At 36.2% G+C, this 72,089-nt stretch overlaps 1 long non-coding RNA gene across 1 annotated transcript; it reads left to right on the top strand.

The window, feature by feature from the left end:
• Positions 1 to 15,657: 15,657 nt before the first annotated feature.
• LOC131383755 (uncharacterized) lies at positions 15,658 to 51,549 on the top strand. Its single transcript, XR_009213995.1, has 5 exons — positions 15,658 to 15,713; positions 19,034 to 19,186; positions 19,698 to 19,796; positions 27,394 to 27,495; positions 51,528 to 51,549. It is a non-coding gene; the product is annotated as an uncharacterized LOC131383755 (long non-coding RNA).
• The last annotated feature ends 20,540 nt before the right edge of the window (positions 51,550 to 72,089 follow it).

The following is a 72,089-nucleotide window of genomic DNA, read 5'->3' as shown; positions in this document are numbered from 1 at the left end:
CTCAATGAGATACCATCGCACACCAGTTAGAATGGCCATCATTAAAAAGTCAGGAAACAATAGGTGCTGGGGAGGATGTGGAGAAAGAGGAACACTTTTACACTGTTGGTGGGACTGTAAACTAGTTCAACCACTGTGGAAGTCAGTGTGGCGATTCCTCAGGGATCTAGAACTAGAAGTACCTTTTGACCCAGCCATCCCATTACTGGGTATATACCCAAAGGACTATAAATCATGCTGTTATAAAGACACGTGCACACATATGTTTATTGCGGCACTATTCACAATAGCAAAGACTTGGAACCAACCCAAATGTCCAACAATGATAGACTGGATTAAGAAAATGTGGCACATATACACCATGGCATACTATGCAGCCATAAAAAATGATGAGTTCATATCCTTTGTAGGGACACAGATGAAGCTGGAAACCACCATTCTCAGCAAACTATCACAAGGACCAAAAACCAAACACCACATGTTCTCACTCATAGGTGGGAATTGAACAATGAGAACACATGGACACAGGAAGAGGAACATCACACACTGGGGCCTGTTGTGGGGTGGGTGGAGGGGGGAAGGATAGCATTAGGAGATACACCTAATGTAAATGACGAGTTAATGGGTGCAGCACACCAACATGGCACATGTATACATATGTAAGAAACCTGCACGTTGTGCACATGTACCCTAAAACTTAAAGTATAATAAAAATAAATAAATAAATAAATAAATAAATAAATAAATAAAATGTGCATAGTATATTCTCTGGGATAGCTCATATGTTAGGTGACAAAACAACTCTTAATAAATTCAAGCAATGGAAAGATATCAAATAATTTTTTCTGACCACATAGTGTCTAAAATCTGAAATCAACACCAGGAGGAAAATTAGAAAATTCACAAATATGTAGACAACAAACAACATACTCCTAAACAACAAATGGGTCAAATTAAAAAAATCAAAAGGGAAATTAAAAAATATCTTGAGACAAACATAAATAAAAACACAATATACCAAAACTTACAGGATGCAGTGAAAGCAGTTATAAGAGGGATTTTATAGTGGTAAATTACTACAATAAAAAAAGGAAAAATCCCAAATAAACAAACTAACTTTCCACCTAAAGGAACTAGAAGAAGAATAGCAAACTAAGCCTCAAACTAAGTTAGCAGAAGGAAGGAAATATTGAACGGAGCAGAAATAAGTAAAACAGATACCAGAAATGTTCAGTGAAACTAAGAGTTGGTTTTTTCAAAAGATAAACAAAATTAACAAACCTTTAGCTAGATTAAATTTTTAAAAAAAGAGGAGACTCAAATAATAAATGAAAGTGAAGACATTATAATTGATAACCACAGAAATACAAAGGATTATAAGATTGCTCTGAACAATCATACACCAACAAATTGGATAACTTAGAAGAAATGGATAACTTCCTTGAAACATACAACCTACCAAGACTGAATCATGAAAATATATAAAATCTGAACAGGTTAATAACAAGCAAAGGGATTGTATTAGTAATCAAAAACTCCCCCCGCCCCCCAAAAAGCCCAGGACTTGATGGCTTCACTGAAGAATTCTACCAGACATTGAAAGAAGAGTTAGCCAATTTATCTTGAAGTGCTCCAAATATTAAAAAGGAGGGAATACTTTCAACCTCATTTTACCAAACAAACGCTACCTTGATACCAAAGGCAGACAAGGATTTTACAAGAAATAAAAATTATGACTAATATTTCTGATGAGCATAGCTGCAAAAATTGTCAACAAAATATTAGCAAACAGAATTCAACTTCACAGTGAAGTGATGATTTACATCGTGTAATGTCAGCATATGAGTACTCAGGGGTAATGAGCTTTGTTTCTTTTGTTGTCATTGTTTGAAGTAATGCAAAAACTAGTTGGTTTTGGCTGCCTAGCTTGAAATGTCCACCCCATGAGAAGATTTTGAATGTTTAAATTATTTGATTGGTTGTTAGTGCATTTATTATAAAACATGTATAAGTGATTGGCTCTGCCTTTATTCCAGGAAGTAGCAGCTGGCTTTAAATGAAATTTTTGGCTAATGATGTAAAACTCCATAGAAATCTTCATTGGTCCCTTTGACAGAGCCTTTAGTGTCAGTCAATGTAGTCTTATCTTAAGACCATGCTGAGAACATGACTTGCCCTGGAAACCTAAGACTGCTACCCATTGGTTTCTAAGTCCACTTCGACTAATATTCATATAACAGAAGCATAAATGTAGAGCTGTGTGCAAAAACGTTTTTACCTCTCTGAGAGTCTGGCAATTAGGGGGCCTAGGTGCTGACAACAGACAGAGTCTGTACTTGAATATCCATTACTCACTGTGAATGTTGACTGAATCATGCTGGCATGTAGGAGGGGAACCTATGACATTAATGCAGGGAATTGTACCTTGATAATTCCCTTTGAAGGGAAACCTGACATATGGAAACGCTTGCTACTTACTTTGTTCAAGAAGTAATACCCAGGCTGATAGAAAGGCTAATTTTACCAGTAGAAGCAGGTCGTCTCTCTGTTGCCTAAGCTAGCAGCTTAGGAAAACCGTGTTACATCCTCAACACACTGAGGCCGTTCAAGTAATCTTTACCTAATTGTATTTATGGTTAGAGGTGGAGAGACAGAAAAGGCAAAGGCAACAGTCCAATTCTCTAATCTCCAATGTGAACACATAGGTATGTGGCTGGTAATTTAAGAAGTAATTCTATCATTGTAGTTTCTGAGATTTTATACTGGGAGGAACCATGGAGTAGAGTTGGATCTAGATGGGTAATGGCAGTATGTGTTTTACTTTCTTTTGCTTATCTTTCCTTCCCCTGCATTTTTCCAGATATGAGCATGAATTACATTTCAAATAAGAAAGGCATATTTAAAATTCTATTCAGCATTTTCTGGCAACAAATTTCAGCTACTATCTTTTACTCTCTTTCCTTTCCCAAAGGATTGAGTCCAGGCAGAATGCAAGGATTTTGAGACCTTATCTACTCATTTAAAAACATTCTTGAGATCCATCACAAGTAGCAGCTGTTATAAGAACTTTCTACTCTTTTGAACACTGAATCCACAGTGATAAACTTCATTTATCCTCCTTTTGTGAACACTACAGATTCATCTATCCCTTGTAGTGTGTTTTGCTATCTTATTTCCTGACTCTGGATTGCTGCTTCCAGAGTGCTTGGAAAATGAATTTATTCTATAATGCTGTTTGTTGTGTTTCTCCTTTCTCAAGTTACTGTTCTAACGTATTCTTCGGTGTCTAAAATAACCCTTTACTCAACATAGCTCTTGTCTTTTTCCTTTGTACTCGCCAACCATTTTATATGGGTAATTTTTGTAGGTCTATGCTAAGAGCCTCTTTGAAGAGAAAGTCAATTATGGCTGCTTTGAACTCCCATCAAATCAAAACTTGTTATTCGAAATTCTGCCTGTGATTTCGCTTTTACTAAGCCATGTACAGTTTTGGCATAGTTATCTTTATCTTTTCCAGTCAATGAAAATTTGGGTTTAAAAGTGTCATCTTTTTTGTTTTCCATTTCTAATGACGCATTTATTTAACTGGTCAAAATTATCACAGTTTTAGAATAACAGATTTGGAGGGGGCCTCAGAGACCATCTGGTTCAACCCTCTCATTTGTCATGTTGAGATAAATGAGCCTCAGAGCTCAAACACATGGTGACTAAAACTAGAATCCAGAGCTCTGGTCTCCAGGCCCACATATAGCCTTCCTACTATATCTGGTTTATTTTCCTCTCAATGGGAAATGTAGTTTTATTTCCTAATTTTCAAAACAAAGTGAAATAAGGACTGCAATCTTGATTTATCGGGGGGACATTGGTTGCAAACAACAGAACCTGACTTTGGCTATTTAGGGCAAAAGAGAATTTGCTGAAAGGTTATCAGAGGCTCACTTAATTCTTTAGCACATGTATTCAAAATAAGGAGTGATTAGTGAAACTCAGAGGGAGAAACAGCATGTTTATTGAGCAAGATAGCCTTAATGTTCCCTTCAGCTTGACTAAGATTTAGACAAGTTCTTCCTGACTATATGCCTTTGAGGTTCCTTTTCTTAGAGTATTTACTTTTACAAACTTGCAACTATAAATTCTGCCCCTTTAAGATGTAAATCTTTTCCTGGCCTCCTGCCAGTTTTGGAACCCAGGGATGTCTTTCTAAAGGAACTGGGAGCTGTCCCTTTGAAATATAACTTAGAAAAAAAGACAGCCTCCTAACTCCCAGTCTCCGTGGGAGAGTAGGAGCTTAACTTCAGTGAGACAATTAGCCAACACAGATGGACTAATTACATTGGCCAATCTCCCACCTAAAGTCCTCCAGCAGTATCTACTGGCTCACTCAGTGCTTAAAAATTATCAGCCATTTGTTAAAATAGAGTTAAGTTCAATCTCTGTCTGCTATGGTGACAGTTTTGAATAACAACTTCCTTGCCTGTTTAACTTGTCCAAGTGTAACTTTTCTTTGACATCATGATGCCACTGGTAAGAAGGACTAAAATTGCAACCATTTTCAGTATCTTTTCCCTTTCTCCAAATTCAGTTGGAGGGAGGAATTATGTTTGCTCTAAGGGAAGGCAGGTCTCTCGATCATCTCACCAGATTGTATTCAGTAATCTAACCCCTTAACAAACTGAGTGCAGTTTGGAAGAGGAAATGAAAAGGTAGACAGCCAAACAAACAAACAAACAAAAACCTGTTGACTAAAACCTTTACTGTCATTCTGAGTTTCTAATGAATATATTAGGCCTGGGACTCTTTGGAAATATGTAAAGGAGCTATGTGAGAAGTGCCTAAGATATCATAGCTTTTTTTTTTCCCTTTCCAGTATGACACAACTCTTGGCATGTGAACAATAAATACTCCTTTAGGGTAAGGCAGAGATGGTATAAAGGTTTCATCTAGCATGAAAACCACTACTTATTAATAGTGGTTGCAATGAAATACTGGATTGAGAATTATTCAGAAGTCAAATCTGGGCTCACTGGAAAAGGTACAGGTAAAGGGTTAGTAGTTGATATTTATACCATGCATGTTAGTCTAAGTCCTCTGAGATTGGATTTAACATGCAAAGTTTTTACTAGGAGAAACACCTTTGAGAGAAATGGAGTGGGATCTGGGGAAGGTGGGAGAACATCAGGTTGCAACTCAAGTCTGATCCTCGGTGAAGATGACAGCAAAAGAAGGTTGTGGGGAAGGTGTGGCAATGCCATCGGGAATCTTCATATTAAAGTTGGCTGTCAGGGGAGTCTTCTGTTTCCCAGGGATGGGCCTGCCTTAAAATCCCTGCCAGTTCAGTCATTGGCCTCAGCACAAATGCAGACAAGGGTTTCAGAGTATAGCAGCTGAGTCCCTGGCCAGTTAAGCTTCCTGTCATTGAGTTCTGCAGGCAAATTCTCATGAACACCATACTATGTAACTGTTATCCTGAGTTATGATATTGAAGCCCCCAGTTCAGACTAAATGAACCCCACTGACATTCAAATTAATGGTGGTGGCTCAGGAAACAAATGAATGTCTACTTGTAGAGAGATTGATTAGATATCCTCATTTATTGAATAGGGTATATTCAACAGCAAGTAATGAAAAAAATTAAAACAGTGGCTTTAAACAATAAAACATTGAATTATCTCACAAAATAAGAAGCATTTAGGTGGACAATTCAAGATTCGTTCAGTGTCTGAGCGATGTCAGCAAGAAGCCAGGCGCTTTTTATCCTTTTGTTCTGCCATCCTTGACGTGCTTGTTTTTATCTTGAAATGTAGTAACTAAATGTGTAGCAGCTACACAATGGCTGCTAAATTTCCATCTATCACATTTCCATTCAAAAGTATGAAGCAGGACAGTGGCCAGAGCCGTTAGAGAACCGCTTCTTTTCTATTGTCTGGGAAGCATAGATTGCTGTTCCAGAAGCCCCTCGCATGTTTCCTCTTATGTTTGATTGGTTTAACATCATTCGCATGCCATTAATTCATGGCAAAGACAATGGAATTAGAAAATAGAAGAATGACTTTTTCCCATCAGTGAATTACAAATATAAATATTTATTGGCCCATTCCCGGGATTGGAAGAGGTACCTCCTTGCCTTAAATACGATGTATTGCTGGCAATCTGATACCTAAACAAACTAGTGTCGCTATTGGCTAGGGAGAAGGGTGAGAGAAGCAGTTATGCAGGGAATCAATATTGTCAGCTATGACTCCACACCTAGGGAGGTTTTGAGTATGTAGACTTGTGCAGTGTTAGATCTGAAGAAAAGTCTGGAGCATGGACATTTCCCAAGAAAAACAGGCAGAGATAGAAACTATAAGACGTAAAAAGAGGGCTTTAAAGGTCTCAGAAAAGCCCTAGAAAGGTCAAAAATATTTTTGTCAGGCACATGTTAAAAGGTTTATTGGAGTAACTTTATGGAAATAAATTTGGCAATGATGTTAAATGCATTAAATTTATATGTGTGTATATATATATATATATGTATATTTTTGACTGCCTCAAAAAATCTACTCTCAAGAATATTTACTATGGAAATAACCAGGTAGGCATGCAAGGATTTACACACAAGCATTATCAAAGCATTGTTTATAATTATATAGGCCTGCAAACAAGTAAAAGTTTATGTTTTTTGAAGGACATTTAATGCTTTGAAGGATGATAAATGGTTCTTTGAAACAAAAACAGGTTTACAAAAATACATCCTCAGGGAGAAAAACAGCAACATATTCAGAATTGTTATTTTTACATGTTAGAGTTGCTGTCACTTTTTAATGCTATTTTTATAGTGTTTCTTCCAAAATTTATACAGTACATATGAAATAAATTCTCTGAAAGACCACTTCAGTTTTGCCCAGGGTTGAATTTGAATTCAATGTTGATTTTAGATGCAGAATCTTGTAGTCAGCCACTGAAGTTTGTTTGACCTTCAATGCAGAGTTTTAGTTGCATGTAATGAGAACTCATTTATAACTCACAGCCTGTAGGTGAGGAAACTGAGGCCAGATAGGCTGAGTAACTTGTTCACGTGTTCATAAGTGGCACCTTCATGTCTCACTTGGAAGACTATTACTAAGCTACTAAAATCTCCCTGTTCATTCTGCCTAACTACTGTTGGTTCTCCATTCAGCAGCTAGACTGAACATTTGAAAACCTAAGTCCTAGAATGAAACACACTCAAACTTCTAGAGTCTTCTCATCACGCTCAGTAACACCCACAACCCTTACCACAGACAAGCTATCTGCCTACCTCATCTTGTACAATGCTCAGTCTGGTCACAATGACTTTCTCATGCTCCTTAGACCTGCCAAGCTTATTCCTCTCGAGGACATAGGTGCTTTTCTGGGAAAAATTACCTTTGGCTCCCTTTTCTGGGAATACTCTTTTATTAGGTCTTAAAATGGCTCACTTTCCTACCTTCATTCAAGTTTCTGCTCAAATGCTTTCTCCCTGAAGAGGACTTCCCTGACTACTTTATCACGTCGGTCTCCTCTCTCCATCACTCCTCCCTTTTTATTATAGATTTGTATCTTTTTTTATAACATGGATTGCTCTACTCTGTGCTTAGTTGTTTGTCTGTCTTCATTCCTAGAATGTAAGTCCCATAAGGGCAAATATTTTTTCTTGCTATCTACAGTATCCGGGTACCTCAAAAAGTGACTGGCATATAGTATAAGCTCAATAAAATGTGTTGAATAAATGTATAAGTGATGGAGTCCATGTTTTTGGACCCCAAATAATATGTTCTTTTTATTATACCTTAATCATAATAATTGTATGGTCATATATTATTTTAGATATGTATCAGTTCATAGGTTATTAGAGTATGCTTTTCATAATTCTTCATTAAAACTAGAACATAAAACCGTTATTTATAAAATAGTTGTGCATATAGCAGAAAGTAAAAGTACCTTAAATTACTGATAATTTTATTATCTGAGTTTATTTCAAGAGAAGAGGACATTTATACTCACCAGAAACTCAGTTTAGCTTATCTATAAAATTTTATTACAATTTATTTTCGCCTACTGCTTAAGCTCTCCTATGAATTAAAATAGGTAATTAAGTAGTAAGCTATTTATAATGTATTTTAGCCATCAGTAAACTATAAGTATTCAAAGCATCATTAGTATCAAAGTGTATAAGGATGGAAAAGTTTAGCATGCCATTTACAGTAAATTATGCAACACTTTAAAGCAAAGCAAATGTTTCAGTAATGTGTTAATGATTCTTGGGTATAATGTCAAGTGACTGAAATGATGGTAGGTGGGCAATGAGAAATGAGTTTGAAGCTGATGAGTTCTTGATGATGTTATTTCATCATTTGCCCTTTTATTGCTCTTAGTATTCAAAATTCAATTTGAGTTACCTCATTAGATAATTAATAAATCTCTCATTTCTCAGTGATATATATTCTATTTTCATAATTCCATTTCAAGTCTTAGCTTTAATAAAAATTATAACTTTGACCAACATCTCCATTTAGACAGGAGGAATAGGCTGTGGTGATCTATTATACATCATGGTGACTATAGTTAATAATAATGTATTATATATTTCAAAATAATTAAAAATAGATTTTAAGTGTTCTCACCATAGAGTAATGTGAAGTATTTGAGGTGATGGGTATGAACCATGCCCACAGAAGATGGCTAACTTAATAAATGTGTGTGTTTTGGCTGCTCCACCAACAGCTGGCCCCATCTCTCTCCCTTGCCGTGGGTCTCCCCATTCCCTGAGACACAACGATATTGAAATTAGGTCAATTAATAACCCTACAATGGCCTCTCAGTGTTCAAGTGAAAGAAAGATATCTCTCACTTTAATTCAAAAGCTTAATGATTAAGCTTAGTGAAGAAGTCATGTGTGATGCTCAGACGGTCTGGAAGCTAGACCTCTTGCACTAAATGGTTAACCAAGTTGTGAACGCAAAGGAAAAGTTACTGAAGGAAATTAAAAGGACTACGCCAGTGAACAGTTGAATGCTAAGAAGAGAAAACAGCCTTATTGCTGATATGATGAAAGTTTTCTGGTCTGTATGTAAGATCAAACCAGCCATAACATTCCCTTAACCCAAGGCCTAATCCAGAGCAAGGTTCTAACTCTTCAATTCTATGAAGGCTGAGAGAGGTAAGAAAATGCAGAAGAAATGTTGGAAGCTAGCAGAAGGTAGTTCATGAGGTTTAAGAAAAGCAGCCTTCTGTATAACATAAACGTGCAAGGTAAAACAGTAAAGCCTGATGTAGAAGCTGCAGCAAGTTATCCAGAAAATCTAGGTAAGATAATTGATGAAGGTGGGTACACTAAGTAATATATTTTTGATATAGATAAAACATCCTCATATGGGAAGAAGACAACATGTAGAATTTTCATAGCTAGAAAGGAGAAGTCAGTGCCCAGCTTCAAAGTTTCAAAGGACAAACTTACTCTTTTGTTAGGGGCTAATGCAGCTAGTGAATTTAAGTTGAAGCCAATGCTCATTTACCCCTCTAAAAATCCAATAGCCTTTAATAATCATGCCAACTCTACTCTGCCTGTGCTCTGTAAATGAAGCAACAAAGCCTGGTTGTTAGCACATCTGTTAACAACATGGTTTACTAAATATTTTGAACCCATAATTGAGGCCTACTGCTCAGAAAAAAAAATATTTTTTTTCAAATTATTACTGACCATTGACAATGCACCTGGTCACCCATGAGCTCTAATGGAGGTATACAAGAAGATAAATGTTGTTTTCATGCCTGCTAACATACATCTATTCTGCAGCCTATGGAGCAAGGAATAATTTTGGTTTTCAAGTCTCATTATTTAAGAAATGCATTTTATACAGCCATGGCTGCCATATAGTGATTCCTCTGCTGGGCAAAGTAAATTGAAAATCTTCTGGAAAGGACTCATCATTCCAGATGTCGTTAAGAACATTTATGATTCATGAGAGGAGGTCAAAATAGGAGTTTAGAAGAAGCTAATTCCACTTTCAAAAATGACTTTGAGGGGTTCAGGACTTCAGTGGAAGTAACTGCAGATGTGGTGGAAATGGCAAAGGAACTAGAATTAGAAGTGGAGTCTGAAGATGCTACTGAATTGCTGCAATCTCATGATAAAATGTGAACTGATGAGGAGTTTCTTCTTGTGGATGAGCAAAGAAAGCGGTTTCTTGAGAAGAAATCTATTCCTGGTGAAGATGCTGTGAACGTTATTGAAATGACAACAAAATATTTAGAATATTACGTAAACTGAGTTGATAAAGCATCAGCAGCATTTGAGAGACTTGGCGTCGGTTTTGAAACAAGCTCCACTACAGGTAAAATGCTGTCAAACAGCATCACGTGGGACAGAGAGAAATTTTTCATTAAAGGAAGAGTCAGTCGATGTGCCAAATTGTATTGCTGTCTTATTTTTAAAAATTGCCACAGCCCCTCCGAACTTTAGCCCCTACTACCTGATCAGACATCAACTGATGACTACTACCTCAGCAGCCATCAACGCTGAGGTCAGACCATCCACCAGCAGAAAGATTACACTCACTGAAGGCTCAGATGATTAACATTTTTTTAGCAATAAAGTATTTTTAAGTTAAGTTACGTACATTGTTTTGTAGATATGCTATTCTATACTTAATGTTCTACAGTATAGTGTAAACAACTTTTATATGCACTGGGAAAACAAAAAGTTTGTGTGAATTTCTGTATTGTGATGGTCTGGAACTGAACTTACAATATCTCGGAGGTATGCCTGTATTAATCAAGGCTGTCTGAGAAGACAATTATAGACCTATTTAATTCCTATATATTTGACAGGTAGTTACATAGATGTGTACACATGCATTATTGCATAATATGTTAGCACTTCTTGGAACAACTGTTTTCCTTAGAAAAAAATTTTGGGAAATGCTGATTGAGAAAGAGTAGAAATGTTTGAGACCAGCTTCTCATGACATCCAAAATTATTAACTTTCTGGAAATAAAACTCTTACATTTTCATTTCACTGTGATTAAATCAACATGGCATATGCATTAATGCTGACCAAAATGCACATTTTAAATTGGGGAAAGATTAAGAACAAAATGTCAAGATCTAAGAAGAGTTTTGAAATTGGAGGCATCCATAGGACCCTCTACGGTCAGCATGTTTCAAATGAGAGAAAAAAATCATCCTTTTGCAGCAAAAAATTTCAGGTTGTGGTTTTTGTTTTAGTTTCTTACCTACAGTGGGTTTTGAATTCAGTAGGTTGTCAGCCAGGCTCATATTTGAAGACTATGTAATGATGCCCCAAGGGGAAGTGCTTACCACTTAAGGGTGTCACTCATTTATTCAGCAAGTATTTATTGAATGCTTACACTGTAGTGGCTGCTTGTTATACATTAGTTAGTAAACAAAGCCTAACCCTCACAAAGCTCATAATCTTGTGGGAAAAACAAGGAATAAGCAACTAAACAGTGTGCACAACATCTAATTAAATGTTGCCAGGGATAAAGCATGTAAGAGATAATGGATTCATTAATTAGCTAGATTTAGCCATTCCACAAAGTATATATATTTCAAAAGAACATGTTGTACATGATAAATATATACAATTTCTATTTGTCTAAGAGAAAAAAAGAAAGAACGAGCTACCAGGTGATGGGTGGAGAATAAGGGTGTGAGGAGAGGATGTTTCTCTTTAGATTGGGTGACTCTGGAAGGACTCTTGGAGAAGATGGCATTTAGGTTGGGCCCAGAAAGATTAAAAGGAACAATAAGGGATAAGCAGAGAAAAGAAAAAGAAAATTCCAGGCAAACAGTTCAGCACATGCAGAAATCCTAAAGTGGGAAAGATCTGGAGCATCTGAGCAGCTTCTGACTCAGCTCTGTGACTCAGTGACAGTGAGTACACTGGAGAGTGCTGATGGGGAGTAGGTGGGCCAAGTAGGCAGAGCCCGGTCTTGCAGAGCCTCACCTTTGACCATAGAAAGAGGTTGAAGTTTTATCTGAAATTCATTTGAATGCTTGGAGGATATCACTTTATCTCATTTATATATATTTTTTCCCTTAACCTTATGGAGCTTAAACAAATATTCAGGGAATATTTAAACTGAAGTAAGCTTTGAAGTAAGAATGTCCTGGCGTTTCCATTTATTTGGTTTTGTGGTAAATACATTTAGCCACTGTTTTTCTAGTTGACATATGGTTATAGATCTCAGAGATTAAGTGCTTTTCTGTATATGTATGGTATTCTTAGATATAAAATATAGACTATTCATTTCATGCATATGTTCTCTTTCTGCTAAGGGAAAAAAAAAGAACAACCTTTACAAAGAGGTTTTCTGCTCTTCACTTTATCGACCGACAAGTAAGCAGTTGTTTTGATTCTGGGATTCTTTCTGTTGACAATTCTGTGCCCCTTTCCATTTAATTTTATTTACCATTATGTCCCACTAAGTAATTAACTCTGCATTTTAGAAAATTTAGAAGCTAAAGGGAGTGATTTGAAAGCACTGTTGAATAGTTTTCTTATTTATAATAGTTCAAACTGTGTTAAGATTTATCACAGACTTTTAAAATGTGAGAACCACTTGTGTGTTTGTGTCTGGATGAAAATTATGTCTGAGAGAAAAACAAAATTATCTCTAAGAGACTGAGAAATCAAGACGAGGTAAGAAAATAAAACAAAGCAAAAACAACACCAAAACTATTGTCTTCCCAACTTATGTATATAAGAATAACTTATAAATATTTACATAGCTTTCAAAGGAGAAACTTATTTGCAGTTATACGTTAGGTTTAATTTGTCGACAAGTTCCTCAAGGGTTTCTTCTTATACTAAATTCTCTCGCCAGGCAATAACAAGTATTACCTGGATTTCAATGATCAAGTATATGTGACTATTCCAGATTTACATCTCCAGACCAGACCTCCTGGGAGCTGCAGACTCTCTATTCCAAATGCTTATTCAGCATTGCCACTTGGAGGTCTCAATGGTATGGTACTCTTAAAGGTACTTCCCTCACCAAATCTGTTCCTTCCCTAATATTTATCAAAAATTATCCAAAAATATGGGCCTGCTCTGTAATCCATGCAGTATATGAGTTACTACAGTACAGCAGAGAACAAGACAGTGTCTGCCTTTATGGGGTTCCAGTGAGCGGAAGCCAGAGGTAGAAATGGAAGTATCTTCATGGATACTTCTTCCATGTCTAATTTATCATCAAGTCATGCCATTTTTATATCAGTTCATCTACTTTATGACTATCTAGCTTAAGCTACAATTTATATCCGCACAATTTTTATCACTTATGTTCTCTAAAGTGTACTTCTCACACCTACTCTGCACTTTTCTAAACCAATTCCTACAAGGGATAGGCAAAGAAGTCTTTCAAAACAATTTTCTTGCCACATAATATTCTCTCCTCTTAAAATCCTTCAGTGACTTTCCATTGTTCCTATTTTAAAACTATAGTTTTTAACATATCCCTCAGGGCGCCAAATAATCTGGCCTCTGCTGGCCTTTCTAGCCTGACCTGCTGCTCCTCTTTCTCCTTTATCTTTGCATTTCAGCCATATTTCCATTTTTAAATGTATTCAGTGTCTCATAGCGCAGTCTTATTTACCTTTCCTTCCTCATCTCAAATCTCATTTTCTCTATGAACCCATCCTTAGCTTCTCAGACAAGATCAAGTTATCATTATATGCGTTGAACTTCATAAAACATGCTTCATATATTTGTATAATATATGAGTTAATATCTGTCTTTTCTAATGGTGTACAAGTTTCATAATGGAAGAGATTTCCATCCGTTATTTTCAATTTTATACCTTTTCCATCTAGAACAATGTCTAGCACACAGCAGGTGCACAATAGATAAGATATTGATGCTTCAGGAGTATGTCATATTACACTTATCAGGACCTGTAGCAGATGCAGTCAGTCATATCCCCTCAGCCTATCCTAGGACAATCACACATGGCTTCTGTGTCTCTTTGCCTCGTGGTATTATCTAGCTGCAAGAGCATGGCTGCCAAGGAAAGTGTGGAAGTGCTGTAGAGTTAATTTCCCCTGGAGTGATGTTCAGCCAGTGAGGGATGGGAATCTCAGGGTGTGTTGCACAAAGACTCTCAGAGGGCCCTCAGTAGTACTGACACCCAATTGCCTGCAGCAATAACTTGCTCATTTATTCACCCCTTACTAACACATCCCCCCGCTCTACTCTCTCACTTTTCTACTTCTTCACAGTAGTTCCTGGCATCACCTCTTTGCAAAACCACTTGCACCCACATCATTGTCTCAGAGTTTGTTTATGGAGAAACCCAAACTAAGAAGGAGCCAGAGCATCGCAGAATGTCAGGGGTACTATTCTAGTGGCACTAATCACTTTGTATTCTATTTTTCAAAGTACCACTTACATTAGAACACGAAAATAAAAATTATGAAAGAAATATTTCAGGACAAGGTTTTGATAATAACTAAAAGTTTTAGTTAAAAACTTTCAACTAGGCTGGATGCAGCGGCTCATGCCTGTAATCCCAGCACTTTGGGAGGTCGAGGTGGGTGGATCACCTGAGGTCGGGAGTTCAAGACCAGCCTTACCAACATGGTGAACCCTTGTCTCTACTAAAATTGCAAAAATTAGCTGGGCGAGGTGGCGGGTGCCTGTTATCCCAGCTGCTTGGGAGGCTGAGGCAAGAGAATCGCTGGAACCCTCGAGGTGGAGGTTGCAGTGAGCCGAGATCATGCCATGGCACTCCAGCCTGGGTGACAGAGCGTGACTTGTCTCAAAAAAAAAAAAAAAAAAGACAAGAAAAAACTTTCAACTAGTGTTTATTGAATACTTTCTGTATTTTAGGAGTAGAAGGCAGGAAGGGATGGATGAAAATTATATACCTACTATGTACTCATAAAAATGTAAAAAAAAAAAGATATGACTTTGACCTTTTTGAATTTATGCTTCTATTGAACCCAAAACAGTTTAGTATGTGATATGAGACTTTCTATTTTGAAGTGCCACTTTTGGCCTTAAAAGAGGATAACTGCAACTTGAGAGACTCAGAGCCGAAGCTGGGAGAGTTTGTCTCCTTGATGAACTGAATTGTCCGTTTTATCCTAAGCATTAAGCAGGAATAGTCATCTGATTTTTTAAAATGTTATTTATTGTGTCTTCCCTCAGGCAAAAATAACATTAAGAATGACACAAAATAGCCTACTTAAGAGATCACTGCCGGAGTTCATAAAGGTTTGTGATTCTTCCTACCCTCTTGAGTGTTTGGAATTTTCTTCTCAGTTGTTTTTCAGTCCTCCATTTAATTCAATTCAACTAGTACTTATTGAACAAGAAGTACGTACCAGTATCTGTGCTAGACACTGTAGAAAATTCAAAGATACCTTTGAAATATGTACAATTTAGTGAGGAATATAGATAACTATTATTACACAAGTGTATATTTCAAATAACAATGTTTAAAGAAATGGAAAGAACATGGTTTTGAAGACAAACAGGGAGATCATTCTAGAGAAAGAACATTGCAGGTGGGTATTGAAAGATGTGATGCAGCATTATGAGGCAGTAAGTGAGGTCACATGGTCTCTAGGTGTAGGCGGAAATAGTAAAAGTAAAGCACAAGTAGGAAGGCACAACCAGGAGCAGAGGGGTAGTGGCCAGAACACAAGTGTGCGGCTTGCATAATGGAAAGAAAAAGTGGAAAGTTGGGTAGGAGCCTGGAGTAAATGCTAAATTCATAAGGACTGCCTTTATTCCATAGGCAAAGGAGCAGGAACACATCAAAGGTATGTGGCAAAGGAATACTAATAGCAAGAATATTTTGATTGTAAATAATAGAAACTTGGTTCCAACTAGCTTGAGCAAAGAGAGAATTGATCTCAACTAGTCCGAACAAAATAGAAACACAGGAGGAGCAGGCATGGCTGGGCTCAGATTCTCAGATGATACTATGAGGAATCTTTTTCCACCTCTGGGGTCATTTTTTTTTCCTCTGGCATTTTCATTATTCAGCAGTACGATGACCATTAGGAGCTCCAGGGTTGTATTCCTAATCGCTTTCAGTGGAAAGAGACATTCTATATTTCTTTGCTCCAGGGGAAAGAAAACCAAAATAAAACAAAGTTTTTTTCTGTTTGTTTGTTTTAAATAAAAAGGCAAAACCCCAAAAACTCCATGATCTTAAGTCTCATTGGCCTGGATTAATTCATATGCCCACTCTGAACCAATCGCGGTGGCCAGGAAGAAGGCCTAGCTACACAATTTGTGGGGCTTAGTGCGTAATCAAAGTGTGAAGTTTCGTGTTCAAAAAGTAAGAAAAGAGTGCTGTTAAAGGTGATTAAATATGAAGTTTCTTTCTTCCGTGCTCACATTTAACTTGTCATGGTGTTTTTTATTTGCTGTTTAATGTCATTCTAAGTAAAGAAAATTTAAATTTTAAATGATTAGCATAGACCTTACCATTTATCTTTATATATGCAATGCCAGTTTTAAATGACATTTAATTCATATACAAATTCATCAAAGTTACAAAATTTATGTTGTATAAACTTTCTCATGCATATGGATTTTGTTCTTACCAGAACTGTAGAGATGCTGCATCATACTAACTTCACTTCTTGATATGTCCTCAGTCTATCAATATTCTCTAGGTCCCACTCATTGTTAAGTAAGGAAGGACCAAAAGAAAAAGGAACTCTGAGTTGCCCCGTTTTTTCCTTTCCTTCTAGAATGTCGTCATTATCAGCTAAGTGGTTGCCTAATACAGGAATGTTACACTGGAAAAAATGAATATGATAGGGTTCTCTGGTCACCTGTGTTTCTTAGAATGCAATTGACTTCTTTTCCTATTGAAGGAAATTCTGGCTCAGAAGAAAAATGTGGCTTTCAGGGTCCTCAATTATTCAGTTTTAGATGCAAATGATACCTTCTTGCTTTGAATATCACTGAACTCTAATGTACTGAAATTCTGTATTCATGGGGCCATGTGAATGCTACACGCAAATGTTATGAGTGAATGGGGTAGCATGGAGTGATGGACATTGTGCATATTTACTCTGCTCACATGGAAACCTTATTGTCCCATTGGATTTAACTTAAAAAACACAAGTTCAGAAACAAAATTATTACCTGTTTTGAGACAGAGGGTGTAACTCATTAAGCCAAGTGTGAGATCCTTCCGGCTGCAGGGTCCTGTATATTTACATGGCTCACACATTCGCCAATGAAGCTGGCCCTGCAAGGGGACAAGGAGTACTCTGTCTTAGTTTGGATCACTTGCTCACCCCTGGAGCTGTAATTCTCAATCAAAATGGTCTGACTCAGAAAGGAGGAGGGGATGATTCTCCAAGAGAAAGGGAGAATGGATTTTTGGGCAAATGCAACAGATGTTCATTATAGGAACAGATAATCAGGGGGAATTGTGTATTCTCTTTTCCTCATCCACAAAATCCAAAGAAGTGTCTAGCCAAAGAACAATTGGAAATTTTTTCCTGCAAAATATCTCTTTATGTCTTGCTTTGCTTCATGGGAAATTCACCTCTGTTAAGAAAGAATAATCTAATCTTTCTGTATCTATTTTCAGAATCGATGCTATCTAGTACTTGTGAATAATGTTAAATAGGTAATCTGCTGATTGTTTGTGAATGGAGATGACCATATCTGTAGTGTAAAACTCCAAAGAAAATTTTCTTCAGAATGTTGGTGATGGTGCTTGGTGGTGTGGAAGGTTGATTCCATGTGCTTGAGTTGTTTTATCACATGACTATGTGTACATGTCCTTGTTATGTATCCAAGACCAAGATGCTAGTAAATGCAATCTTATTTGTATTTTTGATAATACAAAAATAATACGTGAAACATAGTGCATGCTTATTAAATATTTCACCGACTGTTGAATGAGTGCCATATTGCATGATTGCTATTCTTTAGTCTTTACTCAGAGGGGTTCTATTTTCTAGATTTAAGTAGCAGTGACCACAATAGCTGGATGTGATACTCATTTAGACTTAAAAAAATTGCATCATATTGTCATTCTGAATAATTTTCTTGGGTGTCCACTGTCCAGGGCTCGACTTACAAAAGTACATCTGAAGATGTTCCAGGTTTTTGAAAGGAGTTCATTTTGGGAAGGTTGACATATCCCATGGCTCATTCAATGTAAAAGATAGTTTAATAAGAAAAGATTTGCCACATAGCCTGCTTGTACTTTTTCACCCCAATGTTTTTGCCTTGGTCCTCTTTCTGACTACCATACTGTTTCCCCAGATATGCAAAAGGCTTGCTACTCATCTGCTTTAGGTCTTTTCTCAAATGTTATCATCTTGGTGAAGCTTCCACTGAACACACTAATTAAATTGAGCCTCTCTTCCTACCATGGCATTTCTATTCCCCTTTCCTGTTTATTTTCCTCTAAAGCACTTATATCATTTGCCAGATAATATATTACTTATTAATTTTTATGTGTCTGTCCCTAGATACTAGAATATAAGTCCAATAGATCAAGGGCTTTTTCTATTTTATTTATCACTGCATCTTGAGTATCAAATAGTTTCTGGCACATACTATGCTTAGTAAATATTTGTTCCAACTCTATTGAGTTGGGAAAGACCATGGCGAACTGTGGAGACTGTGGCAGCCCATGATGGGCCATGGACCATGTTTGGAGAAATCTGACCGACAAAGCACCAATTTATTGGTATATTAATAATATTTTTCCAAGGCCCCTTGGATTTGCATCTTTTGACCCTTTCCTTTAGATTTGAGAAATTCTGTGTGTCACTAAAGGTAATCTGAGCAGTTCACATGTTGATATTTTTCCAGCTCAAAATCCATTCTTATAACGGAGATTAGAACTGGATGGCCCAGAACCTGCTGAAAACAAAAGTAGATGAAAAGATGGAGTTGTGACAGAATAGAGTATTCCTAATCACCAATTGAAACCAAAACCAAACTTATCCTTTATAATTCTATTTTGGTTTCAACTTAATAAGTGGAATTTACTTTCTGAATTCAATTTTTTTTCCTTCTAGCATCTCTTCACACGTCCAGAGTGGTGAAAACTGAAATCAGTTTAATCCTTTAGAGCTAAGCTTATAATAATAAAATTGCCAAAAAAAAAGATACCAGTGGGATAGCAAAAGATCATGAAATGAAACAGCAGGATGATTGGAGGAGTGATTTCTGTAAGTAACTAACGTGTAATGAGCATTTGCTATATAGTAAATACTTAATAAGTGTTATCCATGTTTGTACATGAATCTTGTTAGTTAATTCAAACAGTTCTATGAGATTACTATTATTGTTTTCCTTTTACTAATATGAAGCTGAAGCTCGTGGAAATTAAATTGTTTACAATCAAACAGCTAGTAATTACTGAATCTGAAATTCAATTCCATGTCTGCTCTTACCCAGAATTTATGCTCTAACCAATATATGCTGGACTGCATTAGAGAACTTAAATTTTCTAGCAGAATAAAGAAATGGATATCATTGATTGGTGATTTCTTCAGACAGGTGGTTGAAGCCTCTTATATTTATATTCATTCAGTGCTTTGCACTTTTCAAAATATTTTCATATTACCTCCCTCTGTCTTTTCCTCTGCCTTTTTCTTCATCTCTCTCTCTCTGTGTCTTTGTATCCCTCTCTCTATCTTTCCCTGCCTTATAAATGTATTTATTTTATTTTTTTGCCAGAAGCTACTCTTCGTATGGTTTTTGATGATTGAAAAGACCAGTATATTATTGCCTTCTGAGATATCCATGGAATGAATGGAATAAATGGATACTTTTCAGGTCTGTCTCTTTTCTCTTGACTGTAAATTGGTTGAAATGAGACAACATTATTTTATTAATAAAAGTTTGATGGTAATTGGGACAGGAGCTAGGCTATATTAAAATGAAAAATTCCTTTTGATATGCAAATGTTTTCTTCCTTAGGAAAATTAATCACATACATATGGTTTCAGGGGAATACTTAAATCACTTCCGGCCTTAGTTTTCAAGGACCTTAAAAGCCTTCACATACTTAGTTCTAAAAACACAGCATTAAACGGCTGAACAGACCCTCTATGAACATTTGTTTCAGCTATTCTATTTTGTGTTGGAAAACAATGCATAGGAAGTTGACTTGTGTGAAATCACAATTAGTAAGTGGATGAGTGAGATTTGAACCCAGATATGCTGTTTTTTTTTTGTTTGTTTTTGTTTTTGCTTAAAAATCACTTCTCCAAATCACATGAACATAAAATGCACAAACAATACTTGCAAACCCAAACATAGTTCTACAAAATAGCATGATAGCTGAATTAAATTACTGTATCTAATTCTAAATACTAATGTAATATGTCTCTTATGAGGGCCATAATCCAGAATTTTCCCTAATTTGGATAGTCCGCTATTCTTGTTTTGTTAGAGAAAGTGGAGCCTGAGTTTACTGCCTCTACTAATACTGTTGCCGTTGCTACTACTGCTGCTGTTTTCAAGCAATCCTTTATTGAGTGCCTATGAGAGCAAGGTGCTGTGATGGATACATTATGTGTTTATCAGTGGAGTCAATCAGTAAACAGATACCACCCTAATTATTTTGAGAAGAAAGGAATTTAATACAGGGGATTAGGTGCTTAGAAAACCACTGAATGGTCTCCAAGAATGAAGGTCAGGAAAGGCTGTCACTTGTTTTCTATTTGCTGTAGATTTTTAGAGGATCAGGAAATTGCTGCTTTTTCTCATGTTAAGAAAATTTATAAAATGTGTAGCATCAAGGAAGGTGACTCAAGGGGAGAAGGTCAAATGACTGCTTGTCACTGCCAGAGGAAGACAAATATGCTTCGGCCATCTTCTGTCTTACAAACTCTCCAAAATTGGTAGAACCTAATCTGTATCCAGAATCCTGTCGGTAAAGGAGCCTGGGAAATCCAGCTCTTAAGCTTCTAGTCTTTGCTATAAAAAAAGTACAGAAAAGGGTGAAAAGGCTTCCAAATCGCAACAGAAAACTTACAGCAGACTATTTACTGTCTCATTAAATTCTGTGAGTAAGCATTATAGATGAGGAGACCTGAGACTTATAAATATTAAGGAACGGTGTTAGTAGCCCTGGCTTGCATAAAAGGCAAGCCGAAAATGTTTGGTAAAGCAGAGAGCGATAAAAGATAATGAAATAATTTGTTATTTGGTATTTCTAAAAGAAGCATTAAGGCAGTCACTGTGGGAAACACCAGGGACTTTACTGAACTTCCTTGCTCTGATTTTATGACTCTATCTCTCTCTATGTTATCTACCTATCTATTTTGAACTATAAAAATAGTGAGGGTGTGACTTCCGGTCACACAGCTGAACAGTGGAAGAAGGAGGATTTGAAGTCGTAAAGTCTCACTCTGGCACCTGGAATTAACCACCAAGCCAAATGTGTTGTCATCGAGGGTACTCTACTTAACATGATTATTTGTTAATTAGCATTCACTGTCATAACTTCTCTTTTGTTTATCCTGTGTCTGCAAAGTATACTTTACTTACTGTCTCCCGATTCTGAGAGGAAAAGAATAAAGGTTGTATTATATTTTAGACCTATTGCTTCAAGCTATAGAGCAAATAGTCAAGTATTTTTCTCCTTGAAGAAATAAAGATCCCAAAGTAAATAGTCTTGACTTTTAGGGTGAAGTGAAACCAAGAAAACACACATGAGAATACGAGAATGAAGGTTTCATATTATATAAGGAATGGCAGCCACTCATCTATGAAGACAAGAAACTGAGGGGGCTGCATGTTATTATGAAAAAGGTGGCAAGCGTTGCACCAACAGGCAACAAACACCTTTGGGATCCAATCCCAACTACTTGTGTGCCTTCTAGAAAACTACTTAAACTCTGTGGATACGTTGCACAAATATGAAAATTGGGGTTAGGTGGTTGCAAAGATTTTTTTCTGCTCTGAAATTCAAATTTTGTGGTTTGTGAAACATTATAATAATATAAAGTTTATGCTTGCTTACTATCAACTGCTGACATTTTTCTTTTGTCTTTGAGATTTTGAAAGTTTAATAAATTTGAAATGAGGCAATTTTGAGCCAACTTACTTAAGCACAGATTTTTCATATTTCTAAGTACATTTCAGACAGGCAAATTTTTCACTTTTAAACATTTCTGTATCTGTTGCATATATTTTTAGTCCCAGCAGACAACTCCCAAGCTATTTAAAGAAAAAGATTTTTACAGATAATTACTAAATTTGCAAGTTTATAGGGTGCATATCAGTTTTAGACCAAAGAAAACTAATTAGAGTATAAGTTGGAAAAATAGCTGCATCTGCTCAATATCTGATTATTTTGAGGTTCAAAGCTGTACTTTTATTGAAATTAAACTGCTTTTGTGTTTTTCTTCATTTTAATTTTAAAATTGATAGGCTAGAAAACCTAGCCATTTTAACCAACTCCCATTGAAGTGATTAATTCGAGGTATAGCTTATTTTCATCCAAATTGAATTAATATATTAGAAGTAATGGATCACTCTTTTTTGTCTGATTACTTTTAATTGGTTCCAGCTTAATAAGCAAACATTACTTTAATGAAGTTTCTGAGTTTATTATGGTCTGAAGCATGTTGGTGTGAGGTGGTGTGCTTTGGTTCCAGGATTAACTTGTCACCTTAGGGCATAGCTGCTTTATACTAGTACAACAGTTTGTCTTTAGGGATGGAATATAAGTTTATTCATTATCTAGAGTATGAGATGCATAGGGTAGAGGGCATTTTAACCTCTCTATCTGCTCTGTTAGAAAATGTGCTGTAATAGACAAACATTGGAGAGAGAGAGAAAGAGAGAAAGGTAAGGAAATAAGGAATGGCTGCAAGAAGTAACATGTAGCAGTCATTTTCCATCACTGGTGTCATACATAGGTAAAAGCATGGTCCTACAGTTAAAGAAAACTTGGCTCTAGTGTCAAATGAGTCACCAGTTATACCTATTTTATAGGACAAGACACCTTATCTCTCTGGGTCTCGGTTTCCTCACAATGAGGGGTTAACCCTGGTGATTTTACCTGCTCTGAGATTCCATGATCCTATTATGTTCAACTACTGTGAAAATTGACCATAGTTAACTCAGTTCTTGGTAGTTCATTTCAGGCTCATCTTTTTTAATGATTTGATAAGAAAAATAAGAAAGAGACTTGCTAGAAATTGACAGAGAGAGAGCCATTCAAGGAGACAATCTTATCCTTCAGTAATACCAATTCTATCCACTTTAGGAAGGTCAAATTAGTTTATCCCGCAACTCTTTGCTTAAGCCTTTTTTTTCCCCAGTTCTACCTCTCAGAATTTGTTAAAAGGTTGTTCTATTCTTTGATTTTTTTGTATATTGAGGATAAGTGTTCATCTTTCTCATGTATATATATTTCTAGGGTACTTGCTTTCTTAATATTTGGAGGTACATATTCAACGAATGCTATTTTTCTTTTTATAAAAGCTCATAAATGTAAAAATATTTAATTTTCTTTTCCACACTCTTTGAATTCTTTTTAATTTTTGTGATGGATCTTTGATTTTAATAAACTTTTAAATATGAAATAGTTTTAGATTTATACAAAAGTTGTGCAAATAGATACCCCACACCTGATTTTACCTATTATTAATATCTTACATTAGCATGATACACTTATTACAATTAATGAGCCAACACTGACACATTATTATCAACTAAAGTTCACATTTTCCTCATATTTTCTTAGTTTTTGCGTAACGTCTTTTTTCTGTTCTAGGATCCTATCTATGATATCACATTTCATATAGCCCTGTTTCCTTAGGCTCCTCCTGGTTGGGACAGCTTCTCAGACTTTGCTTGATTTTGTTGAGTTTGATGCTTTTGAAGGAATGCTCTTCATGCATTTTGTAGAACATTTTTCAGTAGTGATTTATATTGTGATTTGCTTATGATTACACTGGTGTTATGGGAATTTGGGAGGGAGACCACAGAAGCAAAGTGTCATTATCATCATGTCATAGCAGGGGCACATACTAATCAACATATGTAACCACTGTTGATATTAACCTTGATTATCTGGCTGAAGTAGTGTTTGTCAGGTTTCTCTACTATAGAGTTCTGTTTCTCCTCCTTGCGAATGGGGTATCTTTGTATATTATTTGGAATTCTTCAGCATGAGAAACTTATTAGTTCTCTCTCATCTATTTATTTAATTAGCTATTTATATTAGTATGGGTTAATGGATATTTATTTTATATTTTAGGTTATAATCGAATATAATTTTATCATTAATCTTCCTGCTTTGGCCATTAGGAGCTCTTGCAGTTAGCTCATGTGCCATTATTTTGTCATATACCTATCAATGTGGGTTTCTTTCTTTTTATTCTTGGGTATAACATCTCCAGACTCACCTTTTACATTTACTGCCCCAGTCCTAGAATCAGATATTTCTCTAAAGATATTTGGTTCCTTTATTGGAGAAAGGTATTAGAAACCGAGATCTGGGCTTTAGGTGTTGCTACTAGTGTATCGTCTCTTGTAGATCGTTGTAGTTGACGGAACAAGAAAATACATGTGTGTATGCTAAGTTGTGCATAAACAGACACACAAGCACATCCCTAAACACTTCCATCTGCATCTGTATTAAGCTAGACAGGAGATCATACTGATGTTCCCAACTGTAAACATTACCACATGGATTTTTCTTGTCTTGTCTCTTTGCTTGTCTGTTATCTACCACTCCAATAGTGAGAAATCTTGCTCTCATTATCCATCATCCATTTACTTTATTGTAAAATTACAATATACACGTGTAGTTTTAAAATAACTTAACTATATCCCCAGGGAAAACAACTTTATCAAGGAGAGTATAGTGCTTATGTTAGGTTTCCTTTGCCTTTAGTCTTACAGTCTTCACTCCTTTCCAAAGTTACTTAGATTAGCACACTCTTCAGCAAAACTATTCCATACATTTTTAATAGTTATGTTCTTTTGTCACAGTCTGCATTACATATTTGAATTTTTTTTATGAATGCCAACTTAATATCTTTGGATATTCTGTTTTATTTCTTTCAGCTACTTGTCATCCCTTTCTTTCTTCCCACCTTCCCATGAATGTATCTGCTAGCATGCCATTTCTTGCATTGTATTATGATTATTTGTTAACATATCTATCTTATTCTCCACTAATATAGTTTGGATTTTTGTCCCCACCCAAATCTCATGTTGAATTGGAATCCCTAATGCTGGAGATGGGGCCTGGTGGGAGGTGTTTGGATCCTGGAGGCAGATCCCTTATGGCTTGATGCTGTCTTCATGATAGTGAGTTCTTGCAAGAGCCCGTCATTTAAAAGTGTGTGGCTCCTCTTCCTCACTGTGTCTCTCTTGCTCCTGCTTTCACCATGTGAAGTTCCTGCTTCTGCCTCGCCTTTCACCATGAGTAAAAGATTCCTGAGGCCTCTTCAGAAGCAGATGCTGGCATTATGTTTCCTGTACAGCCTGCAGAACTGTGAACCACTTAAACCTCTTTCTTATAAATTACCTAGTCTCAGGTATTTCTTTATAGCAATGCAAGAATGGCCTAATACCACCCACTATACAATATACTCTTCCTGAGCTGAAATTATCTTCTCCCTAGTGCCTAGTATGACATTTGTGATACAGTAAGTGCCAGTTAAATGTCTGATCAATGAGTCTTTGAGTCTTAGGTGAACAGAGTAACATTGTCATGTACCAGGCTTATATAGTTGGGTTGCCTTCAGATAGAAAGTTAAGCTGCTTTTTAGCTATTTACCTGTAAAATTTGACCTTATACACAGTGTAATATTGAAGAGTGTAGTCTCTGTAGTCAAAATGCCTAGTAGTGGATCCTGGCTCCACCACTTACAACTTATGTGACCTTGGAAAGAGAACTTAACTTCTTTATCCTCCAGTAAAACCTGGGGAATAATAAAATCAAGCTCACAGCATTATCCTGAGTTGAATGAGAAAATACTTATAAAAGCATTTGACATAAGGTCTAGCACATATGGCTTTAAAAAGGCCAACATTATTATTATTGAATTACTTTCATACAATGTTATTCTTAAGAGGCTTATCTAAACTATTCTTTCTTTTTTTCCCATTTCCTTTGATAGAATAATTTAATCTAAGTACTCTTCATTTATTTCTATAGATTTGATTATTTTCCTCCTAATATTTGTGTGTGTGCATGTCCTTTTCCTGAGCAGTGAGTAGAATGATTATTTCTCAGAACAGACTCCCTAGTTTGGCTTCTGGCTTGAGAGGTAATTATTTTGGCATTATCTTCCACTGCCCTGCATTTGCCATCTGTTGGCGACATCACTGAAATCATCTGAGTCTTCTGTAGTCTGGCAGTATTTTATCTCTTTATTGGCTCTACCTCCAACTTAAGTTTTATCTCCAAAATGGGGAATTTGGCTAATTTCTGAAGTAGGCCTGAATATTTCCGGGTTTTATAGGACATCTGTAGTTTGCAATTTGGAAAGGTACCTGTCTTCCTTCTCAAAACCCTATTAAATATAAGAGAAAAGAATAACTTGAAAATGAAAAATGGGGCCGGTCGCGGTGGCTCAAGCCTGTAATCCTAGCACTTTGGGAGGCCGAGGTGGGCGGATCACGAGGTCAGGAGTTCGAGACCATCCTGGCCAACATAGTGAAACCCCGTCTCTACTAAAAATACAAAAAAATTAGCAGGGCGTGGTGGCAGGCGCCTGTAGTCCCAGCTACTCGGGAGGCTGAGGCAGGAGAATGGCGTGAACCCGGGAGGCTGAGCTTGCAGTGAGCCAAGATGGTGCCACTGCACTCCAGCCTGGGGGACAGAGCCAGACTCTGTCTCAAAAAAAAAAAAAAAAAAAAAAGAAAGAAAAAAAAAAAGAAAATGAAAAATGGCTGAATTTAGTATTAATTTTGGTTTATGCTATCATTTTATTAACTCAGAACTATCCAAAAAATGACCTGACTTTGTAATTTCTGCACTACAAATGGAAATTATCTTTTAACACAGAGATATTTTTAAAGAAAATCCATGCCTTACAATACTTCAACACGACTGTCTAGTTCTGGATTCTGTCAATTTCCCCATAGGTCTTCCAACTGCTTGATGTTCTTTTAAAATGCCATTTTCAAGGACTATTCAACAGGCTGAGTTTGCATCCCCAGAATCACTGCCTTTCATGTCATATGAAGGATATTCTCACTCTGTCACATCCTTCTTTTCCCGTGCACATTTGTTATTTATTTTGCATCTGGATCTATGCCAAAGCCGCCTGTAAATCTTAACAGAGTGCCTCTTAGCCTCTGAATTCCCTTTATCTGTCATGGAAGCATATTCTTGAAAGAACTCCAGGAGGGCAGTTATAATGAGTGATCCTCTCATTTTCCCCATTCTTTCTTTCAGACTTGCCAAAGAAGCTGCTTATTTCACAGGAGGACGGTGCTCGCTGAAAGATGCTTCCTTGAAACTGAGAGATTGCTTCCTTAGACAGGTCTCCTTGAAGAGGTATTTGATTTGCATTTTAATTGTTGGAGCTAAAAATCTTTGGACATGAACTATTGAAAACACTATCTTGAAACTTTAGTTATCTGCATTGTTTCTGTTTGCATTCTTACAGTGTGTCACTTAGGAACATACAGAAGTAAATTAAACATGTATGTTTGGTTACACATTAGAGTTTCACATTTACTTGATAAAAGCTGCAGCTATCCTTTAGACAGTAAGTACATACATAAATAATAAAAAGATTGATAATGTCTAGAGTTGGTAAAAGTATGGGGAAGTAGTTACAATCATTCTTACATCTTGCAGAAAAATATTGATTGCAGCAACATTTTGGGGAGATTGATCTGGCAGTATCTAGCCAAGCTTTAAGACTCTTTTATTCCTTTATTAATTCATTTAATAAAAATCAAGTGAGCACTTACTATATGCCAGGCACAATTTTAGTTACTGGGGATATGGCAGTGGAAAAAGTAAGTCCTTACCCCTGTGGGTGGTACTCTTATTTGGAATAGGACTGGAAACAGAAAATAAACAAATAAACAAGTAAATCCAAAGCATGTCAGATGTAATTAATGCTTTGAACAAAACAAGGTGAGGTAGGAGGAGAAGAGCTACTTCTTTTGGGGAGGTGTGTTACTGGTTTTATTTAGCATGTTCAGGAAGGGTACCACTGAGAAGGTGACATTTGAGTGGAGACCTGAAGAATGTGAGAGAGTAGGGCATGCAGACACCTAAGCAAAGAGAGCTCCAAGTAGAGGGAACAAGCAAATGCAAGAAATTCTAAGGTGAGGGCTTGCATCGTATTGGATTCAGGGAATAGTGCTGAGGCCAGTGTGTCTGGATTGATGCGATTATGGTGGGGAGTGGTAGGAGATGGGGTCAAAATGATACCGAGGGTGAAGATGAGCAATTCACAGAAAGACACAGGTCATTGAAGGACTTTGTCTTTTGCTCTAAGAGAACTGGCAGACCACTGATGGATTGGGGCAGAAGACTGACACAGTCTAAGTTTTAATTTTTATGTGCATGATAAAAGAAAAAGGACAGAACAGGCGCACTAGTTAGACTATTGCAGCAATCTGGAGGCTATTGCTTTTAATTTCTGTGTAAATAAACACATCAGGACATAAGGCTCTATGTGCAGGGGTGTTTGTTGCAGCACTGTCTTATGCACCTCATTACAGAAAACACTGAATGCATACTATATCGATAGGGGACTGGTTGGACAAATACTGCTACATCCATACAATGGAATAGCATATATGTATTAAAAGAGTGAGTTAGGACTGGGTGTGGTGGCTCACACCTGTAATCTCAGCACTTTGGGAAGCCTAGGCAAGAGGATTGCTTGAGGCCAGGAGTTTGAGAGCAACCTGGGGAACATAATAAGACTCCATCCACAAAAAAGTTTTAAATATTTAAAACTTAGGTGGGCATCATGGTGTGCACCTGTAATTCTGGCTACTCAAGAGGCTAAAGTGGAAGGATTGCTTGAGCCCAGGAGTTTGAGGCTGCAAGGAGCTATGATCACATCACTGTACTCCAGCCTGGGCAACAGAGTGAAACCTGTCTCTAAAAAAAAAAAAAAAAAAAAAAGAAAAAGAAAAAGAGTGAGTTAGAATTTTGATCCACTTGGTCTGATGTCAAAGCTTGTGCTTTTCTGTGGTTTAACTCCTACATTACATAACTTCAAGTCAAATGGTTCTTTTTTTTAATTGTACTTTAAGTTTTAGGGTACATGTGCACAGCGTGCAGGTTTGTTACATATGTATACATGTGCCATGTTGGTGTGCTGCACCCATTAACTCTTCATTTAACATTAGATATATCTCCTAATGCTATCCCTCCTCCCTCCCCGCACCCGACAACAGGCCCTGGTGTGTGATGTTCCCTTTCCTGTGTCCATGTGTTCTCATTGTTCAATTCCCACCTAGGTTCTTTTCTTAATGGGAAAAATGCCATGGGTCTTTGCAGGCTAGAAACCTGTTGACATTTATTTTCATACTCAGACAATTCATGATCTAGCATAGTTGTTAGCATACAAGACTCACTCAATACTTAGTTATTGAATAAATTGGGTGGGAATTACAACTAAATATCCTGTAATTTTTATATTTACCATAGAAATTACATATACTAACACTGAGGAAAATTTTCATAATTTACTTTTTTTTCCAAATGGAAATCTCCCTTGTGAGTAAGATTATAGAATAGCACGAACATGCAGAATGTCTTTGTGTGTAAATTAGTGAGCATCATGCGAGGAAGAGCTATAACTGACTATTTGGGATCTCTGTATATACTTTGCAGGGGAAATCACATCTGAATGTTCCTTTATTGTATCATGCGCAGAACTCTGAATTCTGAATAAAATTTAGGTTCAGGCAATTAAGTCCATAAAAAGTTTGTTCTTTATGTGGATTTATCTATTTCAACTTTTATTTTAAATTCAGGGGATATATGTGCAAGTTTGTTACAAGGGTACATTGCATGATGCTAAATTTTGGGGTTCTTTACATTTAAAGAATGTAAAGAGGTAGGAGGAGAAGAGCTACTTTTTTGGGGAGGTATGTTACTGGTTTTATGTAGCATGTTCAGGAAGGGCCCCTTCCCCTACACTTAAAGAATGTGAAGAACTTTGGGTAGGACTAGCTTGACCTCTTATTTTGATACATTTTTTAAAAAGACACATATCTGGGCAGGCATGGTGGCTCATGCCTGTAATCCCAGCACTTTGGGAGGCTGAGTCTGGTGGATCACCAGGGTCAGGAGTTCGAGACCAGGCTGGCCAACATGTTGAAACCCCATCTCTACTAAAAATACAAAAATTAGCTGAGCATGGTGGCAGGCACCTGAAATCCCAGCTACTTAGTAGGCTGAGGCAGGAGAATCACTTGAACCAGGGAGGTGGATGTTGCAGTGAGCCGAGATCGTGCCATTGCACTCCAGCCTGGGTGACAAGAGCGAAACTCCGTTTCAAAAAAAAAAAAAAGACAAATCTATTTATTTTCCGAATACTTAATTATTTACACTCATCATTTTTCTGGTATCTAAAGCTTTTATTCTCACTGCAGTGAACATGTAAGGTAATTTTTCAGCAGGATTTCCCTGCCCAATACCTCCTTCACAAGCTTCTTTGAAATAATATCCTAATGTTACTCTTAAGTTGTTTTAAACCCTCAAATATATAAACAAAACATTGAAAATATTCTTTTATTCTAAAGAATATGCATATATATGTAGATATTGCAAGTGATATTAAGCATAAGTAGAAAAATATACATAGAAGAATGTTATTATCCATGATCTCATCAGCTGGTTATATCCATAAAACATTTTGTTGAATAATCTTCCATGCTATCATTAATTCATTCATTGGCTTATTTATTTAGTCCTTCAGTTTCTTTAATAAATGTTACTGCTTTCCTACCTTGTGCCAGGTACTGGGTGTTGGGAATATATTAGTGAAATAAGGCTATGAGGTCTTTGACCTCAAGGAGCAAATAATACAGGAAGAGAATCAGACAATAAAGAGGTATTTGTGTATATATAGGTAAAAAAATCACATAGTGAGAAATTCTGTAAAAAGAAATAAAACAGGGTGTGGGGAAAGGAACATGAGGAGGGGGTGTTCATGATGCTATTTTATTTTTATTATTTTGTATTTCAGTAGTTTATTGGGGAAGAGGTGATGTTTGGTTACATTAGTAAGTTCTTTACTAGTGATTTGTGAGCAGTGTATAATGCACAGTATTTGTAGTCTTTTATCCCTCACTCCCTTCCCGCCCTTTCCCCCTGAGTCCTCAAAGTCTATTGTGTCATTCTTAGGCCTTTGCAGCCTCATAGCTTACCTCCCACTTATAAGTGAGAACATATGATGTTTGGTTTTCTGTTCCAGAGTTACTTCACTTAGAATAATAGTCTCCAATCTCATCCGGGTCACTGTGAATGCCATTAACTCATTTCTTTTTATGGCTGAGCAGTATTCCATCATATATATATATATATATACCACAGTTTCTTTATCCACTCATTGATTGATGGGCATTTGGGTTGGTTCCGTGATTTTGCAGTTGTGAATTGTGGTGCTATAAACATGCATGTACAAGTATCCTTTTTGTATAATAACTTCTTTTCCTCTGGGTAGATACCCAGTAGTGGGATTGCTGGATCAAATGGTGGTTCTACTTTTAGTTCTTTAAGGAATCTCCACACTGTTTTCCATAGTGGTTGTACTAGTTTACGTTCCCACCAGCAGTGTAGTAGTGTTCCCTTTACAGTGCATATACGCCAACATCTACTGTTTTTTGATTTTGTGATTATGGCCATTCTTGCAGGAGTAAGATGGTATCACATTGTGGTTTTGATTTGCATTTCCCTGATTATTAGTGATGTTGAGCATTTTTTCATATGTTTGTTGGCCATTTGTACATCTTCTTTTGAGAATTATCTATTCATGTCCTTAGCCCACTTTTTGATGGGATTTTTGTTTTTTTCTTGTTGATTTGTTTGAGTTCATTGTAGATTCTGGATATTAGTCCTTTTTCAGATGTATAGATTTTGAAGATTTTTTCCCACTCTGTGGGTTGTCTTTTTACTGTGTTGACTATTCCTTCTGCCATGCAAAAGCTCTTTAGTTTAACTAAGTCCCAGCAATTTATCTTTGTTTTCATTGCATTTGTTTTTGGGTTCTTGATCATGAAATCCTTGCCTAAGCGCATGTCTAGAAGGGTTTTTCCAATGTTATCTTCTAGAATTTTTATAGTTTTAGGTCTTAGATTTAAATCCTTTATCCATCTTGAGTTGATTTTTGTATAATGTGAGAGATGAGGATCCAGTTTCATTCTCCTGCATGTGGCTAGCCAATGCACATGGCTATCCCAGCACCATTTTGGAAAAGAGTGTCCTTTCCCCACTTTATGCTTTTGTTTGCTTTATTGAAGATAAGTTGGCTTTAAGAATTTGAGTTTATTTCTGGGTTCTTTATTCTGTTCCATTGGTCTATGTGCCTATCTTTTATACCAGTACCATGCTGTTTTGGTGACTACGGCCTTATGGTATAGTTTGAAATCAGGTAATGTGATGCCTCCAGATTTGTTCTTTTTGCTTAGTCTTGCTTTGGCTATATGGGCTCTTTTTTGGTTCCATATTAATTTTAGAATTGTTTTTTTCTAATTCTGTGAAAAGTGATGGTGGTATTTTGACAGGAATTGCACTGAATTTATAGATTGCTTTTGGCAGTATGGTCATTTTCACAATATTGATTCTACCCATCCATGAGCATGGGATGTGTTTCCATTTGTTTGTGTCATCTACAATTTCTTTCAGCAGTGTTTTGTAGTTTTCCTTGTAGAAGTCTTTCACCTCCTCAGTTAAGTATATTTCTAAGTATTTTATTTTATGTTTTTTGCAGCTATTGTCAAAGGGGTTGAGTTCTTGATTTGGTTCTCAGCTTGGTTACTGTTGGTATATAGAATAGCTACTGATTTGTGTACATTAATTTTGTATCCGGAAACTTTGCTGAATTCTTTTATCAGTTCTAAGAGCTTTCTGTAAGAGTCTTAAGGATTTTCTAGGTAAACGATCATAGCATCAGCAAACAGCAACAGTTTGACTTCCTCTTTACCGATTTTGATGCCCTTTATTTATTTCACTTGTCTGATTGCTCTGGCTAGGACTTTCAGTACTGTGTTGAAGAGTAGTGGTGAGAATGGGCATCCATATCTTGTTCCAGTTCTCAGAGGGAACTTTCAACTTTTCCCCATTCCGTAATATGTTAGCTGTGGATTTGTCATAGATGGCTTTCATCATATTGAGGTATGTCCTTTGTATGCTGATTTTGCTGAGAGTTTTCATCATAAAGCAATGCTGGATTTTGTCCAGTGATGCTTTTTCTGCATCTATTGAGTTGATCATGTGATTTTTGTTTTTAATTCTGTTTATGTGATGTATCACGTTTATTGACTTGCATAAGTTAAACCATCCCTGCACCCCTGGTGTGAAACCCACTTGATCATGGTGGGTTATCTTTTTGATATGTTGTTGGATTCAGTTAGCTAGTATTTTGTTCAAGATTTTAGTGTTTATGTTCATCGGGGATATTGGTCTGTAGTTTCTTTTTTGATTATGTCTTTCCTAGTTTTGGTGTTAGGATGATGCTGCCTTCATAGAATGATTTAAGGAGGGTTCCCTCTTTCTCTATCTTGTGGAATAGTGTCAGTAGGATTGGTACCAATTCCTTGAATGTCTGGTAGAATTCCGCTGTGAATCCGTCTGGTACTAGTCTTTTTTGTTGGTAATTTTTAATTACTATTTCAATCTCACTGCTTGTTATTGGTCTGTTTAGGGTATCTAATTCTTCCTGATTTAAGCTAGGAGGGTTGTGTCTTTCCAGGAATTTATTTATCTCTTCTAGGTTTTCTAGTTTATGCACATAAAGGTTTTTATAGTATCCTTGAATGATCTCTTGTATTTCTGTGGGGTCAGGTGTAAAATCTCTTGTTTTGTTTCTTATTGAGCTTATATGGATTTTTCTCTCTTCTTTTCTTGATTAATCTTGCTAATGGTCTGTTAATTTTATTTATCATTTCAAAGAACCAGCTTTTTCTTTTGTTTATCTTTTGTATATTTTTGTTTCAATTTCATTTAGTTCTGCTCTGATCTTGGTTATTTCCTTTTTCCTGCCAGGTTCGGGTTTAATTTGTTCTTGTTTCTCTAGTTCCTTGACGTGTGACCTTAGATTGTCTGTTTGTGCTCTTTCAGACTTTTTGATGGAGGTGTTTAGGGCTATGAACTTTCCTCTTAGCACTGCCTTTGCTGTGTCTCAGAGGTTTTGATACATTTTGTCAATATTGTCATTCAGTTTGAAGAATTTTTTAATTTGTAGTCTTTCATTCCTCACCCCTTCCCACCCTTTCCTTCTGAGTCCCCAAAGTCCACTATGTCCTTCTTATGCCTTTGCATCCTCATAGCTTAGCTGCCACTTATGAATGAGAATATATGATGTTTGGTTTTCCATTCCTGAGTTACTTTACTTAGAACAGTAGTCTCCAATCTCATTCAAGTTGCTGCAAATGCCATTAATTCATTCCTTTTTATGTCTGAGTAGTATTCCATCATATATATATATATACACCACAGTTTCTTTATCTACTTGTCCAATACAATACAATTTTATTAACTATAGCTGTCATGCTGCACATTAGATTGCTAAACTTTTTCATTAATTTGTGTCTTTTGACCTATATCTTTGTATCCTTTGGCTTATATCTTTGTTTTTGAGCATTTTCTCTCTCTCTCTTTGCTTTATGTTGTATTTTTCTATTACTAAATTTCAGTGATTTTAAATTTCAGTGATTTTATACTCTAAAATCTACTTAGTCTACAGGGTCTAAACTGCTATTTATCCCATGCAGTCATTTTTTTCCCCTTTCAAATTTCATATTTTCCATTTTCAAAAGTCCCATTTGGCTCTTCTTTATATAATATATTTCTGTTCTCATATTAGTGATTTCCTTGAATATTTGAACATATTAAGCATATTTCTAACAGACGCTTTAAAATCATGTTCTACTAGTTCTATCATATCTACTGTTTCTTGGTTTTTGTCCATTGATTGATTTTTCTTCTGTAATGGGCCATAGTTTTCTACTTTTAAGAATTTTCAGTAATTTTTAATTGAATAGTGATCAATATAAATTTTGTGTTTTTTTGAGTGTTGGATTGTGTTGGCTTTCTTTAAATAAGGTTGCACTTTGATCTCGAAGGTAGTTACTTGAGTGTCAGCTTGATAATTACAAAATTTGCTTGTAAACTTCGTGAGGGGAGATTTGGAGAAGACTTTACTCAGGACCACAAAATATGTCAACCTTCTGATCTGTTCACTGAATACGCTTGATGTTCAGCAAGGAATTCTTGCTATATAGCTCGTCAAACTTTGAATGATACCCAGTCTTGTGTGAACTCTGGTATTTATTTAATAGCAAATCAATTGCTTTGACTTCTGAGATTTCATTTTATGCATGCATGGCTTAAATAGATTTAAGAAGAACCTTATGCAAATTCCTGAAGCTCATTTTCTTTATAGTTCCCTCCTTTCCAGTTCTTTCTCCTCAAACCCCAGGTAGCCACTTCGAAATCCTGTCTCTATCTTCTCAAATAAGCAAGACTACTGTCCTAGAATTAGAATCTTTCTTTTGCAACATGTTTTGGAAAGTTTCTCCAGGCAAAAATCTGAGGTAATCATGCGGTTCACCTCTTTTGTTTCCCTTCTCTCAAGGGTTGGGTTTTTTATCCAATTTTCTAGATTCTTTTGTGATGAAGGAGTGAGTCATTTCTCATTACTCCATCATAGTGTAAATAAGAAGTTTCAATTACGTAACCATTTTTAAATTCTTTTTTTAGTTAACAATGTGCCATAGTAATACATTCTTTCCAATGAGTGTAAACACACATTCTTTTCAATGCCTTCATAATATTTCATTGCATAGATCTTTATAATTTATAACCAATATCTTATTGATGGACATTTAGAATAGTTCCATTTGCTGGCATTACTATAATTCTGCAAAAATAATTCTAATGAATATATTTTGCATTAATATTATTAGATGATTTCTCTACAATAAACACTGAAATTAAATTTGAGTCAAAGGCGATTCACCTCATGTTTGATAGATACTGCTACACACAATTCAGGAAATATACTAGTTAATCCTTATGTTATATATAGTGAATATAGCTAATCATATACTCCTTTCTTAACAGTTAAATTTTTAAAAATTTTGCATTTGTGTATAGCAAAAGCACTATTAAGAAGAAAGTTTATATCTATAAGTGTCTACATAAAAAGAGATGAAAAACTTCAAATAAATAATTTAGTGATGCATCTTAAAGAACTAAAAAAGCAGGAGCAAATCAACCCCCAAATTAGTAAAAGAAAAAAATAATAAAGATCAGAGCAGAAGTCAATAAATTTAAAATTAAGAAAACAATTCAAAAGATCGGTGAAACAAAAGTTTTTTTTTTTTTACAGTTAAGCCAAATTGACAAACCTTTAACCAGACTAAGGAAAAAAAGGGAGAAGATCCAAATAAATAAAATCAGAAATGAAAAAGGAGATATTACAACTGATACTGCAGAAATTCAAAGGATCATTAGTGGCTACTGTGAGCAACTATATGCCGATATAATCTAGAAGCAATGGACAAATTCCTAGATACATACAACCTACCAAGATTGAACCAGGAAGAAATTCAAAACCTGCACAGACCAGTAACAAATAACTACATTTAAGCCATAATAAAATTCTCCCAGTAAAGGAAAGCCTAGGACCCGATGGCTTCACTGCTGAATTCTACCAAACATTTAAAGAAGAACTATTACCAATCCTACTCAAACTTTTCCAAAAAATAGAGGAGGAAGGAATACTTCTAAACTCATTTTATGAGAACTGAATTATTCTGATACCCAAACGAGAAAAAGTCACGTCAAAAAAAATACTACAGGCCAATATTTCTTATGAATATTGATGCAAAAATCCTCAGCAAAATCAAATTAGACAAAACATTAAAAAGAACACTCATCATGACAAAGTGGAATTTATCCTTGGGATGCAAGGATGATTCAACATACACAAATCAATCAATACAATACATTATATCAACAGAAGGAAGGATAAAAACCATATGATTATTTCAAGTAATGCTGAAAAAACATTTGGTAAAATTCAACATCCCTTCATGATAAAACCCTAAAAAAACTGCAGATGTGAGTAACATACTTGAACATAATAAAAGCCATATACAACAGACCCACAGCTAGTATCATACTGAATGGGAAACAAACTGAAAGTCTTTCCCCTAAGATCTGGAACCCACCAAAATGCTAATTTCACCACTGTTATTCAACATAGTACAGGAAATCCTAGCTAGAGCAATCAGACAAAAGAAAGAAATAAAGAGCATCTAAATTGGAATGGAAGTCAAATTATCCTTGTTTGCAGAAAACATGATCTTATATTTGGAAAAACATGAAGGCTGCAGAAAAAAAAACTATTTGAGCTGATAAATTCAGTAAAGTTGCAGGTTACAAAATCAACATACAAAAATCAGTAGCATTTCTATATGCTGACAGTGAGCAATCTGAAAAAGAAAAAAAGAAATCCCATTTATAATAGCCACAAATAAAATCAAATACCTAGGAATTAACTAAACAAGTGAAAGATCTCTATAATTAAAACTATAAAACACTGATGAAAGAAATTGAAGAGGACACCAAAAAATTGAAAAATATTCTATGATCCTGGATTGAGGAATCAATATTGTTAAAATGTCCATACTATAGAAAGCAATCTACAGATTCAATGCAATCCTTATCAAAATATCAATGACATTCTTCACAGAAATAGAAAAAACAATCCCAAAATTTATGTGGAACCACAAAAGACCCAGAAGAGCCACAGTCATCCTAAGCAAGATGAACAGAACTGGAGGAATCACATTCTTGACTTCAAATTATACTACACAGCTATAATAATCAAAACAACATGGTACTGGCATAAAAACAGACACATAGACCAATGGAATAGAAAAGAGAACCCAGAAACAAACCCACACACTTAGAATGAATTCATTTTTGACAAAGGTGCCAAGAATATGTGCTGGGGAAAAGACAGTCTCTTCAATAAATGGTGCTGGGAAAATTAGATATCCATATGCAAAGAATGAAACTAGACCCCTATCTCTTACCACATATAAAAGTCAAATCAAAATGGGTTAAAGACTTCAATCTAAGACCTCAAACTATAAAACTGCTATGTGAATACATTGAGGAAAATCTCCAGGACACTGATTTAGGCAAAAATTTCTTGAGTAATACCCCATAAGCTCAAACAACCAAAGCAAAAATGAACAAATGGAAATACATTAAATTAAAAAGATTCTGCACAGCAAAATAAACAACCAAAAAGGTGGAGACAACCCACAGAATGGGAGAAAATATATGCAAATTAACCATTAGATAAGGGATTAATAACCAGAATATATAAGGAGCTCAAACAACTCTATATGAAAAATCAATTCATCCAATCAAAAAATCAGCAAAAGATTTAAGTAAACATTTCTCAAAAGAAGACATATACATGGCAAGGCAAACAGACATGAAAATGTTCTCAAAATCATTGATCATCAGGGAAATGCAAAGCAAAACTACAGTGAGATATCATTTTACACCGGTTAAAATGGCTTATATCCAATAGACAGGCAATAATAAATGCTAGTGAGGATGCGTTGAAAGGAAACCCTTGTATATACTGTTGGTGGGAATGCAAATTAGTACAACCACTATGGAGAAGAGTTTGGAGGTTCCTCAAAAAACTAAAAATAAAGCTACCGTGTAATCTAGCAATCCCACTGCTGGGCACATACCCAAAAGAAAGGAAATCAATATGTCAAAGAGCTGTCTGAATTCTCAAGTTTACTGCAACATTATTCACCACAGCTAAGATTTGGAAACAGCCTAAGTGTCCATCAACAGATTGCACAACAGGGCGACTATAGTCAATACTAACTTAATTGTACATTTTAAAATAATTAAAAAAGTGTAATTGGATTGTTTGTAATGCAAAAGATAAGTGCTTGAGAGGATGGAAACCCCAATCTCCATGATGTGATTATTTCCTCATTGCATGCTTGTATCAAAACATCTCATGTACCCCACAAATATATACACCTACTATGTACCACAAAAATTAAAAATAAGAAAATTTTTAAAAAGGAAAGAAAAAATAAATAATTTGCATTTTATGAGTATTTATTACTTTTTATTTGCTTTTAAAGAAATGTAATGCAGCTTCTTTTGTAAACTTTAATAGCAGCATTTTATTATTCAAATTTCTAAAAATTTTTTGTTTTTAAATCAACTTCTTTCTATGTAGTTTTGAATATTAACAGCATGTTTAAATGATTTTCTGTGTGTTCTCAGTTATTTTAAAAATAGTTTTTTCGTTAAACTCTATTGATAAGTGTGTTCGCACACTTTTAAAAACTGGATGTTTAATAAAAGATTGGATATCAAGTTGGTGTGTTTCTTAAAATCATCAATGTTTATATTTACCCTCTACTTGAACATCCAAATCACTCCACTCTTTTAGGTTTGTTAATATTAAGAAGAGTACTAGCTATTATAAATTTAAAAATCTTTGTAAGAGTAAATTACTATGGCGATTTTGTTCTTGTATTAGGAATAGGCATTTCATGATAATTATATAGCCTATTACTTATTTAATGTTCTTTTTGAGAAAATATTAATTATGAATTGTTATTATGGACCAGTCTTGGGTAATATTATTTTCTGTTGTTACCTTAAATACATATTATCAAATGTGCATCTCAAATTACATAGCAAAAGGTAAAATTTAACTATAAAGTATCCATTAATTAATGGCAAAAATGCTAAAAAGGTAGGTTAAACCAGAATTGTTTACTTTCAGTAAGATTCCAGTTATGAAAACTTGCAAACATAATACTAAATTAAATTCGTATGTTTGTTTCTGGCTTGGTCTTGTTACATGTGAGATCCTCCTTTTGGAAAATAAGTCCTATGACATGATTTGCTTTGATCAAGAGATGCTCATTAATGTTAGAATTTAGATATGAACAGTTAAATGTTAGACTATAGATGAGTTGGATATCTTTTGTTGTTACATACGATATTGCCTTAAAACTTTGAAAAGATCTATTGATAATGTCAATTTCTAACTGAAGTCATGTTTTTCATAGGACTTCAGCTAAAAGGATATTTACACACACACACACACACGCACACACATTGTATGCACTGAAGGTGCATTCAATCTTGGAATTGTGCAAACTCTGATAATCATTAAAACATATTTAGTACTTGCCCATTTGCGTTAAAATGGATTCTGGGATCCTTCTATATCTCTTATCTAATATTTTCAATGACATTAGAAGATCTTTGTGTGGATGGCATATGGGAAAATAGCATAACATAGTTATGTTACATAAGGGACGTGCATATTATGATTTTAACCTGTATTTCCAGCTTAAAATATAGTCCTTATCATAAAGCTAGCTATCATATTTGTCCACATCTGGTTATTTAAGGTGTTCTCTATTTATCTAAACTTTGTGGAAAAATGGTTCAATAGTTTGCATGTAAATTATTCCCTTGTCTGGTTATAAATAAATATACAGTGGAAAATGCTAATTAAAACAAGTCCGGTTATTCAAACAATGCATTATTCAAGAAAATTCTCTAATATTTAATTTAATTTTTTCTTAGATTTTAACAATCTCTATGACCTTTTGTTATTAGAATTAATAAGTGAGTAATCAAAAGCACAAATAAGCATAAGAGTATTAAGATCTAATATCATTGTTCATAAAAACACTTTAATAGTGGATCCTTTAAGACATATCAAATATTTATTATTTTACAAAAGCTGATGGTAGCATTCTCTGTGTTGCCTGAGGGCATCAATTCCTCAATGAAATGTTTTCATTATGACAATATTTTATGTTTCTTGTTGTGGTGTACATTACAGCTGAAATAAATTGTGTTCTGAAAGCAATTCCTTTAAAAGATAATATGGTAAAATACTTTATACCTAGTGGGCAAGGGCAGCTCTTGTCTCTTTAAAGAGATTTTAATAAAAACATCAATTTCATTTTGATTCACTACAATGTCTATAAATACTTAACATATTCTTTGGGAATGCACATATGAAACTATTCAAGCTTTGCTCTTTGTTAGCGTGCAAACCATTAATGTCTGTCTTTCAAAACTATTTTTCAGGCTCATTTGTTGATAGTCAAGCTTTAATTAAATGAAAGTGTTGGGATTAACGAAAAGAGATTGAAAAATGAGAGAAAAAAATGTACCAACCTGGCAGATCTTGCTTATTTGGTATAAAGCAGTTGTATTTAAGATGGAATTTTAACAACAGTCTTTATAGTATGACTCAATAAGGGAATATTCTTTACTGACTAATTTCCTTCAAATTTGCTAAACGATGTTTTTCTAATTTACTTAAATAATATCCAATGAAGTGCAAGCATAATTCTGCTGTTTAATTTTAGAATAACTCAGAGGTTTTCATCAGCAGCCAGATTAACGATTTTTTTTTTTTTTCTGGAGGAACTAGCATGATGTATAACATTTAAATATTTTGAAGGAGATTCTCACTGTGTTAAAACCATTTACATCACCCCATCAATTGCAAAAAGAAATGTTCTTTTAATAAAAATAGTTTTGTGTTGCTGAATACACTATCTTAAAGATAATTTTTTTCACCTTAACCAGACCACGCAATTATAGCTTAATAAAATTTGGATCATTTCAGAAATGGAAGCAAGATTGTTTATTTTTAGTGTTAAGATTTTTTTTTCTTGCACAGAAGTGGAGAAATCTATTTCTAATTACCTTTAGCTTAGAAGGTGTAGGGGAAAAATTATTTTCCTTTTAACCCATTAGGTTCTCTACTAGGTCTCTGAAACAAAAGAAAGATTAACAAGAGGAGAGCATAAACATTTATTTAATATAAAAGTCATGATATGAAAGCTTTAATAAAGAGATTAAGATCCAAATATCTGATTAAATCTGAGTGTTTTACACTATGTTTGATAAGGAGTGAAAAGTCATGCAAAAAGCTAAGCTTTTTTCTCGAAGTTCATTGGGGGAAACGTATCCTTCAGCAAAGCCTATGCCTTCAGATTCTTCTTGAAGTTCCTCCATCTTTGGAGAAAGGAGGCTCCTTTCCTCCAGGGACAGGGTGGGCACCTCTCATGTGAAAGTCTTATGACCTGCCTCAGGGAAGACAGAGAATCCTTCTATCACCTACCATTTCTCAAACGACTCCAGCTAAAAATACTAAATATGTTATGTTGTCATATTATGGGGTATCATGTCATGAACCCCACCATTCATCCACCTGAAACCTCCCCAAGAAGCTTCACGATTCAGAAGCTGAGTTGGTAGATTGCCCCACATCCCATTGAACTAATCTCTCAGCCCTGGGAACAGTTCTATCCAGTTAAACAATTGTGTCTCATTTTGGGAGGCAGTGGTATAGATGGGAGTAGTCAACCACCCAAATTAAGTCTCTATATGAAGGGAGCAATCAGTCATTTAATTGGAGGTACATTTATGGCAATAAGAGAAAAACAAAGGTTAGTGGTTGTATCAAGTTAAAGGCAGAGGGAAGTCAAGATTTCTAGATGTTGAGATTGAATAATTTTAAGATGGTGGAGTGAAGATAGCAGTAGCAATTTTATAGATTTTCCTGATTTATAGTTTGAATGTCTTTGGTTATGTCACTGGGTGTTCCAGTGAATTTTCTGCGTCGCCCACATGGCAACAGGAATGAAGATTGTCTATACATGATGTGTTGTGAAGATTTCTCTTAAGTTTGTATCAAATCCTCCAGCATCAGCCTGCAGGTCCTCAGGAAAAAGGCAGTTTTCATTCTCAATAATTCCAAGTCGGAAGGGAGAAAATTTAAGAACATTTATTTGGGGAGTTGTAACCAGATATTGGAGAAAACTGTTAAGAATTAAAGATTCAGTCTCATTTATAGGTAGTAACAAAACTTTACAGTGAACAGGACTAGATTTTATTATCCATATATGTTTCCTATAGTTTTTCATGGAAACATTGTTTTCTCTCCACAGTCACCCAGCTTATGTCAAATATAATTACAGTAAGACTAATTTGCTTATAGTCTCATTAAACTTGGCCTGATTACTTACCTAAAAGTGGCAAGATTAGTAGTTGGCCACATAGGCTCTTTTTTCACTTTGCTTTGGCAAAACTTTTCATAAGGAATTTCAGATTAGGTATTTAAAAGCCTCTGAGGCTAGGAAGTTAAGCAGGGGAGCTTGTCATCAGATGTCATCCACAATACCTATAGATTTCAATGAATTCCTCTCTTCTCAACATTTCCAGTATCTGGAAGTTTCCTGGGCCTGCCAGCAAGCAACCTTTTTTACTCATCTGTAAGGTCAGAAATCCTGTAAGCCCACTGTCAGGTTGTTTTTCTTGTCTGTTTGTTTTGTTTTTCCCAAGAGGCTATTGAAAGCACCAACTCAATAAAGTCAAGCTTAGTTCCTTAAAACTGGACATTCCAGTGAAAGCCTTTCTAATGTAACCAATGTTTCCAATTATGTCCAGTTACAAGGATAACAGATTCTTATTGAACTTATGCAAATAACCATATTGCCATAAAAATATGAATATTTAATAAGAGTTTCTGAATTTTGGAGGGATCAGATAGGAAGAAAAAAATAAACGTTTCATTTTTGTTCACAATGGCATACTTTACCAAATAGCTGTAAGCTATAGATAGCTTAAGAGAAAAGAAAAAAGTCATTCATTAGATCTGAAAACAAGACATTGAAGAACTATCAATTTTCCAAAACAAAAACCATAATAATTATATTTCAGTTCATTCAGTTCCGTGTAATTAACTATTGTTTGCTTGATCTTGGGTTAGTAGTTTTGTTACAGAGGCAGAAGTCCAAGAGAGCCAGAGTAACACCATTTTAAAATCAACTCCATCTTAAACAAGCAAGGCACATTCCTTGTCAGTCACAACCCATGATCCTGAGATGTTTATAGATGAGGAAACAGCCTAAACCTATAAGGACACGCTCCTACAACAGTAGAGAGTCCAGATGTCCCAATACACATAAAAATATATGCTTTCAAGAAAATAGCACTTATGCTTGATGTACTCACACACTAAAATATCAAGGGTAGTTTTCTTTAACTCAATAGAATAATACATTTTGTCATTCTGTCTGCTCACCTGTACATAGGCACAGCTTAGTTTAGTCTTTGCATAGGAAAGACCTCTATACACAAAAAACTTAAAACAAATATGGTGCGCTCCTCCACTTGCTTTCTGAGGACACCGTACTCTGCAATGGTGTAACTTTGAATAAACTTGCTTCTTTCACTGAACTTTGAGACTCTCCTTGAATTCCTTCTTGCACAAGATCCAAGAACCCTCTCTGGGTATCTGGATCTAGACCACTTTTTCTGGTAACAGTTTCATGAACACATCAGATTCTTCATTCGAGTTTTGGAAATTCTTACCCAGTCTAGTGGCATGACCTTAAAATTATCATAAATCTGTATTTTGCAAAAGCTTTCAGGAAAGCATGAAAGTAAAACAGTATCGCAGCACTATTCACAATAGCAAAGACTTGGAACCAACCCAAATGTCCAACAATGATAGACTGGATTAAGAAAATGTGGCACATATACACCATGGAATACTATGCAGTCATAAAAAATGATGAGTTCATGTCCTTTGTAGGGACATGGATGAAGCTGGAAACCATCATTCTCAGCAAACTATCGCAAGGACAAAAACCAAACACCACATGTTCTCACTCATAAGTGGGAATTGAACAATGAGAACACATGGACAGAGGAAGGGGAACATCACACACCAGGGACTGTTGTGGGGTGGGGAGAGCGGGGAGGGATTGCATTAGGAGATATACCTAATGCTAAATGACGAGTTAATGGGTGCAGCACACCAACATGGCACATGTATGCATATATAACAAACCTGCACATTGTGCACATGTACCCTAAAACTTAAAAGTATAATAATAATAATAATAAAGAAAGTAAAACAGTATCTTTATTTATTTTTATTTTTATTTTATTTTTCAATACATATTATTTTATTTATAAAAATGCATCACAATATTAAGATGGCTATCAACATGAATAGAAACAGAAAATGTAGTATATATGCACAATGAAATACTCTTCAGCCTTAAGGAAGTGGGAAATCCTGTCATTTTTGACACCATAAATGAGCCTAGAGGACATTATGTTAAATGAAATAAGCCAGGCACAGAAAGACAAATACCACATGATTTCATCTATATGTGGAGTCTAAATATTTGAATTCATAGAAGCAGAGAGTAGAATGGTAGTTACCTGGGTCTTGGGGAGAGGAAGGGTTGGGGAAATATTGGTCAAAGGATACAAAATTTCAGTTTGATAGGAGGAATAAGTTCAAGAGAACTATTGTACAAGGTGGTGACTATAGCTAATAACAATGTATTCTTGAAAATCACTAAGAGAGTGGATTTAAGTGTTCTCATCTCTAAAAAATAGGTATGTGACATACATATGTTAATTAGCTCCATTTAGCCATTCAACAATGTATATATATTTCAAAACATCATGTTGTACATGATAAATATATACATTTTTTATTTGTCAAGTTAAAGTTAATTAATTTTTAAAATACTATGGTGGTTTTACAAATAGCTGTTTTAAACCAGCTATAAATGAATGACAAATCTTATGTTAACAATAATACATGATTCATTTCTTTTCTAAAGTGATTAATTTTCATAGCCTTAATCATTCTGTGGGGAAAATTTCCTGCATCTTTTTATGCTGACAGTATCTTTAAATGACAAAATACTTAAAATGACTGACAAATATAAAGAAGTTTAAGTATCACTGTAAGCCCACTGTCAGGTTGTTTGCTTGATCTTGGGTTAGTAGTTTTGTTACAGAGGCAGAAGCTCAAGAGAGCCAGAGTAACACCATTTTAAAATCAACTCCATCTTAAACAAGCAAGGCACATTCCTTGTCAGTCACAACCTATGGTCCTGAGATGTTTATAGTTGAGGAAACAGCCTAAACCTATAAGGACACAGTCCTACAACAGAATATAAATACTTTCATTTCCTCAGAACAAAAACATATTCTTCATACCTCACATACTTGGCCTACAAAGTTGTTTTCCTTTATACTTACAGTTTCTAGTAATTTTATTTACATATATTAATTATAAATTTTAGCCATTAGTGACTTCTCTTTTGTGGAGAAAACTATAAAGTAGGCAATTGTGAATTGTCTGTCACATACCAACATTCTATAGCAGACCAGAAAATTTTGTGAATACTTCATCTCACAATTTTTAAAAGCATATACTTCCTCATAGAATTCATATATTCATAGAATTTTTTACATTTTCTAAAGCATAAAATTTTCTGCTGTAGAATTTTTTGTTTGTTAACAGACAACTATATTTAGCCTTTCTATACCATATAAAAATAAGATGACAGAAGTATAAATTTAAACTTACGTTTTTTAATGAGTGAGTTTTTATCTTATGATTTTTAGTTAATAATTTTCATATCTTTACTATTTAATACCTTCAATCTATTAATATATTTAATATTTAAAATTAAAATGAATTTAAAATATGTATTACTTAGCATAGCATTAAGGTTGCAAGTTACCAAAAAAAATTTGGAAACAGTTTTCGGGCAGACATACTATGATAGCAAACAAAGCTAACCATCACGTCATTTTCTAACGTATGTATATTAAGCAAGCACCAAACATCACACAGGCAAAAAAACTAAAAAGTTAAGCATACAGTTTTTTTTTCTTTTTTTCCTTCCATGCTTGATATACATCAAGCAATTCTCTCTTTTTTTTTTTTTTTGGTGGCAAGCAGATAAATACAACTGTTTTTATTTCTAAATTTATTTTTAAAAATTGATATTTTAACTAGATTAATATTCATTAATGACATTGGTACAACATTTTCATTATTCTTAAAATAGAAATGACTTGGATTTGAAATGACGGGGCAGAGGACTATGGATGACTAGCGGTAATGCTACTCTTTCTTTTTTTTTTTTTTTTTTGAGATGGAGTCTTGCTCTATCACCTAGGCTGGAGTGCAATGGCTCGATCTCAGCTCACTGCAACCTCCGCCTCCTGAGTTCAAGCGATTTTCCTGCCTCAGCCTCCCGATTAGCTGGGATACAAGCATTCGCCACCATGCCTGGCTAATTTTTGTATTTTTAGTAGAGACGGGGTTTCACCGCATTGGCCAGGCTGATCTCAAACTCCTGACCTTAGATGATCTGCCCACCTTGGCCTCCCAAAGTTCTGGGATTACAGGCATGAGCCACTGCGCCCAGCCGGTAATGCTACTCTTATACACCATCTACTTTTTCTTCTTCTGGCCATGCATACAGCACTCCGGACTGTTTTTCCCAATTCCTCCCTTTCTCCTTTTCCTCTTTTCCCCTCTCTCCATTGTTCTCCACTGCTCAAACATGGGGAAGTTTGAACAAAAGAGGAATAAGGAAATATTCCTTTCTTTGAGTCTCTGATTTCATCTTTCATAATAAACCTCAGACAAGATTTCTTCAAATAATTCTGTATTCCTAGAGAAGCTTTTAGCATGTTGGTCTTGAAGTACCTTCTTGTTTATGTATGTTCATACATTCATATTTCCAAATACTTATGAGTACCTCACTAATTCCTGGAGATGCATGAGAATACACGCTCCTTTCCCTAAGGAGCCCATTGTCTGCCATCCTTTCTATAAATTAAAAAACAGTACTTAAAATAAGAAATAAGCAAATAGTAACAACCAAGTAGATCTGGGATAATTTCTTATTTTCCTTCCCATTAGATATCAAACCTCACCATGTCACTATCTACCACCTTGGAGTTTGGAGAACACTGAATGGATGAATGGATGGATGGACAGAAGGATGAAATAGATGGATTAATAAACATTATCTGCTGACTGAGATTCAAAGTCCTTAACATAGAGTCTTAGGTTTTCAAAGAGGGAGTCTGAGCCTGCAGAGCAAAGAAATGGAAAATTTGAGAGCTTTTTATAATAAGAAAGTACATATCTTGTTATAGACATATAATGAATATATGTATTCTAACAGCACCATGTAAATTACCTGTGTTCAAGAAATACTTGAACTTTTGAATAGCTCATAAAGGGAATGAAGAAAAAAGAAAATCTGAGAGCTTTTTGATGGCTAAGTGTACATATAACATTTTATATATGTGTATGTACATGTATATATTTATATACATGTATATACATGTGTATACATATATACACACTATATATACACATACATGTGTATACGTATGTATACATACATATAATTTCTAATACTTTATAGTTTACTGAATGACTTCAGTAACTGCTTAATTTTTCAAGAGCTTTAGGTGACTTAGTTCAAAAGGCAGGGCCAATGTCAGAAGTGGACTCGACTTTGGTCCCTGGACATACAACACAATGTTTTTACTTCTACATGTCTCGCTTTTATCTCTTTATACATATTTTCTCCTTTCTTCATGATCAAACACATTTGAAATAAGTTAATACTTATTATTCTTTTTTAATCTGGTCTCAGAAAGCCAGCAGCTGATTTTTTCAAAGGCATGCAGATAATGTAGAATTAGAATTTCTTGTGACAGAAGAGGTGGAAAATCATAGTGGCTGGAACATCTTCACATTTTCACAAGTCTAAATAAGGCTGGTCTTTGCTATTCTCTCAAAGGATTCACTGTAGAATGTGAGGAGAAAGAAGCATCTGTCATACTGAAGCATGGGAATTGTTGGCATCACATAGGTTTTTTCCAACCAGCAGCAAAGCAAATTTGAAGCTGGCATCCTGCGGATTTCCATGCCCTTCCTGGTTTGAATCTTTGATGTGTCTGATAGGTCTGCCAGTTTTATAACATGCTTTAATTTTAACTTTGATTAATTTTAGTTTTTAGATAATTATATTTTAATATGGCTGACCAAGACAAACAGGATACATGAAAGACTTTACTTATTTTTATTGAGGCATATTTCAAAATTAAAAATTGTATTCACTTAAGGTGTGCAAGTTGATGATTTGACATACATATACGTTGTGAAATAATCACTACAATCAACGTAATTAATACATCCATCACCTCAGAGAGTCCTTCCTTTCTTCCTTCCTTCCTCCTCCCTCCCTTTCTCCCTTTTTCCTTCCTTCCTTCCTTCCTTCTTCCCTTTCTTTCTTAAATGTATATATGTATATATGTATATATATATGTGCGTGTGTGTGTGTATATACATCGGTATATATAATGGAATATTATTCAGCCTTAAAAAAGAAGGAAATTCTGTCATTTGCAATAACATAGTTGAAACTGGAGGACATTATGTTAAATGAAATAAGTCAGCTAGAGAAAGACAGATACTGCATGATCTCATTTATGTGTGGAATCTAAAAATAGTTCAACTCATAGAAGCAGAAAGCAATTTATTTTTATTGTTGCAATGTATTTTTATTTGTTCCTAGGTTAAATTTAGGTTTATAATCTTAAACATCTAATAGAGACAAGCTCGATTGACTAGTAAATCTACGTAGAAAAACCTACAACTCTGAAGACATGTCTGCTTTTATTTATCAAAAATCTTAATACTAGCTTTATATATCAAAGAATATCCTACCTTATGTGAATCAAAAAAAAGAAGAAAAAGAAAAAAATTGGATGTTTCTATATTTCTGAGAGTTTCAGGAATAATTAGTTTACATAAGTGCTCATTCCTCTCTAAACAATTTTGAATAGAACTCCTTTAATGGGTTTTATAAATTAATTTGGTAATATTACCTGGAGGTGGAAAAATATCACATATATGTAACGTACATATTAATATAAAGACATACACATACATACAGATAAATAGGTAAATATTTATAAATATAAATGAAATCTTTTTTCTAAAATTGATTTTATTCTAAAATTGTAGCCACAAGTCAGTAAAACAGTAATACAAACTCACTGCTTTATATCCACTTCATATTTTTATCTGAATTGTATTTCAGATAAATGGGACAAGTTGAGGTTACCTATTCAATATGAGGGCAAACACTTCTCAGAAGTATTTGTGGAGAAGGCTTTTTAGATTTCCTTTGCCCTGATATGTAATCTTATGGTGGCTGCAAGCTACATTTTAGGGAAGTGACTGGGGAAATATCCAGTCTGGATGTCTTCAAAGCCCAGCTGAGTGGATAAAATATTCGGTTTATTGTCAATTAGCCTTTTTTCTTTCCAACTTCAGTTATTTGCTTTTGGAGGAACCTGAGTCCCTAGCAACAAAGGGACCTAAAGTTCAGTGATTAAGAGGCTGACATGAAAAAAGGTAGGACCTTGGAGGGGAACCTTGGAATTCAGGAGAACTGAATGAGGATGGGAGGTGGCAAAAAGAGTACGCAAGAGCAGAAGCAATGGGGAGAAAGAGACCTTGGGGAGCCAGTGTGGGGAGATCAGAAGTTTCCCGAAGAAGCCAGTGAAATTCCAAATTATCCTCCGCAGATCATGCCAAGAGAAGAAGGTGGGCAGCACTGGCAGAGCATAGAATCAGCAGGGTTTTGAGAAAGGAGTGTTATTCGACAAGTTCCTATGGAAGGAACAATATAAAATAGAAAGAGCAGACAGGCCTCAGAAAATCACAACTCCTCTCAGGCTGTGAATATCAACTTCTGATTAGGCCAACTTCTGACCTTAGAGCACTTAAAAAAATCACCTTCTGAACTTGGAGCACTTTAAAAAATCATTTGTTTGGGACACACAATAATTATTCCTAGCAGGACTTAACTCTTTTTTTTTTTTTTTTTTGCCCAAGAGTACGTCTATTCCAAGTGACTCAAAACCAAAACCAGTAAGCCTTTTATGACTTATCCACGGACAAAAGAGGTATCCCAAAAGAAATTTCAAAAGATACAGACCTCCCAGGATCCAAACTTATTTCCAAAGATAGCCAAAGGGAAAACAGATGAAGACACCACCCTCTCCACCTCACCGGAGACAGCAAAAAGTTGGTAGGACATTAGGAGCAAATGATGTGCAAACTACATTTCTGTCCAGCCTACTCTTGGCATCCCCAGTGTAATGGTTGACTGCCTGCAGATGGAGGCCCAACAGTCTGTCTACCCAGACAGGTAGAAAGTCAAGCCAAGTTTACAGGACACTAAACAAGATAAACAGGAAGCCAGTACTTGTCCCTGAGAAAGGATCAATAACCAATGAATACCCCAAAAACAAGTTCACAAGAGTCACAACTCAAAAAATTTGTTTTTACAAATACTTTTCTCCTGCAAATCTGAATTTGGAAAGGAAGTAACAAGAAAACAACTTTATTAATACCTTCCTCTCTTGATCAGGTGCTATGGACAGATACCCCGGAAACTGATACGGTAAGAATTCTTATCTTCTGTCAGATTTGACAGTTGTCCTAGACTTCAACTGCAGTCCCTGGGGTGAGTAGCGTATTCCAGGCTTTTTCTGCCTCTTTGTAGTCAACAAAAACTATAAGAGAGGGAGAAAAATCTTTTCATTCTGCCCTTCTAGCTTCTCAGCTGTGGTTTTGTAACAAAAGACAGATTACCAGGAAAAGGCCATACGAATTCATTTAGTATATATTTTATGTGACATGGGAGCTTCATAAGGAAATGAAGACCCCTAATAAATGGTTAAGCCGAAGCCTTTTTATGCTAAGTTTGATTAAGAATGGAGAGTTATGGGAAAAATGCAATAGGACAAAAGGGTATGAACTAAGTGGAGGAAACTGGAGGAAACTTAGTAAGGCTTAGTCATTAAGATTCCTTTTGGCATTTCTCCATCTTCAGATGTAAGGAGACTCCTTTCCTTTGGGTATAGTGAGGGCACCTCTCACAGGAAGGTCTTATGACCTGCTTCAGGAAAGTAGGTCAGAAAGTCCTTCCAGCATCTGTCGTTTCTCAAATTCCTTCAGCTAAAAATATTCAGTTTGCCACAGTGTCCTAGTTTGGGGTAGCATGTCCTGAACCCCATCAAAGGAAACCATCTGAGTTAATGAATCCTACCAAAAGCATCTTGCAGGTGAATTTTATGTGGTTGACCCACCCCTAGAGCACTATTAAGAGTTTTTCCCTTTAATTTTTTTTTTTTTTATCAAAGAACAGCTTTAGATCTAAGTTTCTCTAATATTTTTCTGATGCTCTTTTTGTTCTTAGGTTTCTCCTCCCTTTTTGTTCTTGTTCTTCCTGTTCTTGTCCTCCTCCTCCTCCTCCTCCTCCTTCTTTTTTGGTAAATTTCTCTCATCAGTGCAGTCCATGTATGTGAAGCATCCAAAGAGCTGCAGAGTCTTCTCAGCCAGCACATATTTCCTTTTGAAAAAAAAAAAATCTTATGAAAATGTAAAACATATACAGCAGTAGATACAGAAATATGATACCCCATGTACCTATCAACAGTTTAAACAATTGTCAACTCATTTTTAAATTTGTTCACATTATTAACTATTTAGTAATCTTCCCTTTTGTAGATTATTTTGAAGAAAACCCTGCATTTCATATAGCTTCATCTGTAAAATTTTCAACATAAACTATAGGAATTCTGATTTTAAAAAAACCAATATTGTTATCACACCCTCCTTCAACACGCCCCCACCCATAAAAATCACAGTTATTGTTTAGCATCATTAAATATCCAGTGTTCCCATCTCTCTGACTGTCCTGTATTTTTTCTTTCTTTGTCTGTTTGTGTTTTAGTTTAATTATACTAGGATTGAAATAACAAAGCCAGCCTCCCAGGTAGTTGGGACTACAGGCGTGCACCACTATGCCCGGCTAATTTTTTTTTTTTTTTTTTTAGTAGAGATGGGATTTCACCATGCTCATCAGGCTGGTCTTGAACTCCTGACCTTGTAATCCACCCGCCTCGGCCTCCGAAAATGCTAGCATTACAGGTGTGAGCCACTGAGCCCAGCCCCATGCCTAGTGAATCTTTAGACGGGTATTTCTGAAGTATATGTACTGTGCAAGGAAGAAAGGTATATGTGATTAGATATAAAGTATGGTGAAATATCCTGGAATTCAATGCTTTTAAAATATAGCTTAGGAGATAAATCACATTGATGTGAAAACAATATGTAGCTCAGACGCTATACAGCTTGAAGAATACTGTTTTCAAAGGCAGATGCCTAGAATATAGTAATTTTCCCTCCCAAGAAGAATCAACCATAGATTCTGGGGATGTTAGGGTTTTGGGAGTCTTCAAACACTGTATGGTTGTTGCCCTTTATTACTATTATGATTTTTTAAAGTTGTTTTATATTATTATGGATACATAATGGTTGTACATGTTTTTGGTATACATGTGGGTTTTTGATACAAGCATACAATGTGTAATGATCAAATCAGAGTAATTGGGATATCCACCACCTCAAGCATTTATCATTTCTTTGTATTAGGAACATTCTAATTTCACTCCTTTAGTTATTTTGAAATATACAATAAATTATTGTTAACTAAGGTCACCTGTTGTGTTCCTGAACACTAGATCTCATTCCTTCTATCTCAGTGTATTTTTGTACCCATTAACCATCCCCTCTTTGTCCCAGGCCTCATTTTCCTTCCCATCCTCTGGTAGCCATCATTCTACTTTCTATCTCCATGAGTTCAATTTTTTTTTAGCTCCCACCTGTGAGTGAGAACATGTGATACTTGTCTTATTTCAATAAACTTAATATTCCCTAGTTCCGTTGTATTTTTAAAAATGACAAGATTTCATTTTTTATTGCGGAATAATATTCCATTGTGTGTATGTACCACACTTTTCTTTATCCAGTCATTTGACAATGGACACTTTGATTCCATATCTTGGTGATTGTGAGTAGTGCTGCAATAAACATGGGAATGGAGATATTTCTTAGATAATACTAATTTCCTTTCATTGGGGTATATAACCAGGAGTGAAATTCCTGGATCATATGGTAGTTCTGTTCACAGTTTTTTAAGAAACCTCCATAGTGTTCTTCAGAGTGGCTGTACTACTTGTATTCCCACAGAGTATGGAAGTTCCCCTTTTGTTACATCTTTGCCAGCATTCATTATGACCTGTCTTTTGCATAAAAGCCATTTTAACTGGGGTCAGATGATGTCTCATTGTAGTTTTGTTTTGCATTTCTCTGATGAGTAGCAATGTTGAGCATTTTTTCATATACCTGTTGGCCATTTGTATGTCTTCTTTTGAGAAATGCCTACGTAGATCTTTTGCCCATTTTCTAATCAAATTATTTGTTGAGATGTTTGAGCTTCTCATATATTTTGGTTATTAATCCCTTGTTAGATGGGTGGTATGCAAATATTTTCTCCCATTCTGTGGGTTGTCTCTTCAGTTTGTTGATGGTTTCCTATGCTGTAGAGAAGCTTGACTTGATGTTATCCCATTTATCTATTTTTGCTTTGGTTGCCTGTGCCTGTGGGATGTATTACTCAAGTCTTTGCCCACTCTAATATCCTGGAGATTTTCCCCAATGTTTTCTTGTAGTACTTTTATAGTTTGAAGTCATAGATTAAGTCTTGAATCCATTTTGATTTGATTTTTTTATATGGAGAGAGATAGGGGTCTAGTTTCCTTTTTCTGCATATGAATATCCAGTTTCCCCAGCACCATTTATTGAAGAGACTGTTCTTTCCTCAATGTATATTCTCGGAGCCGTTCTCAAAAATGTGTTGACTGTTGTATTAGTTCATTTTTCACACTGCTATAAAGAACTTCTGAGACTGGGTAATTTATTATTTTATTTTATTTTTATTTTTTGCTCTAGGTAACAGGTTTTTTTTTTAATTTATTCATTATACTTTAAGTTCTGGGATACATGTGCAGAACGTGCAGGTTTGTTACATAGGTAAACACGTGCCACGGTGGTTTGCTGCACTCCTCAACCCGTCATTTATATTAGGTATTTCTCCTAATGCTATCCCTCCCCTAGCCCCCCACCCCCCTGACAGGCCCTGGTGTGTGATGTTCCCCTTCCTGTGTCCATGTGTTCTCATTGTTCAACTCCCACTTATGAGTAAGAACATGCAATGTTTGGTTTTCTGTTCTTGTGTTAGTTTGCTGAGAATGATGGTTTCCAGCTTTATTCATGTCCCGGCAAAGGGACATGAACTCATCCTTTTTGTAAGGCTGCATAGATATGCCACATTTTCTTTATTCAGTCTATCTTTGATGGGCATTTGGGTTGGTTCCAAGTCTTTGCTATTGTGAACAGTGCTGCAGTAAACATACGTGCTCATGTGTCTTTATAGTAGAATGATTTATAATCCTTTGGGTATATACCCAGTAATGGGATTGCTGGGTCAAATGGTATTTCTAGTTTTAGATCCTTGAGGAGTTGCCACACTGTCTTCCACAGTGGTTGAACTAATTTACATTCCCACCCACAATGTAAAAGCATTCCTATTTCTCCACATCCTCTCCAGCATCTGTTGTTTTTTGACTTTTCAATGATCACCATTCTAACTGACATGAGATGGTATCTCACTGTGGTTTTCATTTGCATTTCTCTAATGACCAGTGATGATGACCTTTTTTTCATATGTTTGTTGGCCACATAAATGTCTTCTTTTGAGAAGTGATTGTTCATATCCTTTGCCCACTTTTTGATGGGGTTGTCTTTTTCTTTTAAATTTATTTAAATTCCTTGTAGATTCTGTATATTAGCCCTTTGTCAAATAAATAGATTGCAAAAATTTTCTCCCATTCTGTAGGTTGCCTGTTCACTCTGATGATAGTTTCTTTTGCTGTGCAAAAGCTCTTTAGTTTAATTAGATCCCATTTGTCAATTTTGACTTTTGTTGCCATTGCTGTTTGTGTTTTAGTCATGAAGTCTTTGCCCATGCATGTGTCCTGAAAGGTATTGTCTAGGTTTTCTTCTAGGGTTTTTATGGTTTTAGGTCGTACATTTAGGTCTTTAATCCATCTTAAATAAATTTTTTATAAGGTGTAAGGAAGAGGTCCAGTTTCAGTTTACTGCATATGGCTAGCCAGTTTTCCCAACAGCATTTATTAAATAGGGAATTGTTTCTCCGTTGCTTGTTTTTGTCAGGTTTGTCAAAGATCAGATGATTGTAGATGTGTTGTTATTTCTGAGGCCTCTGTTCTGTTCAATTGGTCTATATATCTGTTTTGGTACCAGTACCAACGTGTTCTGGACACAGTAGCCTTGTAGTATAATTTGAAGTCAGGTAGCATGATGCCTCCAGCTTTGTTCTTTTTGCTTAGGATTGTCTTAACTATACGGGCTCTTTTTTGGTTCCATATGAAATTTAAAGTAGTTTTTTTCTAAATCTGTGAAGAAAGTCAATGGTAGCTTGATGGGGATAGCATTGAGTCTATAAATTACTTTGGACAGTACGGCCATTTTTACTATATTGATTCTTGCTATCCATGAGGATGGAATGTTTTTTCATTTGTTTGTGTCCTCTCTTACTTGAGCAATGGTTTGTAGTTCTCCTTGAAGAGGTCCTTCACATCCCTTGTAAGTTGTATTCCTGGGTATTTTATTCTCTTTGTAGCAATTGTGAGTGGGAGTTCACTCATGATTTGGCTCTCTGTTTGTCTATTATTGGTGTATAGGAATGCTTGTGAGTTTTGCACCTTGATTTTGTATCCTGAGACTTTGCTGAAGTTGCTTATCAGCTTAAGGAGATTTTGGGCTGAGATGATAAGATTTTCTAAATATACAATCATGTCATCTGCAAACAGAGACCATTTGACTTCGTGTATTTCTATTTGAATACCCCTTATTTGTTTCTCTTGCCTGATTGCCCTGGCTAGAACTTCCAATACTATGTTAAATAGGAGTGGTGAGAGAGGGCATCCTTGTTTTGTGCCTGTTTTCAAAGGGAAATCTTCCAGCTTTTGCCCATTCAGTATGATATTGGCTGTGGGTTTGTCATAAATAGCTCATATTATTTTGAGATATGTTCAATCAATACCTAGTCTATTGAGAGTTTTTTACATGAAAGGGTGTTGAATTTTATCGAAGGCCTTTTCTGTATCTATTGAGATAATCATGTGGTTTTAGTCATCGGTTCTGTTTATGTGATGAATTACGTTTATAGATTTGCATATGTGGAACCAGCCTTGTATCCCAGGGATGAAGCTGACTTGATCGCGGTGCATAAGCTTTTTGATGTACTGCTGGATTTGGTTTGCCAGTATTTTATTGAGGATTTTCACATCGATGTTCATCAGGGATATTGGCTTGAAATTTTTTGTTGTTGTGTCTTTGCCAGGTTTTAGTATCAGGATGATGCTGGCCTCATAAAATGAGTTAGGGAAGAGTCCCTCTTTTTGTATTGTTTGGAATAGTTCAGAAGGAATGGTACCAGCTCCTTTTTGTAGCTCTGGTAGAATTCAGCTGTGAATCCTTCTGGTCCTGGACTTTTATTGATTGGTAGGCTATTAATTATTGCCACCATTCCAGAGCCTGTTATTGATGTATTCAGAGATTCAACTTCTTCCTGGTTTAGTCTTGGGAGGGAGTATGTATCCAGAAATTTATCTATTTCTTCTAGATTTTCTAGTTTATTTGCATAGAGGTGTTTCTACTATTCTCTGATGGTGGTTTTATTTCTGTGGGGTTGGTGGTGACATCTCTTTTATCATTTTTCATTATGTCTATTTGATTCTTCTATATTTTCTTATTTATTAGTTGGCTGGTGGTCTATTTTGTTAATATTTTAAAAAAAAAAAACCAGCTCCTGGTTGCATTGATTTTTTTGATGGGTTTTTTGTGTCTCTAACTCCTTCAGTTCTGCTCTGATCTTAGTTATTTCTCGTCTTCTGTGAGCTTTGGAATTTGTTTGCTTTTGTATCTCTAGTTCCTTTATTTATTTTTATTTATTTTTTTTTTTTCCGAGATGGAGTCTCGCTCTGTTGCCCAGGCTGCAGTGCAGTGGCGTGATCTCGGCTCACTGCAAGCTCCGCCTCCGGGGTTCAGGCCATTTTCCTGCCTCAGCCTCCTGAGTAGCTGGGACTACAGGCGCCTGCCACCATGCCTGGCTAATTTTTTGTATTTTTACTAGAGACAGGGTTTCACTGTGTTAGCCAGGAAGGTCGCAATCTCCTGACCTCATGATCCGCCCGCCTCGGCCTCCCATAGTGCTGGGATTACAGGCTTGAGCCACCGCGCTCAGCCTCTAGTTCCTTTAATTGTGACATTAGGGTGTCGATTTTAGATCTTTCCTGCTTTCTCCTGTGGGCACTTAGTGCTATACATTTCCCTCTTAACACTGCTTTAGCTGTGTCCCAGAGATTCTGGTACCTTGTGTCTTTGTTCTCATTGTTTTCAAAGAACTTCTTTATTTCTGACTTAATTTCGTTATTTACCCAGTAGTCATTTAGGAGTAGGTTGTTCAGTTTCCATATAGTTGTGCGGTTTTGAGTGAGTTTCTTAATCCTGCGTTCTAATTTGATTGCACCGTGGTCTGAGAGGCTGCTTGTTATGACTTCCATTCTTTTGCATTTGCTGAGGAGTGTTTTACTTCCAATTATGTGGTCAATTTTAGAATAAGTGCTATGTGGTGCTGAGAAGAATGTATATTCTGTTGATTTGGGGAGGAGAGTTCTGTAGATGTGTATTAGGTACCCTTGGTCCGGAGCTGAATTCAAGTCCTGAATATCCTTGTTAATTTTCTGTCTCATTGATCTGTCTAATGTTGACATTGGGGTGTTAAAGTCTCCCACTATTATTGTGTGGGAGTCTCAGTCTCTTTGTAGTTCTCTAAGAACTTGCTTTATGAATCTGGATGCCCCTGTATTGGGTGCATATATATTTAAGATAGTTAGCTCTTCTTGTTGAATTGATCCCTTTACCATTATGTAATGGCCTTCTTTGTCTCTTTTGACTTTTCTTGGTTTAAAGTCTGTTTTATTAGAGACTAGGATTGCAACCCCTGTTTTTTTTTTTTTTTTTTTTTTGCAATGCTTGGTAAATCTTCCTCCATCCCTTTATTTTGAGCCTATGTGTATCTTTGAGGTGTGGCTGGCAAGATGGCCGAATAGGAACAGCTTCAGTCTGCAGCACCCCACGAGATCAATGCAGAAGGCGGGTGATTCCTGCATTTCCAATTGAGGTACCCAACTTATCTCATTGGTACTACTTAGACAGTACATGAAGCCCACAGAGGGCAAGATGAAGCAGGGTTGGGCATTGCCTCACCCAGGAAGCATGAGGGGTCGGGGAACTCCCTCCCCTAGCAAGGGAAGCTGTGAGGTTCTATGCCATGTGGGAGGGTGCATTCTGACCCAGATACTATGCTTTTCCCACTATCTTCACAACCTGCAGACCAGGAGATTCCCTTGGGTGCCTACACCACCAGTGCCCTGGGATTCAAGCACAAAGCTGGGTGGCCATTTGGGCAGACACTGAGCTGACTGCAGAAGATTTTTTCATACCCCAGGGGCACCTGGAACAACAGCAAGACAGAACTATTCACTCCCCTGGAAGGAGCCTGAAGCCAGGGAGCCAAGTGGTCTTGCTCTGTGGATCCCATCCCCACAGGGCCCAGCAAGCTAAGATCCACTGGCTTAAAATTCTCGCTGCCAGCACAACAGTCTGAAGTTAACCTGGGATGTTCCAACTTGGTTTGGGGGAGTGACATCCGGCATTACTGAGGCTTCAGTAGGTGGTTTTTCCCTCGCAGTGTAAACAAAGCCACCAAGAAGTTCAAACTGAGTGGAGCCCACCACAACTCGACAAACCCACTGTAGTCAGATTGCCTCTCTAGATTCCTCCACTCTGGGCAGGGCATCTCTGAAAGAAAGGCAGCAGTCCCAGTCAGGGGTTTATAGATAAAACTCCCATCTCCCTGGAACCGAGCTCCTGGGGGAATGGGAAGCTGTGGGTGCAGCTTCAACAGACTTAAACATTCTTGCCTGCCAGCACTGAAGAGAGCAGCAGATCTCCTAGCACAGTTCTTGAGCTCTGCTAAGCAACAGACTGGTTCCACAAGTGGGTCCCTGACCCCCATGAATCCTGAGTGGGAGATACCTCTCAGCAGGTGTTGACAGACACCTCATACAGGAGTGCTCTGGCTGGCATCTGGTGGATGCCCCTCTGGGATGAAGCTTCCAGAGGAAGGAACAGGCAGCAATCTTTGCTCTTCTGCAGCCTCCGCTGGTAATACCCAGGCAAACAGGGTCTGGAGTGGATCTCCAGCAAATTCCAGCAGACCAGCAGTAGAGGGGACTGACTGTTAGAAGGAAAACTAACAAATGGAAAGGAATACTGTCAACATCAACAAAAAGAATATCCACACAAAAACCCCATGTGAAGGTCACTAACATCAAAGACCAAAGGTAGATAAATCCATGAAGATGAGGAAAAATCAGCATAAAAATGCTGACAATTCCAAAAACCAGAACATATCTACTCCTGCAAAGGTTCACAACTCCTCGCCGGCACTGGAACAAAACTGGATGGAGAATGAGTTTGATGAATTGACAGAAGTAGCCTTTAGAAGGTGGGTAATAACAAACTCCTCAGAGCTAAAGAGCATGTTCTAACCCAATGCAAGGAAGCTAAGAACCTTGAAAAAAGGTTAGATTAATTGCTAACTGGAATAACCCATTTAGAGTAGAAAATAAACGACCTGATGGAGCTAAAAAACACAGCACAAGGACTTCATGAAGCATACACAAGTATCAATAGCAGAATCAATCAAGCAGAAGAAAGAATATCAGAGATTGAAGATCAACTTAATGAAATAAAGTGCGAAGACAAGATTAGAGAAAAAACTGTAAAAAGAAACAAAGAAAGCCTCCAAGAAATATGGGGCTATGTGAACAGACCAAACCTACGTTTGATTGGTGTACCTGAAAGCAACAGGGAGAATGGAACTAAGTTGGAAAACACTCTTCAGGATATTATCCAGGAGAACTCCCCCAACCTAGCAAGATAGGCCAACATTGAAATTCAGGAAATACAGAGGACACCACAAAGATACTCCTCAAGAAGAGCAACCCCAAGACACATAATCATTAGATTCACCAAAGTTGAAATGAAGGAAAAAATGTTAACGACAGATGGAGAGAAAGGTCGGGTTACCCCCAAAGGGAAGCCCATCAGACTAACAGTGGATCTCTCTGCAGAAACCCTACAAACCAGAAGAGAGTGGGGGCCAACATTCTTAAAGAAAAGAATTTTCAACCCAGAATTTCATATCTAGCCAAACTAAGCTTCATAAGCGAAGGAGAAATAAAATCCTTTACAGAGAAGCAAATGCTGAGAGATTTTGTCACCACCAGGCCTGCCTTACAAGAGCTCCTAAAGGAAGCACTAAATATGGAAAGGAAAAGCCTGTACCAGCCACTTCAAAAACATACCAAATTGTAAAGACCATCAACACTATGAAGAAATTGCATCAATTAATGGCAACATAACCAGTTAGCCTCATAGATCAAATTCACACATAACAATAATAACCTTAAATGTAAACGGGCTAAATTCCCCCAGTAAAAGATACAGACTGGCAAATTGGATAAAGAGTCAAGACCCATCGGTGTGCTGTATTCAGGAGACTGGGTAATTTATAAAGAAAAGAGGTTTAATTGACTCACAGTTCTGCATGGCTGGGGAGGCATGAAGGGAAAGCAGGGGGCAGATGAGAGAGAGAGAATGAAAGCAGGGGAAATGTCAGGTGCTGATAAAACCATCAGATCTCACGAGAACTCACTCCCTATCATGCAAACTGCATAAGGGATACTGTCCCCATGATCCAATCACCTCCTACCAGGTCTCTCCCTCCACACATGGGGATTATGGGGATTACAAATCAAGATGAAATTTAGGTGGGGCATAGAGCTGAACCATATAATTCCACAGTGTGAAAATGGACTATTACAACTGTAAATTCATGGATTTATTTCTGGATTCTCTATTCTATTCCATTGGTCTATGTGTCTGTTCTTAATGCCAGTTCCATGTTGTTTTGGTTACCATAGCTTTGTAGTATTATTTGAAGTTAAGTAACGTGACACTTCTAACCTTTTTCTTTTTGCTCAGGTTTGCTTTGGCTGTTGAATGTCTTTTGTGGTTCTATACATATTTTATGATTAAAAAAATTCTGTGCAGAATATCATTTTTTATAGAGATTGTGTGAATCTGTAGATTGCTTTGAGTAATGTGGAGATTTTAACAATATTGATTATTCCAACCTATAAACATGGAATATGTTTCATTTTCTTTGTTTCCTCTTTAATTACTTTCATCAATGTTTTGTAGTTTTCATTGTACAGATCTTTCACTTCTTTGGTTAAGTTAAATCCTAAGTATTTTATCTTATTCATAGCTATCACAAATGGGGTTACCTTTTTGGTTTCTTTTTCAGATGATTTGCTGTTGACATATACAAAAACTACAGATTTTTGCATGTTGATTTTGTGTCGTGCAACTTTGCTGTGTTTGTTTACCAGTTCTAATGGTTTTTTTGATGGGATCTTTAGGTTTTTCTAAATATAATGTCATATTGTCTGCACACATGGATAATTTGATGTTTTTATTTCCAAGTTTGATTCCCTTTGTTTCTTTCTCCTGTCTGATTTCTCTAGCTAGGACTTCCAGTACTATGTTGAATAACAGTGGGGATTGGCATCCTTGTCTTGCTTCAGATCTTACAAGAGGGTCTTTTTCCTCATTCAATGTGATACTCTTTGTGGGTCTGTCATATACAGCTTTTGTCATGTTGCACCATGTTCCATCTATATCCAGTTTGTTGAAAGTTTTTATCAAGGTAGTATATGGAATTTTATCAAATGCTTTTTTTGGCATTTATTGAAATGACCATATGGTTTGTGTCCTTCATTTTGTTGATGTGATGTGTCACATTTATTGATTTGCCTATGTTGACCCATCCTTGTATCACTGGGATGAATCCCACTTGATCTTGGTGAATGATCATTTTAGTGTATCATTGAATTTGTTTTGCTAGTATTTTGTTGAAGATTTTTGCATCTATGTTTATCAACTATATTGGTCTGAAATTTTCTTTTTTGTTATTGTGTCTTTGGTTTTGGTATCAGGGTAATACTGACTTTGTAGAATGAGTTTCAAAGTATTCCCTTCTCCTCATGTTTGTGGAATAGTTTGAGTCAAAACGGTATTAGTTCTTGCAGTGAAACAATCAGGTCCTGGACTATTTTTGTCTTCATAGGAGCCTTTTATTTCTGCTTCTAGGTTGTTACCTATTATTGATCTATTAAGGTTTTAGATTTTTTTATGGTTCAATGTAGTAGGTTGTGTGTATCTAGGAATTTATTCATTTCTCCTAAGTTTTTTCAATTTATTGGCATATAATTGCTTAATAGTCTCTAATGATCCTTTAAATTTCTGTAGTATCAGTTATAATGTCTCCTTTTTCATCTCTAATTTTATTTACTTGGGTCTTCTATTTTTTTTCTCCTGGTATGGATAAAGGCTTGTCAGTTTTGTTTACCCCAATAAACCAACTTTTTGTCCTGTTGATCGTTTGTTATTTTGTTATTGTTATTTTAGCGTCAATTTCATTTATTTCTGCTCTGATCTTCATTTTTTTTCTTCTTCTAATTTTGAGTTTGGTTTGCACTTGCTTTTCTAGTTCTTTAAGATGCACTGTGATGTTTATTTGTAGTTTTTCTATTTTTTTGATGTAGGCATTTATTGCTATAAACTTCTCTCTTAGTACTGCTTTTGCTCTATCCCATAGGTTTTGGTATGCTGTGTTCCCATTCTCATTTATAACATTATTTTTTAAATTTTTCCTTAATTTTTATTTACAGAATGATTTTTAAAATTTTCTTCTTAATTTTCCCTCTTATAGGCATTTATTGCTATAAATTTCTTAGTACAGCTTTTGCTCTATCTTATAGGTTTTGTATGTTGTGTTTCAGTTTTCTTTTATAGCTTGATTTTTAAGATTTCCTTCTTATTTTTTCATTGCCCTGATGTTTATTTGAAAAATATTGTTTAATTTCTATGTATTTCATAGTTTCAAAGTTCCTCTTGTTATTGACTTTTAGTTTTATTCCATTGTGGTAATAAAAACTACTTGATATGGCTGTAATTAAAAAAAATTTGGATAATTGTTTTGTTGTCTAACATATGGTCTATCCTTGAAAATGTTTTATGTGCTGAGGAGAAGGACTTGTATTCTGCAGCTGTTAAATGTATGTTCTGTAAGTATCTATTATGTCCATTTGGTCTGTATTACAGGTTAAGTTTATTGTATCCTTGTTGATTTTCTGTTTCAATAACTTGTGCATTGCTAAAAATTGGGTGTTGGGGCATTACTGTATTGGAATCTATCTTTTTCTTTAGTTCTAATAATATTTGCTTTGTGTGTCTGGGTGCTCCAGCATTGAATGCATACATATTTACAATAATTATATTGTTTTGCTGATTTGACCCCTTTATCATTATTAGTGACCTTTTGTCTCTTTATACACTTTATGTCTTGAAATCTATTTTATCTGATATAAGTATAGCTACTTCTACTCTTTTTTGGTTTCCATTTGCGTGGAGTTTTTTTTTTTTACATTCCTTCTCTTTCAGTCTATTTGTGCCTTTTTAGATGAAGTGGATTTCTTGTAGGCAGCAAACAGCACAGAGTTAAGTCTTATTTTTTAATCCATTAAACCACACTGTATGTTTTTAATTGCACAATCAATGTTATTATTGATATTTAAAGACTTACTACTGCCATTTTAAAAATTTGTTTTCGGGTTGTTTTGTTGGTACTCTCTTCCTTTTTTTCCTTCTTTCTGTCTTCCTTTTTGCAAAAGTGATTTTCTCTAGTAGTGTGTATTATTTTCTTGCTTTTTATTTTTTTGTGTATCTGTTGTAGACGTTTATTTTGTGATGACCATAAATAGGGCTTGCAAATAATCCCTTACAACCAATTATTTTAAACCGATGACAATTTAACTCTGATCACAAAGAAAATAAAAAAACAAACAAAAAGGAAACTAAAAAACTTCACACTTTAAATTCCATCATCCTCTCCCTGCTTCTTGAGTTTTTGTTTTCTCTTTTATCTTTTTATATTGTCTGTCTCTTTTAAAAAATTGTTGTAGCTATTATTTTTGATAGGTTTATCTTTTATTTAAAGATATGAGTGGTTTACATACTGCAGTTACAGTGTTAGAATATTCTGTATTTGTCTGTGTACTTACTTTTACCAGTGAGTTTTACAACTTCAGATGATTTCTTGTTGCTCATTAATGTTCTTTTCTTTCAAATTGACTACCTTCCTTTAGCATATTTTTAAGAGAGGTCTGGTGTTGAAAAAACCTGTCAGTTTTTTTTTGTGTGTGGAAAACTCTTCTTCATGTTTGAAGGATAATTTTTGCTAGATATACTATTCTAGATTGGAAAGTTTTTTTCTTTCAACACTTTGAATATGTCATCCCACTTCCTCCTAGCTCATAAGACTTTCTCTGAGAAGTTGATTGCCAACGTTTTCAGAGCTCATTTATACGTTGTTTTTTTTTTTTTTCTCTTGCTGCTTTTAGAATTTTTTCTTTGTCTTTGAGTTTTGATGGTGACTGTTACATGACTTGAAATAGTCTTTTTTGGTTTGAATCTGCCTGGTGTTCTTTGACCTTCTTGTAACAGGATATTCATATCTTTCTCCAGGTTTGAAACATTCTCTGTTATTATTTTCTTGAATATAATTTCTATCCCACTCTCTCTCTTTAAGGCCAATAACTCTTAGAATTGCCTTCTTGAGACTATTTTCTGAATCTTTTATATGTATTTCATTCTTTTTAATTCTTATTTTTCTCTTCTGATTGTGTATTTTTATATAGCCTGTCTTCAAGCTCATTAATGTTTTTCTTCTGCTGAAGCAATTCTGCCATTAAGACGCTCTAATGCATTTTTTAGCTTGTTAATTGAATTTTTCAGTTCAAGAATTTCTGCTTGATTTTTTTAAATTTTTATTTCAATCTCTTTGTTACATTTGTATAATAGAATTCTGAATTTTTTCTCTCTGTTACCTTAAGATGATTGAGCTTCCTCAACGCAGCTGTTTTGAATTCTTAGCTTGAGAGGTCACAAATTGTCATCACTCCAGGATTGGTCACAGATGACTTATTTAGTTCATTTGGTGAGGTCGTGTTTTCCTGAATGTTCTTGATCCTTGAGAACATTTGTCAATGTCTGGGCATTGAAAAGTCAGGTTTTTATTTCTATCTTTGCAGTCTCAGTTTGTTTATATTTGTCCTTGTTTAGAGGGCTTTCCAGTAATTCAAAGGGGACTAAGTGTTGTGACCTAAGCTTGTGGTCCCTGCAGCATTTTCACATGAGAGGGTTCTCTAAGTCCAGGAACACTACAACTCTTGTGAACTAGATACACAGACTTGGCAGACTTGGGGAAGATAAAAGGAGAATTCCCTGGGTTACCAGGCAAAGTCTCTCTCTCTTTCCTCTGCTCTCTCCAATCAGAATTAGTATTTCTCTGTGAGGGAGTTTTTTTTCTGTCCTTGGAGTTGTGGGTGGGATGGCACAGGCACTCTTGTGGCCACCACAGCTGGCATCATGTTGTGTCACACCTGAAGCCCATGGCTTTCCAGACCAGCATAGTACTAGAGTTTACCCAGGGCCTGAGGGCACCACTGTCTGGCTGTCACAGGTATTTACTCAAGGCCTAAATCCCCTTTAGTCAGCAGTTAGTGAATCCTGCTGGGCCTGGGTAGCTGTCATCCGGGCAGTGGATTCCCTTCTGGCTGAACTTGTATCTAGAAACGCCATCCAGGAGCAAATAAATGAAACTGGGGGCTTCAAGAATATGCCTGGTGCTTTGTTTTACTGTGCCCGAGTTGGCACCTAAGTTGCAAGACAAAGTCCTCTGTACTCTTACCTCTCCTTCCCCCAAGTAAAAGGAGTTGCTACAGGAGCTGCATTGCTGGGAGTTGGGGGAGGAGTGATTCAGGCACTATCATGGCCACTGTGACTGTTGTTGCACTTCATCACACCCCAAGTCCACTGCAGCACCAGGGCTTCCACAAGGACTGCAGTCCTTATGGCCCAACTGCCACACTCAGATTTATCCAGGGCCCCAGGTCACTTTAGTCAACTAGTGATGAAGTTGGCCAGGAAGTGACTTTCTCCTGCTGGGGCAGAGGAGTCCCCTCTGATCCATGACTGTGTGGTCTAAATGCTCCCTCAGTTGGCACTGGCAGAATTTTGCCCTGTGTTGTATTCCACTGTGACTAGGTGGCTCTGAGTTTCAATGCTAAAACCCACACTCACTTCACTTTCTCTTCCCTAAGCCCATGGATTCTTTCTCCATGCTGCCCTGCCTGGGGTTGCAGAATGTGTTACAATGCAAGACTGTCTGTCTTACCCCCTTCAATGCCTCTTTCCTTGTTATTATGTTAAAACCAGGTACTGTGATTACCCACTTTTTTTTTTTTTGGTTCTTATGAAGGTGTTTGCTTACATGGGTATATTTGTTTAATTTGATGTTCCTGTGGGAACCCTGAAGGATTCTATTTGGTCTTCTTGCTCCACCTTCCCTAATCCCCTTCATTTAGAGATTAAAATGCAGATCATGAGAAGATAAGAAGTTTGCTTATCTGAAAATATCCAAAGGTTCTTCTTCAAATGTCACTTTTTTCTCTGTTTTAAAAATATAGTTCTGAGAATATCTTTTACTTTTAAATGTTCACTTTTTGTAGTCAAATCCCAGAAGACAGTGTTATTTTTAGGAGTATGTTTAAATAAAAAACTCATATTTCCATCGAAGTTTAAGTAGGTTAGCAAATTAATATTGCATGATAAAGTCCCCATCAAGCATCTCATACTTAAGCAAAGAACCCAACTCATAGTTTGTGGCTGTATTAGTCTGTTCCCACACTGCTATAAAGATACTACCTGAGGCTGGGTAATTTAGAAACAAAGGAGGTTTAATTGAGTCACAGTTTCACATGGCTGGGGAGGCCACAGGAAACTTACAATCATGGTGGAAGGGGAAGCAGTCACTTTCTTCATGAGATGGCAGGAGAGACTGGGTGACAGAGAGAAGGCGGAAGAGCCCCTTATAAAAAACCATCAGATCGCATGAGAACTCACTCACTATCACGAGAACAGCTTGGGGGAAACCACCTTCGTGATCTAATCACTTCCCTCCAGGTCTCTCCCTCAACACCTGAGGATTACAATTCAAAATGAGATTTGGGTGGGGACACAATATCTAATCATACCAGTGGCTTTATTAAAACTTTCATTCAAAATATGTTTTACATTATCTGTGACTCAGGAAATCCCCATCTGCACATCAGGCTAAAGAAACAAGAAACACAGTGGGAGAATAATTAGACTTTTAAGGATTGAGAAGTTTAGAGCCCAAATATTCTATATGCAGACCACAATGCTCATATTTGTTTGTTTAAATAAGTATCTGGTCTAAAGGCTCACATTTTTATATAAGCTACAGTTTTTTAGTTTTGGTACCCGGTAACAATGGGGCAGCCTTGCTATCTATAAAATCAAAAGGTAATGACTCAGAATTAGGACCATTTCTGGATGACATTGAGATGGTCAATCTTGTCTACAACAGATCTATGTTGGGGGACCTGGGAAGTATTGGCCCCTTCGTGGCCTCCATGGCCTCTGCCCTGCACACTGCAGCAGTGGCCATGCTGCTTCTCCAGGGTCAATAGGGTATGTACAGCCAGTAGTGATTTTCCACCCTGATCTGAAGGCAATAGATCATGCTCTGCTTGGTGTGCAATGAGGGGCAGCAGCCACCAGTGCATCCTGATCCACTGTCTGGCAGGTATGTGAGTACAGATGAAGAGGGTGGTCAGAAACATGGTGCCTGCCCTCTGGAATCTGCGTCTGGATTCCCTCTGGAATCTGCATCTCCCAGGCTGCCACTGTATCAAAAGTTCACCTGCATCCTTTTTTTCTTTTTTTAAACTATGAAGTGGCAAAGACAGTTTGCTGAATAAAAATGAAGGTTCTGTTAGACTTTAGGGACTGAACTCAAATCTGGAGCAAATTCTCAGCATAAAAACAGAAGGATGAGAAAAGGGACAACACACTAGTTTCAGTCTTGCCTCTAGGTCTTTATACTGTAAATGGAAGTGCCACTCATACTACCAGCAGGGGTGAGGAATGAATAAGTTCAAGGATGACCAGAGTAATGCCATCGGATTAATGCATATCTGCTGCAAAAGGCAGAGAGCAATACTCATTGGTACTAATCCTTAATGAAAGTTGAAAAGGGAATGCAATTATATGGGGTTTTTTACAGTTTGCCTGACTGGCTACCCAGAGGTAGCATTATTGTATTTTATTGTAATTGAGGGCAGCAGGAAGAGCATATTTTAGTTAAAATATAGAGTATGTCAATCTGTCAGGGTTGAATGATATGAGATAACCTCATTGTATACAGCACCGTTGACATAAGTAACTCCATCTTAGGAAAAGACTCAATCTTACATTCCAAAAGGCACTTTGCCAATCGGGACTAGATGTTTTGCTTGATCAATAAAGACTGGACCCAACCAGATAAGGACAAAGTACACTCTTCCACTGTCAGTCCTCACCAGAGGATTCTAGGGAAATAAAAAGAGCAGGACTTCAGCAGCTCAAAATGGCTGTCTTTTTTTTTTTTTTTTTTTTTTTTGAGACGGAGTCTCGGTCTGTCGCCCAGGCTCACTGCAAGCTCTGCCTCCCGGGTTCATGCCATTCTCCTGCCTCAGCCTCTCCGAGTAGCTGGGACTATAGGCACCCGCCACCACGCCCAGCTAATTTTTTTGTATTTTTAGTAGAGACAGGGTTTCACCGTGGTCTCGATCTCCTGACCTCGTGATCCGCCTGCCTCGGCCTTCCAAAGTGCTGGGATTACAAGTGTGAGCCACCGCGCCTGGCCAAAATGGCTGTCTTCACAGACACTGTCTTTCTAGCATTCATGATAAGCAACCAGCATCTGCTGACAAAGGCTCTGTCCACATCAAAGACTCTTCTGTGAAAGACTGGCGACCACCTGGGCCAGACCCAGATATTCTTTTGACCTACATCACTCTCTATGAACTGGTCTATTAACCTATTTTTGCTATCCCTTTTCTCTTGATGTTGAATGTGACTTAGTTTGTTGTGGAATGTTTAATCCATAACACTTATGTATTGTTTAAGTATACCATCATGTATGGTTGGCAATATTGACTGACTTGTGGAGTGGCTTGAGCCAGTGTGCCTACAGCTCTAATTATCAAATGAGTGAGAATTACTAAGGAGAACTGCTTCCTTGGGAACTCCATATAGCTCATGGCTTTTATGATTGAGATAGTGTCAATAAAAGTCTGATATTTGGGGAAAGACATAGACACGCATGGATCTGATTATCCTGACCTTGCACCACTCATGATACACATTCACAAGAATCTTACCAGGATACCAGTTAATTAATTCAGAAAGAGTAATATTAAAGGAGACTGCCAGATATTCTCTTTCTTATAGAGCAACCTATAGGGAAGCCAAATATTACATAGTTATTTGATAAGCACTTAATAAGAGCAATAAGGATTAGTAGATTAATCAGTTATTCAAGAATATCTGGTAATGATAACTTGATTCATCCATTTCTATAATGAGAGCCACTGAGACTTGCCTGGTCATGTCCCTAGACTAGAGCAATTATTCCCCAGTCTTTATTTTATTCATGCTGAACTCAATCTCATTTTCATCTTTTCATTCTGACCACCCCATTTGTGGTGAGATACCTAATCTTTCAAAATTAATATTATTTGGTTTGCATAGCTTTGAGACATTCTAACATGGACATTTATTTATTTTTTATTTATTATTATTATTATTATTATTATTATTATTATTATACTTTAAGTTTTAGGGTACGTGTGCACAATGTGCAGGTTTGTTACATATGTATCCATGTGCCATGTTGGTGTGCTGCACCCATTAACTCGTCATTTAGCATTAGGTATATCTCCTAATGCTGTCCCTCCTCCCTCCCCCCACCTCACAACAGTCCCCGGAGTGTGATGTTCCCCTTCCTGTGTCCATGAGTTCTCATTGTTCAATTCCTGCCTATGAGTGAGAACATGCACTGTTTGGTTTTTTGTCCTTGTGATAGTTTACTGAGAATGATGGTTTCCAGTTTCATCCATGTCCCTACAAAGGACATGAACTCATCATTTTTTATGGCTGCATAGTATTCCATGGTGTATATGTGCCACATTTTCTTAATCCAGTCTATCGTTGATGGACATTTGGGTTGGTTCCAAGTCTTTGCTATTGTGAATAGTGCCGCAATAAACATACGTGTGCATGTGTCTTTATAGCAGCATGATTTATACTCCCTTGGGTATATACCCAGTAATGAGACGGCTGGGTCAAATGGTATTTCTAGTTCTAAATCCCTGAGGAATCGCCACACTGACTTCCACAATGGTTGAACTAGTTTACAGTCCCACCAACAGTGTAAAAGTGTTCCTATTTCTCCACATCCTCTCCAGCACCTGTTGTTTCCTGACTTTTTAATGATCGCCATTCTAACTGGCGTGAGATGGTATCTCATTGTGGTTTTGATTTGCATTTCTCTGATGGCCAGTGATGATGTGCATTTTTTCATGTGTTTTTTGGCTGCATAAATGTCTTCTTTTGAGAAGTGTCTGTTCATGTCCTTCACCCACTTTTTGATGGGGTTGTTTTTTTCTTGTAAATTTGTTTGAGTTCATTGTAGATTCTGAATATTAGCCCTTTGTCAGATGAGTAGGTTGCGAAAATTTTCTCCCATTTTGTAGGTTGCCTGTTCACTCTGATGGTATTTTCTTTTGCTGTGCAGAAGCTCTTTAGTTTAATTAGATCCCATGTGTCAATTTTGGCTTTTGTTGTCATTGCTTTTGGTGTTTTAGACATGAAGTCCTTGCCCATGCCTATGTCCTGA

Source organism: Hylobates moloch, unplaced genomic scaffold (assembly GCF_009828535.3).
Source record: "Hylobates moloch isolate HMO894 unplaced genomic scaffold, HMol_V3 SCAFFOLD_6, whole genome shotgun sequence".
Taxonomy (NCBI): domain Eukaryota; kingdom Metazoa; phylum Chordata; class Mammalia; order Primates; family Hylobatidae; genus Hylobates; species Hylobates moloch.
Note: the sequence above shows the minus strand (reverse complement) of the source record. Positions and strands in the feature narration are given on the sequence as shown.